Source organism: Dufourea novaeangliae, unplaced genomic scaffold, assembly GCF_001272555.1.
Source record: "Dufourea novaeangliae isolate 0120121106 unplaced genomic scaffold, ASM127255v1 scaffold28, whole genome shotgun sequence".
Taxonomy (NCBI): Eukaryota; Metazoa; Arthropoda; class Insecta; order Hymenoptera; family Halictidae; genus Dufourea; species Dufourea novaeangliae.
Window position 1 is genome coordinate 987,444 of NW_015373917.1, and position 72,089 is coordinate 1,059,532.

Genomic DNA, 72,089 nt, shown 5'->3' on the forward strand with positions numbered 1-72,089 from the left:
CGCGTTGCCTGATAATGATCAATATCTTGCTACCACTGTATCGGCCTGAGTACATCATTACAGGTCCTGGGACAACAATCCCGGGCCTCGAAACCATCGAACCTGTGCCTCGGTCGTGTTTGCTGGAATCGACGTGGCCAGTTACGTTTGACCATGATGGACACTTTGTGGCTTCGATCGCTTTGCCACGGGCTACCAGGATATCCCTTCCGATACAAACGCTTTCTAAAGACACCTTGTAGTGTTAGTTGCTTATGGACGACGTTTAGAAAAAATAATCGTTTAAACGACATAGGAAGTAAATTTTGTGTTTTATTAGAAATATTATTTAGGGGGATTAATCGTTGTCGGAAGTAGGAGACCAGTGGCACCCCTGTACATACCATATACCCACCTAACATGAGCATCGTAAATAAAAAAAGTGAATGTCTATGAACTTCGATACATTTTTGCATTAATTCCTCTATCGTAGTTATTTTATTACTTAAATCTACTAGGGATGACAGCGGAAAATTTGTCGCCCATCGAAGACATCAAACGTCTAGACGGAAGCGTGTCCGATCACGGGGATTCGATTTCCTTCGCCAGATATTTTTCGTGAGAGGAGCTTCGCTCTGCTTGAACGGTTTTCGGAAAGAATCGAATTATCGGACAGTTAATAAGATCCCAGGCGTGGGGGCGGGAGGTGTCGGCCGGTTTTCAAAAGGAGAACGATTAACGTGCGCGGCCTTGGCCTCGAAAGAATCTAGGATACCTTAGGATTCCTAGAGACTGATATTGATGAGGGATTGTACTAGCACGCAAAATGGCGGTGCAACACAGGCGACGCAGAGGTGTGGGAGTAAACGGGGGAGGGTGGGAGAGCAGCTGATGTAAAAGTCGGAAGCTCTTGCCCTTGCTCCCGTCACGGAATAAGTAGCTAATATTTCACCGGAGTATTCGAATAACGGTCCGGGGGCCGGAAGACGGCATCTTGCAACCCCAGACGATGTCGTCGAACACGTGCCGGCGTCGAAGAAGGTTGCAACCTTCAATTTGATCTCGAAGACGTTCGAAATCCTCCGCAGCTTAATATCGCCGCAGCTCCTTGGTTCGAGGATCTGGGGACACGAACCTCGGGGTATTGAAGAGCCAGTTGAATTTATTATCGGGCCGCCGTTTTTCCGCTCTGTCGATCTCACGACGGTGCACGGAATTGATTTCTCCGTCGTCGATCCAGCGGCGAACCGTTTGGTAATTGTTGACCGACGATGGGTAAACTGTTATGGGAACGGGATACGTAAGTTACGAAAGTAAGGACTGCCAGCTTTGAATGTATACTAAATTAATTTCTTATAATACATTAATACATATAATATACAGAGTGACCCAGTATTGATGGTACAACCGGGGAGGAGCTGATTCTGCAAGAGTACAAAATAAGTCGAAAATACGGAATAAATTTTTTTTATTTAAGGCTTTGTTTTCGAAATAATTGAATTTGAAAATCTGCTGGATACGCATGCGAGTGAATAGGACTTGGCTAGCGTATCTGTTCATTGCATTCCGTTTCCACTTAATACCATGGACAATGGCACGCGTTTCAGATTAATTTCCAAAGTCGATTTTCTCGAATACAAAGCCTGAAATGAAAAAAAATGTATTCCACATTTTCGACTTATTTTCTCATGTAGGATTACCCTCTCTCCGGTTGTATCATCAATACTGAGACACCCTGTATAATAGAGTATAATATAATATAATGTGAAGTGTATATTGATTTAAAGGTCAAAATACCTATGTAAACTCCAACAGAAATACATGTACAATTTCAATAATTAGTAAGAAATCTGAAATCCGTCGTTTTGACGAGTTTGGTAGTTCTAGCGTTAACGTACACGTTAAATTGCATCTGACACGCCAGATTTTCGTCTCATCGTCTTTTCTTATTCAGAAACAGCATACATAATAATAAAATGACAATACAATATAAAGGAAACGATGGGGAACGGAAATATAGACAATAATGGGTACTGCAGTGAAGAAAGTAGCACTTATCAGATTAAAAATTGTTGGTAAGTAGTAACTTTGGAGGACACCAAACATCCACAGCTGTGTCCTCTGATACTGTTGGATCGCAGCAAAATTTTTAAAGCGAGTCCAGAAACCAGGACAATGGACACCTATTATGGTAGTCCTCGAGCTGATATTATTTCGCCATGTCCTTGCGACTAAACCTTAACCTTCGCCTCTACGTTAAAATTATACTTTTTCTTTGGGGCGAAACTTTAGCGCAAAAAAATTACGTTTTTCGAATCTTTTGACGTTGACCTGCGGTGCTCCAAGGTTCCTCGAAACAATGTTTGCGAAGTCGTGCCATAATTCTGGAATACTTTCCACGGGGATGTACGGTGTTTTATTAGTGAAACACGGAACGACAATTGGCGGGACGATTAACAAAATTTTTATATCTGTCAGACCTTCCTACGACCATAAAGTATCTGTTAGATTCCCTGTCGTTATTTTTTCGTGACATTAGACATTTAGGTATCACGTTCTGACCTCCTGAGAATAGAATTATTTTCTGTAATAATTATCCATAATTTTCTACAACTTTAATACATTTGACTGTCAATTTGTATGCAAATTCACATATCTATAGCTGAATTTATTGAATTGAAATTATGTCAGAGACTTATTTGCTATGTTAAAGATTCTGTTGGGTCCAAAGTAAAGTAAAATTTGTACCGACTTTTACGGAACTTCTTGCTGCATTGTGCTTTGCACATTCACATTCATTCTGAATGCATAAAATCCTCAGTCTAAAAGTCTTTATTCTCGAGAAAGGATTCTGACTGCATAGAGACAGAAAACTGCACATTCAACTAAAATTTTCCATTAGTTCAAGTGATCGATGATGAAATTAGACTACATAGAATTGAAATATTTTTCTTTAGAAATCTCAATTTCCATGCTGAAGTATCTGAAAATCGCGGTCTATGTATTAAAATACTGTACAATTATTGAAATTTAATTATTGAAAAACTGATATAAACAAATATATTTACGAATTATTGTGCTCAGTTTTGTACTACCCTGTAAATTTAGATAGCGTTTATGTCTCCTTGAGACGTACGACCTTCCTCACGATACATCAGGCTCGTATAATTTTATTTAAGCATGCTCTTTCTAGGAGCGAGTATTAACGATCGAATGGTAATGGTAGAAGAGATACCACGGATAGACGGATAGGGGACATTTATAATGTACAATGCACGAGACACATACGGTACTGCATCAATAATCGTTCGACGTTACGGATAATTTTCTTATAGCGTACGATATTTATTCTCGGGCTATTTTACTTTTATCTCACCTGGTGCCTTTTTTACTTCAGTGATCGGAATCTGTTCCACTTTCCGTTTTGTTCATCTGTCTAGACAACGTGTAAGGCCGAAATCAAGATAGGAAAATGTGTTTACTGTTCGCTCTATGCGCTGAAAACAATTATAGTTATTGGACTGCTGGTTGAAGTATTGTATACATATACAGAAACTGTAGGAATTTGTTCTTTAAATGAAAATTAAATGTCAAATATAAAATCAGCAAGGTAAAATAAAAAGAAATGAATAATGCTATACTAAATGAACCATTGACAGGATAAAACAAAAATTGTTGGGAATTTGCAACACACGATTTCTTCTACTGCATGTAAATAGGACTGTTCGCGGTGTTTGGTCGCAAAATTGCAATTTTACCATTCTACGGAGGAATACGGGTCGCTATTACGTTTGCGCGAAATTAAAGATATACGGTAAGCTACGAACGAACGTATCCCCATGTATACATATTTTATCGTTTCGTATCCATGCACGTTGATAACCGACCTTTCCCGCGAAGTACTGCAAGTCGTTTAGCATTCGTGGAAGGAAGGCATGGAACGTTAGTATTAAAAGATTTCTTATCGATCGCCTTCCTAATTGCTTCGTTAGTTATTAATGGCGGAACTTCTTTCTCTGTTCCGTCCGACAAATATAGCTGCGAAGAGAAAAGAGGAACACTTCACGATACCTAGTTTTTTCTTTCCGCTGCAGATTCTCTGCGAATGGGGTTAGAGACAATTTAAATGCGATATTTAACATTATCGACTGCGTTAAGGGTGATCAATAAATAAAAATGTGTTTGTAAAATTAATTTTACGCATAAGAGATAAATGTTTATGATTACTTTAACCCTTGACTAGTCAGGTGGAAATCTAAATATTTATTACACAAATCTTACGATACATAAATCTTATTACTTATTACACACCTTGTTGTTCTGCATTCTCACGTAAGAAAACATCGAAATGGACGAGCATCTCTTTAAGTTACTATTTAATCAAAATAAAATATTCTAAAAATATTTATGACATTCTGTAGATCAGTTAAAGGTTAAATGTGTGAGATATTGACAATTAGTTTCTTTAGTCATTTCTCAATCACTTGTAAATTCTACATTTTTAATCCTACTTCTTTCGTGCAAAAGCCATTACTGTCAATAACGCCCTAAAATCATTTTAGGAGGTATGTTTATTAGAACTTTTTTCTTCGCATTTTTCGGTACTCTTGCCTCGCCCCATGACCTTGAACTCTCGTACTTCTCCGCGAGGCTGCGATTAAAAGGCGATTAATTCGCGTCGGAAAGAATCGGGCCGCCCGCAAGAAACGATCAACGGACGGTCGGGATGTTGGAATCTCGGCGTAAAATTAAAATTGAAATTCTTCGTTCAAAGTTTCCGCCTGGGCTTCGACGATGGCCAATTATTCGACGCACTCCTATAGGTGGCAGGATCGTAAGAGCAATTATTAGGATCATTAGGGAGATCTATAGAGACGTTGAATTCAAATTCTGTTCAAAATGAAACCGTAATACTATCCCAAGAACACACGGGAATATCTTGCTCTTCTGACAGTTTTCCAGTGAACTTCTACGTTCTATGTTAAACGCGCAGCGTTCAACCTTGAACACGATTTTATTAAAAAAGATCCAAATGTGTGGCGAGCAAGAAAACCACGCCACGTTTCGTCGTACCGATAAGAATTTGAGGTAGATATCAAACATTCGGGTTATTTATTCAAGTCGTGCTTGGCATTCGAAATTGTGCTGTGTCAATAACATCAGACGAATGAAATTTTGAATGTACGTTACCGTCTTAAAAACCTTTAGCGATATTTATGTCCCCTTTATATTTCTTTACGGAATTTTTATATTTTATCCACGACGTTTCTGTTGCAAGATTTATTTTGCAGAAATGAATCATATGATGAAAAAACTATTTGTGCACCGGAGCCTATCAATTCTAACCCCTTCATGCCAGAATTATGAATTTCTAATACAAAAGATTAATTACTCCTTACTTTACTTTGCTGGTGTCTAAGTTTTGTAGCACTTGGTTGCAGTTTTTCGTCGAGTACGAAAAATCTGCAAATGTGAGGTACTAGGTTCAAAATAATAAAGCAAACTACGGTAGAGGGATTAGTGAAAAAATGTGTCGAAGTTGATGGACATCACTTTGAGCATATGTTAAAATAATTTTTCTGAAATTCAAAACTGAGATATTTAAGGTACTCACGTTAGGTGGGACACCCTGTATATTACTTATAAACTTCATCGTTCACAAGAAATAACACAGTTTTCAATACTACTGAAAATGTTTGCTTGAACGTCGTTTGGTAGCAGCGCGTAATAAAGTGAATTTCCTTTAACGTTTCTACCGCGAGCCCATCAGTCAGCTGGATTTCTGTTAAATGAAAATCAGCCTTGGGTGAGTTGAGGGCGGTTTGTCTCGCTTACTGCAGGACTTCTTTCGCTCGACGTGATACTAAACGCTCCATTTTTCGTCGCCTGTCCAGTATTTGCTTCAATAATGGTGTACGTTGGTCGCGATTTGCACAGGGAGTCGCAGATGGCGATACGATCCATTAAATTTCTTTCGATGAAATTGTCCGGAACTCATGCATCGGGGCGGCGATTTACGCGACCGAGCATCCCTAAACGATCGTGGACGGTGGTTTCCTGTATTTTGACTGTCTGCCAATTCCCGCCGGTTATTTTCAATCAGTGTCTGCGTTTGATGATCTCTAGTTATGGTTATTCTATCTTCCCAGTACATCATGGATACAGAAGGGAGTTAAATTGTACGTTTGTCTCTTTAACTGGTAGCAATAAATATTCTTCGGATTATTAGTCGAATTAGGGAAATATATTTGTCTCTCGCTAGATTATAATATGCATATATAAGCTATTGGTGTCAAAATAATTTACAAATTTCTATAATAAAAAATGTAATGAAGAATGAAAACATTGGCTTCGGGTCAAATTGTCCCGAACAATGAACGAGGATTAATCAGTGTCAAAGTTAAGCAACAAACATCGCAGGTGTTTCTTGGAAAAACTTTCGAATAAATTTAATTAAAAAAGGCTAGAGACGAGATACAATCGAGCATATTCTTTCGTTTGCGTGAACACGTGGAATCAATTAAATACACGTTTATATTCACAAAAACTTACCAGAATTCGATTCATCGAGTCGTTGAAACGATCCACGATAATCCAAGGTTTAAGGAGTCACGATAAAAAGAGAAATAGTTTCGAACGGGTCGACGTGTATTAGGCGGGACGAACGACAAGGTCGAGGCCGGAAGAGGGGCTCGATGAGAGAGAGAGAAAGAGAGAGAGAGAGGGGGAGAGGGTGTGAGAAACTAATCGAGATTCTAATTGAGTTGTCACTGTAATCGCATCTTCGTCGATAATTCCATACCAGATAGAATATGTCCACAATTTGGTATCTCATATCCGTTAATTAAACTGAAAACTTCCGAACCAGAGGGATGACGGGGAATATTCTTGTCGCTTTTAGGCGATCGAGTAGAAGACGGGCGACCGCGAGGTGTGCATGAGAAAACGAGGAAGGGGCGGGGGAAAAAAATAAGGGGGGGAATGGAATTATCGACAAGCAGGAAATTGAAACAGAAATAATTGAGTGTAAAGAGTGGCGAAGGCAGCAGAGCGAGTGAAGAGGAAAATATCAAGGGTAAGGTGTCGTTCAGGGAGGGATAAGTAAATGATAAGTGAAAGTTTATCGAAAGCTGGCGGGATCAAGCGTGAAGGAAGTAGGATTTTCAAACAATTTTCAATATACAGAATTTTGTAATTAAAAGAGTGTTCAATTTTCTTAAGAGTACTTAAAAATCTTATTGTCAAATATCTCATACTTTAAGATATCCCCGCGATTTTATATCTCGTTCCCGTAACGTCGCTTTTTTCTCGTGAGTTCGCGGTCGACTTTGTTACTACTTTTCTTATGGTGCCACCCACACATCTCCTCACGGGCGCTTCCACTTTTCCCAGTCACGTAAAAACGGAACGCCAATAGCTGTCGAAGAATTTCTGATTTATCCAGGGGATAAATCGTCAAATGAGTGGATACAACTTCGTCAAGTATTGACAAAGTGGTGTTCCTGATTTCTGGATTTGTGAAGCGTTTCTTCCCTAGCTGAAGAAAGTAAAACCGTAATACTTGTTTTATACTTCTTCCTAAATTCGACCGAAAGGGAGGGAACATAATAATCCTCACTGTATTGTGATTAATGTTTCCTCTATATAATTTCTTCAGATAATACCATAAGTTAGGTGATTTTTCTGAGAGTTGAATGTGAAACAGTAAAAATCAACAGGATCATAACTTAATAATCCACTACATTTTGTCAAATCTCACATTAATTTTTCAGAAAGACTGTGATACTCTAGTGAAATGCATCGTCCGTATCGATTACCTTCCGTTACTTTTACGAAAAAAAAAAAAACGGCTGGAACATGTTTTGAATTCAAATTATATTACAATTTTATTACTTATTGGTACACTTAATATACAGGGTATCTCAGTTCAGGTAATACAAACGGGCTGGAGCTGATTCTATAAGAAAAAATAAGTCGAAAAATATGGAGTTTGGAGAAATAAGTTCCTCGTGAAACAGGAAGTATGGAAGCCAGGATATTTCACGGACACCGGCAGTGAAACTATAACGAAATCTTTCCGAGCTTGCGACTCGGGACTCAAGTAAAATGAGTTAGGTATCCGCGATGGGTCGTACAAAACGAATTACAAACTCGTCGGAAGTTCGGCAATAGAAGCGCGGCCGTGGACTAAGAATCGGGAAGCGGAATCATTCACTGCTTCTACCTCGACATTTCATTCTGAAGGGAGACCAAATGCTGAAGGTGGAGCAGAAAGAAGTTGCCGTATAAATCTTCCAATGAATCGCAAGATCAAATATTTTTCCGCAAACATCGAATATTTATGACCGAAGTTATTATTCTATTATGGGTGTGAATGAAAATTCCTGCTTTCATAGAGTGTTTCGCAGAACTCGGAATCGAAGATAAACTTATTTCACTAAGTAACGGATTTATTGAGATAATTAAGTAATGGCTTCGTTAACATTTGTTAATATTTTTGCTTGCCAATTTTTGACAGATACTTTCAAATATTTCATAGAGTTATACAAACGAGAGTTAATAATATGTTGTCCGTAAAGTTGAAGGCCGAAAATGATATCATAAAATAACTTAAGTAGAAATGGACTGCGAAGTTGTATGTAATCAGACACACATTTACTGTCTATTCAATATAAAGAACAGAGATTTTTCAGGAGTTTCAGTTCACTTTTATTATTTTTTTAATATGTATTGTTAATGATTATAATTTGATTTCCCAACATTATTTACAGAGTCCTATTTTTGATTGAATGCTATCAGAGCATGTTTCCGTTTTATGTGTTCCGCCGCATTCACAAATATTCTCTTTCGCGAATTTGCGTGCAATCTATTAATTACTCGCGCGGGAACACAGCCTGAGTGCGGTGGAGGGAAGGGCGGAAAGAGTTTCGCAATTTCAGCAGTGCCCCGTTGGAAAGCCAGTGTGGAAAATGAAAAAACAAACATATTTTCGCCGGCTGTTTCCTTAACTCGGCCCAACTGGATTTTGCTTCAAATATTTCACCCAGCTTTACTTCAAATATTTCAGCGCCCGGATTGCGAGTGTCAGGCTCTTCTCTCCTATTGCCTTCCCTCGCAATCTCTGCTTTACAATTTCTGTGATCACAGAGGGAGAGGGGTGGAGTCAGCGAATTATTCACCGCCTTTGTCATGTAACATTCAAATTTTTTTTTCCTATACTGCAACAATCAGAATATAAAGCTCACACAATCCACGATACGGAAATCAAATGAACAAAATTTATTGAATCGTTAAATTTGAACATTTTCCCCTTCAGACGACACGGCTAAATATTTGACTAGTTGTTTCATATAATTCTAAAATCTATTAACGACGATGTAGCTTCAATGTTATCACGATACACGGAGTTGATTAAATATTTGACCAGGTGTGAGTAAATTTGCAAATGTACATCTCGTGTGTGAATGTGTGCGTTATACAAAGCCGTGTATCGAAACGGGGTTTCATTTGCATGAAAGTAATCGAATCGTAAATTGTCGACACGAATTTTTCAGTCGTATTGTAAACGCTTCCTGAACGAGTTTGCAAAGTGACACCAAATTCACCAATTTCGGGGGCGAATGTGTCGATGGTATCAAAGCAGGGCCCATTTATGTGTAATCCAGGGATTCCCGGGAAACTACGATCTGCACATAACTTACGTGTAATCCTGGGATTCCTTGGAACGACCCAGAGTAAAAATCAACCGTACTTGGTGGGGACACTTGTGTAACAGGAAGCTTGAGAAAATTCACAGTGAGCAGAAGCAGTCGTTTTAAAGTTTCACGGCTTTAAAATTGCTCTGCGACGATTCTCGTTCTACTTTCATTAGGAAAGTTAAAGAATTATAGCTGTAACGTGCTTAATGTAGTTCATCCAATACCAACAAAGGTATTCTTGTTCATCCTCCGTTCTACTTTTTCTTGTAAGACATTTGGAAAGTAACGATCTTGTCTTATTGAATATTTTTTTTACTTCACATCGATAAGTGGACTGCGGATGTTTATGCAAATTCAAACTTTTGTAGATAAATTTTGGGAAATTGGACATGTAAGCAAGAAACTGATTGTTTTCATCGGTGGCTCTGTGAAGTTTGACATAAATCAGTACGTTTATTAAATATTATTAGAGTCTGTATTTATTCGGTTCTACTTATTCACTTGTATAGGATACTCTAAGGAATGGTAAAAAATAGGTCATTATTTACCATTGTGCGCAGATAGCCCAGACAATCGAGCACTTTCCCTATCTGGCCATAAACAATTTTCATCCGATTATCCGAAACAATAATTTCGCCCAGTAACGTCGGGCGGACCGCCGCCGAAGGGGGTTTCCCCGTTTTCCCCAGCCCGCCAGTCTGCGTCCCTACGGCCGTAGATCGCATGCGGGTGCATGTGCCGGTGGATGTTTACGCCTGCGCGGTAGTTCCCTTTGTCGCCAGACAGCCCGCCGCTACACGGTTGCATCTCGCGGCAGTTCGCAGTCGTCTTCTAAAGCAAGCTCATTAGTCGCCCAGCATTCGGCCGGGACACATTTTCGTGGATCCGGCGCTCGTTGCTCACGCAGACACCTTCAAGCCACGCTCTCGACACCTGTCTCTATTTACCATTCTCTCTCTCTCTCTGTCACACCCCCAGTTCGCAATCAGCACCGAAGAACACTATTCGTACGAACACAAAGAAAAAGAAAAGAAAAGTTAAAAGTGAATATACAGTTCGCCTCCTCCCGCCACGCAGAGACGTTCTGCCCGCAATAGGGGATGCAACTGAACTCGATGGGCTCCCGTGCACGTGCTGGCTGACTCTCTAGGAGCGTCGAACTTGTTACGACCACGCGCTCTCTCCCTCTCCCACTTTCACCCTGTCTCCGTACCTCGTCGCACGGAAACCCCCGTGTGATTCATCGCCGAGAGCATCCCAACCGCCACGAGTTTCCTCGTACCGCACGGGGAATGACTTCCGTCCGGTTCGCGTAAACATTCCATCGTTCCCCCACGTAAGAAGCCAATGGTCGAGTGTGGGGGTGGTATCGTCGAGGTTCAATCCTGAAGGAACATTTCGCTTCTGGCTGTGGTTCGAGTGGTGGTCTCTAGGAAAACCAGTCCAAGTAAGTCGGAGAGGCTAGACGGGCAGGTCGACGGAGAGGTCGTCGACACGACGACGCGACGACGTTCACGGGAAGCAAGAGAAAGAACGGTAGAGGATAAGTACATTGGTATAACCTGTGAATCCTCGGCCCATGGTCGAAACCACATCGATCCAACGGTTCGCGATCAAGTTCCCCATGCTGCAGCCACCGTCTCCTCTGTTGGATATGGCGTCCCTGCGTCTGCCTGACTCCGAGGAATTCGACGTCGATCCACGTCGTAGAAGCAACAACGGAAACGTGCCGCCCACGACAATCGCGGCCGTGCCACCGGCCACTGGTGGAACGCTTCTCCAGATGAGGAACGACCTCGGGACCTATCTGAACAACTTGATCGCGGAGGCGATCACCGTGAATCCCCGAACAACGATGGAGGAGCACGGCGGGCTGTTGAACGCTAGCAAAACGGTCACGAATCTGTCCACCGCCGCCGAGCAGATTCCCGATCGATTTTACAGGCACAGCATGGCGATGTCCGCGGTGTATTGTGTAGCCTATGTGCTGGTCTTCGTGGTCGGTCTGATCGGGAACAGTTTCGTCATCGCGGTCGTGTACCGGTCGCCCCGTATGAGGACTGTCACGAACTTCTTCATCGTCAATCTCGCGGTCGCCGATGTCCTCGTCATCGTGTTCTGCTTGCCTGCTACCCTGATGAGCAACATCTTTGTTCGTGAGTACCGATCCCTAACTTTTATCGAAAGTGTGATAACATCTCTTTATAAATCTCCTACAAACACTTCCTTGAAGTGCTTAACGATCATCATCTAGGACGTATCTTATATACCTAAAAGAATATATTCCAGAATTTTTTTTATGACTCCAGCAATCAAGAGTCTCTCTAAATCAAAGTCCTCTAACGTTGTAGCTCTCCCTGTACAGGGTTTCCATGGCTGTAGTTCGAGGGTTGCCCGGTACGAAAACGGTGTTCAGCCGATTGAATCGATCGCAGCGTATTGATCATACGTGGGGGAGTGGGGTACGGCTGAAAATGGGGGGAACAGGGGTTAGGAAAACGCGAAAATTGGATCGAAGACGATTAAACGGGCTGCCGGAGCGCTAGGTGCGGGGTTCCGTTCGATTTGTCGTTACAGGGCCTCTCTCTCTCTCTCTTCGGTTCCAGAGTCCTCGGCCGACCTCGAAGGGAGGTCGGTGGCGGCAGGGCTTGGAGGGGCTCCCTTAGTACTACGGAATCGATCCTTTCGGCGCGGCGGCTCTTTCTTTCTCTCTCTCTCTCTCTCTCTCTCTCTCTCTCTCTCTCTCTCTCTCTCTCACCCCCCCCCCAACGGCCCGCTCGGTGTTCATGCTCGATGCACCGCGGCCGCGATCCCGTTTTCAGGGGCCGACAGCTTCATCTCGGGTAACTGCGGATAAATTATTCGATAATGGCATCGCGTGATATGTCCCGGACAAAGTGCAAAGAGGCCCCTATCCATCTTTCGGATTCTTTTCAATTTCTGAATACGATTCAGCCCTCGTTCGAAGTCGATTTCGGTGGGGCTTGAATCGATCGTTGACGGAAAAATTTTGTTGTCGATACCGGAGCTACTGAGAATTAATGTACACCTGTTTTTTTTTTTCATCAGATCGGTAAAAACGACAGTTTTACGAGATTATCGAGATTTGTAAGTTAGTTAATTGCTTTATTTTATATTGTAATAAAAGTCGCGAGAAACCTCGTGAAATACAGTAGTATAATATTTTAATCGCATTTACGAGAGTCTATGGTTTTAGTACGTATTCATTTACTAGTGTATTTACACTAATTCAAGTGTTAATTCTGAACTATAGTTTTTCACGTTTACACCTGTCTAATATTAATTTATTAGTAAGCTTCCTGAACAAAGTTTCACAACTAGGAAAGTAATATACATAATGTGTATGGGTAAGAAGTAAACTACTAACAAGTCCCATGCATAATGTATTCATATAGAAATACGAAGAAGCAGTATGTAATTTAATTCAACGGTATTTAACAGTTTACTACAACAGTCGTATCGTTTCTGACTAAAGATAACGCGACAATGTCAACAGAAGAGTTTCAAGCTTCTTCCTAATATGAAATTAATATAAAAAATTCTATACCACATTTCGAACATCCATTAGAAATCAGTTTCTAAACTCTCGTGATAAATTAATATTCCACACTTCATAGAACTTTCTTCAAAAGTCTCGTCGCAAAGTTATAATCGAATTAGTAACTCCTTAAAATAAAAGAAAAACTTCTCCATCACACTGAAAGAAACCGAAAGTTCAGTAATCCATATAAATATACTTCTCTGAAACACATTTCTGTCGTGTGCTCTTTTATCGTGAAAGATCCATCGAAAAGTATTTCTCGATCGTAGTTAGCGATCGGTCGTGACACCGTCGGAAACGCTAATTTCATTTCATTGTCAACAGAAAAGAGACTACAATAATCTTGTAGATGTAAATGGGCAATTCAACGACGATTAATTAAATGGGTCAGTTAATTCCGCTAATACCAAGAGATAACAAGGTGCATGGGTGCACAAATATGAATTTGTCGCTGGGAGGACGGGCAATTAAGCAGAGATCGTTACGTGTGCAACGCGTATATTCGATGTAACGTCGATCTAATTACGATCACGAAACATTTGTAGTCTCCTGAGCCTGCTCGAAGGTCGCTCGATGTGTGATTGTAAACGGCACCTTTACGACGCTTTTTGTTTCTTCGTCAGTAGCTTTATCGTCTGTCACGAATTGCCTAACTGTTCGGGTTCGTCGGGATTTACGAGCATCTAATGGGTTCATCTTCTTCATCGATAACTTTTTTTTGTTGTTGTTGTGGACACAACCGACAATTTCACTTTCATAGTACCATTTCGTATCACGAATATAGGGTCATTCTGGGTTTGTTTGACGTTATTCGATATAATGGGTTCATTTCGCTTCTTATATCAAGCGACGATAAAACGCCTTTGTCGTATGAATCATGTCGTATGAAAAATTTAATACACTTCCCTAAAAATGTACTCAAAGTGTCGGAGAATTAAATTACTTTTTGTACACATAAGTTACGAGCGAGAAATTTTAGAGGCTCAACGTCATTATTTATACAGGGTGAAATATCTCTTGAATTTGAAATCATCGGAAAATGTGTAGGTCAAGGACGATGGTGCTGAACAGAGATCTCTTCTTCCAAGGTCATGTCTCCCAGAGATGTCAAGGTCGTTAATATATTTCTAAATATTTCTCTGTCTTTATCGTCGCATAGTAGAGCAGATATTAAGATGAATTTAGAAAAAAAATGCAATTCTTCTTATTATTATGTGAAGAGGCTTAAAATACTTTTTAGATTGCTGATTTTTCCATTTCGACGATATAAAATATAAAAACTTGTATAATGTAAATATCTCTTAAGAACATTGGAAACAAATATCATTCGAGTTACTTCTGTCACTTTTCATTCACATCCATCAAAAATATACTTACGTCAGCTATGTACTTTCACTCATCCTTCCATACGATTACCCCGTTTCATAGATCAAGCAACATCAACAAAGATTTATTGATATATCCAATGGAAGCACAATTCGCGTCGATCGTTTTTATATACTATTCTTAGCCCCATGATCATTTCTCTTTCTCCCTCGTTTTTCTGCTGTTTCGACGATCGGTTTATCGCAAGATCGTTTTGCTTTTAACGAACGATCTATTCGTTCGTCTCGACTGGAATCAGGAAACGGTGACCGTAATTGCACCGAGAGAACACAGAATGCAACCGTGAATCTCCAGACTCCCGTCGAGCGGCCAATTGTCAGGCCCCGGGTCGCATGACTAACGACGTCATTAACACGCACTCGCGCACGTTTACGTTTTTCGTAAAGAGCGCCAAGTGGCTCAGACTCGTCTAGTGCCCACGAGGCTCATTCCGTATGCAAAATGCGGCCGGCGGCGGTGCTGCGTTCCCGTTTTGAAAAAATGTTAGAATTTCTTCGGTCTGTCTTAATCGTGACACTTTGAAACTCAGTGGAACCTTGAAAATTCGGACTGGACATGTGATATACATAATGTAAATATTTTAACGAAGCAGTTTTATTATATGGAGTAAAAGGAGTGTAATATAGGATGTATACGTATGCAGAACAGTATTTTTCATGTTTAGAGGTATGCAAATACTAGTGTACCAATGAGAAATCCACCATTCATATGCTGAACTCAGAATACACTTTTAAGAGAACAATAAACTTGTGCTACATCAATAACATTCGTCCTTGGTCTCAGCAACCTTACATCGTCTTACCAAGCAGAAAATCGTAAAGGTACTTTGTATTTGCCTTAAATCATCGGTTCACTAAAAAAGACAGAGAATTTTCCATTGACATATACAATAAATCTTACAATTTATCTTGAAAAGATTTTCGATCCCATGATTAACTACATACCTCCTGAGCTGTTAAGTAAGAGGGAAAATTAAAATATGTTTTATATATACTAAGGTTATAACATAAAACAAGATGTCAAATACAAAGAAATGTTTTACTTTCCCCTCCTATTTAACAGCTCAAAGATATGCAACCCCTTAAATTCGATAATACAATGTTGAGTCTAGTGGTTGGAAAGTGACTTTGACCTTACACGAAGACTTAATCCACCACCCTGTGGTTAAAAGGTGAAGTCGATTAATGGTTTCGAAGTTTGGTGGAAGCGACAGGATCGTCCAGTTTTTCGTGGCTGGATCAGTCTTTGGCTTTGTTCGCTTAATTACCGAAAGGGGAATCTCCATCGGCGCGTCATTGTTCCACGGTACATAATGCCATTGTTTCCACGAAGCTGGATTATCCGGTGACATTGGATAACGTAGGGTCCCACTTTTCATGTGTTTGCTCCGGGAACGAAACCGGAAGCCTATAACAAAATTGAAGTCGTTGTCGCGCCGACATGGTTGTTTTTACGACGGTGTACGGCAGGGAAAGGAATTTCGGTCCCCGTTGAGTGATTGGCGGAAAGAAGTTTTCCCTCTCGTTCGGGATCACTTTTGCGTCGGGAATTGCGAGTGGTGTTTTTCTTCCTTTAATTTACTGTTTGGCGAGGTTCCATTTAGCGAAAGTGTTGGTCGAACTGTTAATCAAATAAATTTATACTATTTTTGAAAATACACTAACGGCCACGATCACTGAAATGATATGATATAATTACAGGGAGGATTTTGGTGATTCATATTTACAGCATGTTTAACTAGTAATTGAACTTTGGAATTTATTTTGGATAAACTTCCGGAAAGTACCCACAACGGATAACTCTGACCTTGACATATATCAAGATCACCCTTCCGAGTAACCTTCAAAAGGTTTGAACTGACGATCATTAGTTAAGAAGTTATAATCAAGAAAATGCTTGAACTGTCTCTAACCAGTATAATGATTCAAAGTTGATTAGAAACTTTTTCCGGTGCTGAATAAAATGTACTGAAATACAATTTCAACTACAATGATTTTGTAGTACGAAATTGTTACGAGTCTAATTGATCGTGCTAAAATTAGTTCAGTGTTACACGTAGATTTTCAATTGAGTTGCCCTCGCAACAAATAGAATGCAATCTGTCGTAATTTATTTCTGAAACAGGTTTCGGTAATTCTTCAGGGCGAACAAGACGACATCCTTATTAATCAAAGTCACCTTCACGGTCGGTTATCGCTTATCTTCCGGATTTACTGAGGGACTTGCTGGAATAGAAATACCAAAGATCTGTAAGATTATCTGAAAATCCCAGATTGCATTTAAATAAGATCGTCCCTTTGATTACGAACTTAAATAACTCCACCGTGAAATTTCATTCATTCGTGTAATTGGTTTGATTCAATTAATAATGAAACGTTACAATGCTCTCCGTTGAAATTCATGTAGTACTGATAAATGATTTAGATATCAAAGATTATTTTGTATTCCGGCGTTTTGGAGATTGTTATTTCTTAATTCTGAGAGGTACATTTTACCGAAAAATTGTACTATTGCAAAATACTCAGTAACAATAATAGTGACGGTCCATTTTACTATATTCAGAAAATACGCAACCCTCTTGATTTATATATTTAATGCATTTTAACACGTAAGTAAATGACTTTAAAAAATTTCCTAATATTAAAGAAATGTTGTTAAATGACGCCAACGAAATTAAAATTGTAAAATGCTTATGAACAATTTAAACCAATTATTAACTTTCTTAAAATATTATTCTTAATAACAAACAACATATCATGGACACGTTCACTGTCACGATAATCACCGGAAAACGGCATAATTAAATTCCATGAAAAAGCACTTCACTTGTAAACGATAATATTTACAATCTTGCAAAATTAGTAGTAAAGCAATTTGTGCTCTTATCAATGAACATATTACCACCACCTGGTCAGCGTTTCTCGAGGCGTTCCTCGCAGCAATCATTTCCTGGTTACAAATAGTTTCAGTAAAGTGCACCAAACCAGATCTTCCAGAAACTTTGCTCTCATTAATCAAGAGCGTTTTTGCAGCCTCATTGCCGACCACCGAAATAGTCTTCGGTTCTCCCGGTATTTCGGTTAGATTTAAAGGGTTCCCGGTAAATCACGGGAACCGGAAACGCGGCTGGTGTAAATTTCACACGGCCTCCTGGCGCACGGAATTTACAATGCTGCCCGCTGAGACGCATAATCCTGTCGATCTGTATTTAAACAGACTTCGGTATAATTACTGGAATCCAGATCAAATGTGACAATGCAATTTATTCCTCGTTCCCTCGCAGTTGTTTCATGTACAGGGTGAGTCGTTTGAATCAATCCCATCGAATGTCTTCGAAACTGTTGACGATACCGAAGAATGTTTCAAATGAAAGTTAAATGAATTCTGAGTGGTAAATAATTTGATGGGAATTATTTTCTTTGTAGATGGACGCATAAAGGATATGTGAAGGTCATACTGTATTAAACTATTTATGTTTAAAAGCTTTTAGTTCGGGAGACACTTTAATTGCAACATAGTGAAATGGTACAATGTTTACCAATACAATATTTGCTTTCTTAAAGTTCATATTCAATATCAGATGTTAGACTTAACCCGTTGCAAGAGTATGTCGATTCGGACAGATCTTATTTCGGTTAAAAATGTTCGCATCAAGATAAGTTGTAGCGGTTCAAACTCTGCACTTCAAAGGCGATATTTATTATTCAACAACCTAATAGAGATTGATAAATTAACTTGATACCAATAATTTACATGCTTAACTGTAACGATAGGTAAACATATTTCCTTGATTCGAGCTTAACTGAAATTCAGTTTAATTCAATGAGTAGCAATGCATCGGTTTATTAAACGGCCGCGTGTATTAAACGAGGAATAGACGTTGAAAAAGTGAGTAATTCAGTTCGCTAAGTCACTAATGTTTGCAATATTTCAGTGTGTAACAAACGAGGTTCCCGTAATCTTATTCCCGCGACACTTGAGGCTCAAGGTGAAGTTCCTTCGATCTATCCTCATCCACCTTTTGATAACTCATCTGATAAGCTTTCTTTTCTCCGCGGGGATGTCACGAAAATACCGTCGACCAACATAACTGGTTCAATTGGGGAACAGAACCGATACATCGTTCTCTGGCGATGACTAGGCCGTGTCCTCTTGGCAGCGGAAATCTTAATTTTTCACAATGACAATATAATTCACAGTGTTGAAACTTCATCTCAAAATGTTTGCGTCGTTATTTAACAGATAATTTTTCAACAGCAGTTGATTGTAAAGTAGCTTGAGTTGCATCGACCCAGAATGATCCATGGGCTGTCCAAAATTGGAAATTTACATAAACAACGGTTAGTCTACCGATACCATCGAGATTCCGTTGGAACAATAATTGCAACCCTTCGACGAGTACACGCTATACGTGCAGCCGCCGCGCACAGCAGACTGTAGGTCGTCGGTTTGCAGGCTGCGGGACACCCCGTTCCCGTTGAAACGGTGTATACGTACACCCCCGCACACGCACCACAGAGGGTGAGTGTATCCAGTGCGCTGGCTGCACGGGGTTAACGGCCGGAGGTGACCGCACCCCGCACCCTCCAACTTGCATCTCTCTTCAGAGAGTCTCCTTCGGAAACTGGGGCTCGGTTCCACTATGCTAGCCACCCGCGCTTCGATCCCACCCACCACCCGCGAGCGGGATGACCCCGCCTAGACCGTCTCCTGGCACCCCTCCGGGATGAACTGTTAACCGTCCAGTGTTTATCAACAATACTCGCCAACCGCTCCACGTCGAGTAATTTCATTCGGTATAACGCTTCTTTCCTAGATTTCTTCCTGTTCCTCTTCTCTAGACTCTTTGTAGCACCGTACATTTTGGAAGTAGAGTTGGACGAAGAGCGAGGAGGTTCAGGCAGTCCAGCTTTCTCTTTATGTGATTTCCTGTACATCGGCAATCAACACCACACCCCTCCTCAAAATAGAGACAATAAGAGAAATCTTTGCAGAATGTCATTTCTCCGTTACACTCTCGCGCGCAATTTGCAAAGTACGAGCCTACCACCTGCTGCCACTTCGAAGTGAATTAACAGACGGTTAAAGGAGCACTATCGCTCAAGTTCCCCCGGCCGATTAGAGCAACGGATTCGTCGGCGCAAGAAGTCCACAGTTAGAATCGGGACACGATATTATTTCTCGATCGTTTCCGCAATTAAAGCGAAAATGTTCCTCGAGCTGTAGCGGGGGAGGCAGTGGTTCGCCAGGCCAGGATCCCGTAATAAATCATCGACCCTGACACATATCGCGGGGCGACATACGGGAATATGTGTCAGCGCACATGAACGGGCACGGTCATGGATGCATTCGAACAGGTTCCGCGAGAACACACACCGTGCACAGGCACGATCGCGTGTTGCCGGTTGAACGTGTCTATTCAGTCTGCCTTTGTCTCATGCGCATCGCTGACCGTCACACGCTTTGTGCACACTTAATTACACGTTATTGCGCTTCGCGGCGTGCCGTTAAGTTTTCCCTCTTGTGTACAACGGGGACCGATGGATAGCGGCGTTCGGTTCGGCGCGAGGACAGAATTCGTCTCCCACCCACCCCCCGGAAAATACAAGTTTTCACATACTGTGCACCAGTGTTGAGCATTGTTCTTGTAAATTTTTACTCTAATAATGGATGAGATTTTATTTGGTACTCTTTTCTATTGAATGAAAACTTCGAATAACGGTCTATATTACAGAATTCATCTGTACTCTCACTCCTTTTCAATAGACCTACTAGAAACATTCGGAACATGACAAAATTCAAATTTCTAAGAAAAATGGATCTGCAACACACTATACCTAAGGCCTTGTTTTTTAATTGTAAGGAACTTCATGTACACAAGTGGTGGTGGTCTGAAAGGTTAAAGAGAACACAGAAATTCTTAAATATGCTCTTGTCTGTATGAATTACTTCCTGTATGAAATACTCTCCGGTATTCCACGTTACAGCATCATTTCTATCGAATTCACACCAGGTATTAGAAATTCCACGTCAGAAAGAACAGTTCGTCGCGCCCAATAAAACCGTGTGCGAAGCAAAACTCAACAATACTCCATCCTGCATCAATCGTCTAGCGAAACGAGATCCATTGTCCCGTTAATAACACGTCTCCAATTATTCGGTGACGCGAATTCACGTCTGCGAGAGCAGACCATTTGTGTGTACACGCAACTACGACGTCGTCCCACCTGAAGAAACATTTTCGGCGCCTTCGAGTCGTAGTTTCGCGAGCTCCTTCTCGAATCAGTGGCCGACGAACAGAAAAAAAAAGAAGGAAAACGATCTAACGAGAAAACTTTGACGTCGGGAACGAATTTAAACCGATTCGAATCAAACGGAAATCAGAGTTTCGGTGACGTATATAATAGTTGCCGGACAACGGGAGGCAACGATGTCGTTTGTGTCCATACACTTTCCTCCCTCGCCCGCACAAAGTTTCCGTGTCCTTTCTCTCTCTATTTCTCTCTGGCGGCGGGGTAAACGAGAAAACTTTCCGCTCGATTAATTCGCGAACGATGACAACGATAAACTCGCCCCCTTTCCGTAATAACTCGCATTATTCTTTCGACGTTCTCGCAATCGTATCCCGCGATCATCGGCACCGTGGGTCGCAAGTATACAGGATGTCCCTAAATAGGTTGTAAGTCCTTAAAGGGGGTGATTCCCGGGGTGATACGAAACAACTCTTTCCTTAGCGAAAAGGTTCTTCGAGGCTTTGTCAACGAAATACAGACTCCTCTCGATTATTGTCTGGCTTGTTCTACACGATTATTGTCCAGGCGTTGCCCCATCTTTTCCTTGGAACTAGTAAATATTGGGTTTTTAAAAAAAAAGTTTCAGCCGAATATGACCATTAATTTACGAAATATTTAATGTTCACTGCTGAGGAGCCCTTCAACACTCATCGAGGATTTACTCCATTCGATTATCCACACGTTGTACCACGCATAGCGAAAGGTCGGTGCAATACCTTCATCGTGTATACATATATGCCGGAAAAAAACTGGAAAAAGCAGGGAGGAACTCGAAACGAAATCCAACGGCGCGATAAAAGTTTCCGCGCCGCGGTGCGCAATCGGAACTGCTTAACTATTAAAAGAAAAACATTCCCAAAAAATGACAATTTTTTCTGGGCGTCACAATGGCGAGAACACTTAAAAAGAAATTGTTGAATCTGAGGGAAAAAATCCTGGATTATTAATTGGTACACAGAACAGATTCGTCTAGGTGCGGCCGTACGTATAGATGTCCGCCTCGTAGAATTTCAAGAGTTCCGCGCGCATCGGTAACCTGACCCAAACCGAGAGATCCATATAACCTGTGTTTGTGTCAAGGCGAAAGGGGCCAACACTCTCGACTGACCTACATCGGCCGATCACACTCCTACCCCCAGGCTGCGACCCCGTTTGCGACCCGGCTTTCCCACCTGCGCTCTTTAGCGAGGGAGCCGCGCCGCGCACGATGCACCGCCGCCGTGACCTACGCCGGGATTTCTTCGAACATCCCCCAGCTGTACAGATCTTCTGAAAAACAACCGACGCCTGTTGCACGATTCTGGGATGCTTATGGGGCGAATAAAAAACATCTTATAAACACTTCCCTGAATTGTTATACATAGATATACGGGGCATTCCACACGAAATCGGACAATTTTTGGAGTGACATTTCAGATTTTATTGACACTTGGGTATGTTGTCTTCAGTGATGTATAAACGTATCTCGAAGAATTTTTTAATATTTTGAAATTTGTTTATTCGAAAGCTGTTTGAAATCTAATGTCAACTTTGTTCAATAATTCATAACTGTTGAACTGACTGACAAACCGATCTGCTCTCGGTCAGCCACTGATTAACCAAATCAACAAACAAATCTTTCCTGTACCGACGGTTAGTAACACAGTAAAACATCTGCCTATCCCAACACGAATTTAAAAAAACAAACCCAAAAATAATCATACCGATATACATATAAATACTCCATCGACGACTTATATCTGTATTTAACCGAAAGAAATTCGTTTAGCGTAAAATCTTGAATTGATCCCTCGAACTGGAGCAAGAGGATCAGCGATCAAGGTAACCCGATAAACACGGTGGATCTTGTGTGTAACCCCGACAACAGTGTCCTTACCTCGCGAGAACGATAAGGAATTACTCGAAAGGTGTCATTTACGAACGGATTACGTTGCGTGTATACCTACACAATGGAATTAACAGCTCGTTCGGGTAGGATACGTGCGCAGGGTCATTCGTCGGCGGAGACCCGACATCCGTGGACGCGGGGTGTGTTGGCACTGTTTCTACAGGTGTATTAACTGGGTCAGCGTTCCAGTTGTCGGACTGTGTGTGTCGGTCAGCCGCCGTATAACGTTTTTCGATCGAACGAACATCTTCCTGAAAGACCCATCCATTTTGTATCAGCCACCGGTACCCAACGACCCATAAACCAGGTGAACGTCGGAACTCATCGAAGGTAGTACCGAAGTCTGACGAAGACGAAAAAATTTCGATCGACAACCTGGCTTCTTTTTCGAAGGGTACCTTTTATTTCATCGCGAATAATCGACGAAGTTTGCACGAAGATATCGGGGACGTGTTATCTCGCAGGGGTTGTCGGTGCCCTAAGGGATTTTCTGCGACTGCGTTAAATCCTGAGACTGGTAGAGCCCCAGCACTCGGTGTGTAATTAAAAAAAAAGCGACGGCTGGGTATCTCGGATCTCCATTAAAGCGGATTAATTAAACTATCCCCCGGAGATCCTTGAGAATTATGACATATTATTCCCAGACAGATGACGCTTCCAAGTGTATCCGATTCCTTTCGTTCTGCCTTAAAAGATTCTTTTAAGAGGGTCTTAAAAGGGAGAGGGGGGAGAAGGAGGGAAGGTGAACAGGTAACTTTATGTACGAAGTAAAACTGGCAGACAGAGACATGGCCCAGTTCGGACTTGGCCCGTCCAAGGTCGTGCCTCGCGAAAAGATAATTACGTATTTAGGTCAGACAGACGGATATCTGCACGGTTCGGCCATGATACAGATAGTAGGCAGAGGTGGTGGCCTACGTGCATGTACCCCCATTCGCCTATTAATTCTGATACTGAATATTTTCCGCCGCCGCCCGCCCCGATATCCTTCCATCCCTTATCCACGGCGCGCAATTGAAGTTACGATTTATTCGCGAAATCACGCGACTCGTTAGGGATCCGCGGGTACGCTGTATAGGAGGGATTCATGCACGAATTATGGAAGCGCAGGGGAAATGAGAAGGGAGTGATAATATGTAAAGAATTAATTTTTCTCTTTCTTACGAAATTAAACGAAACTACAAATGAAAGCTTAACAAATAAGTTTTGTTTTCGAAAATACGTACAATTGTAATTGGAAGTAACAATACTTTTGCTTAAGAGTTTAAGTGTAATCCTTTGTTGTTATAAGAGTGAACATTTTTTTGGGTAAAATTGTTAAATTTTAGGGCGAAGAATGTTGTTTTACTGGGTTTCTGACACTGTTTATTTGAAAACAATTTGTTCGACGTATAATTTTTTCCTGATGAAAGAGTGAGACAGAGTTGATAATGGGGTGCTGGATTGCCTGGAGAATGTCAAGGATAATATTACTTCGACGTGAAACTAACGACATGCAAATTAGTTTCCATATGCCATCATCCATATGAAATGCATTTGTTCAGTTCGCATGTTCCAATGTAAATTACAAGCTCGGCACCTGTTAGGTATGAGTGAGTCTCGATGGGCTTCAGTAGGTCATCATCATTGAGATATAATCATCGTGTCTCATTAATTCACTGTTAGACAAAATTTCTATAAATTAATCACGGATTACTGTTCGTTGATGCAGACCATAATATTACATACGAAAGTAATTGGTTGACAGCGTTTCGAGCAGGAAAAAATATCTTGATTAATTTATTAGTTGTAAACAAACAGTTTTTTGGTATTCTATTATGCATTTCTTTAGGGTAATCAAAACTTAAATGTTTTTTCATGTAATTTAATGATGTTAGTCACCGGTGACTACTGTGGCAGTTAACCTACCAACAGGTTAACAGGGAATGATAGGTAGTGATAACCGTTGGTGTTGTTCTACATTATACTGCTACTACTTACTTTTTCGCAACGGTATTCAAATAATCCAGCTTTGCAATGTACGTGGCAGTCAACGTGTTAAAGAACGAAAAATATTATTTCAGTAAAAATCCTTACTTCTACCCTCACCTTCTTCCAAAAAATAAGTATTAAATTTATTAAAACATAGTACACCCAAATCCCGCGGTTAGAACTGCAGAAGAAGGGGAGCGACGCAAATTAAGACACGGAACGGCGAATCTCATTTTCGTAATGAGAACAGGAGGGTCAAAAAAAAAGGAAAGTAACACCAGGACGGCAACTGCGACGGTTTCGCCTTCACAGATGACTTCCGTCCCGAACCGCAATGTAATTTCCCGTCGAAGCTTCCCCATCGGTCTTCGTGGTTGCGTTCAAGGTCGACCGGCGCGGCGGTGCCGTAGTTTCGTAGCTTGGCTCGATTCGAACGTTCCCCGCGTGTCCTGTTTGTTTGCATCGCTGGTTAACCCTTTTGTACCCAAATAATCACGTAAAACAAATAATGTTTTACTTTTACAACTATACCATGTCTGAAAACACGGTGAAAAATAATATCTGTCCAGAAAAGAATAGATTATATTCCCTAGAAAAAATGTGGTTCGGATTTATTTCAACCACAATACATAATATTTCTTCTTGAATGAATAGACACTTTGCAAACAATTATTTAATCTCATGAACTGTTTAAAGGTCAGGATGACGATCTTAGATACTGCTTCTCACTATGGATTATTCGAATAAAACTGTGTCCATCTCTGTCCGAAGTTGACCCGAGTATGTCGCACTCATCGAGACATTACTGTATATCCCATTTTCAAAACTATGTTTATCCTATTTTGTTCTTCATATTCGACTGGATTATAACGCGTATTGTATTACTAAGTTCATTGTTGAAAAAACAATCCATCACGGAAGGATTAAGTGGACAATCATACGACTTTCGCTGCGGGTCGAGTGTCTGTCCGGTCTACGAAATTCCCGGCGCTGCGCCGACACCGCGCGAAACGCCATTATTGTTACGGAACTCGACGCCGATGCTCTACGCGCCTGTTGGTCAAGGACGCGTATAAATCCGCTCGAACTGGCGGACTGGATTGCGGCAGTAAACTAAATTTTCGGACTCATTGAAGACAGATGCATCAGTTCCGCGTTGTTTCCCGCGTTCTGGTTAAATGGATCTCCGTAGTCTGCGTTTCAATTTTCATACGAAGATCCTCGTGTCTTCGTTGGACCGTTGACTGAATTTAGAATGTAGTCACTTGTTTTAACACCCCAATATGCGACCTGTTTCTGTTGTAGAATTCATGGGTTTTATATAATTTTTGTAATGTTTTGTTGTATAGATTACGAGTCATAAATGTTTGCCACATAGGTATGTTTGTTTCTCTTTCGACCTCTGATAATTTGTGCTCCATTTATTTTTCACAGTTTATGAATCAATGTTAATAAACAAATGTGGGAATGTCCATAATATGGAGACGTGAACGTGATCGATGCAAATTACTTTATAAGTCATTGTTTTATTCACTCGACCTTCATGCCTGGTCATGTCACTTTCTTACTTCCGGAACTCCTTTGACAAACTACCGCAATTGTTAGAACTAATCATAACTATCACAAGTCATTGCACATTAAAACAAGAAAGTAAGTAATTGTTGTTTACTACCGGTAGCTCAACCAGCGTGTATAGGAGCATACTATCAGTTTTAAACGCCAAGTCTAGTGCAATTTGCATTCATAACATAGGTTCATAAGTTCGTTCTATCCGCTAAAACGTTTCAAATGACTCAATTTCCCTTTCCAAATCGAAGAATCACGTAACGATCGAGACAACCTCCTTCAAGATGGACTAATTTCCATCCCTCCAGTCCATTGACAAGCTATTAACGAGTCGATCCTGGAAATGTTTTTCTAGCCATTATTCCAAGCTAACAACAAGTCGTAACAGAAACGACCCGAACGTTATTAAAAAAGCTGGCCTCTGGGCCACTTACCCCGACGCGATTGTCCCTTCTATAATCAGCCCGCTTTCAGGTAATCCGTTAAAGGTAAAGAGCACACCTTCGATCGATCCATTTTCAAGCCAGTTTGCCGTTACGAGGGGTAGAGTTATCGTTACATAACGTCGCGATTAGGTTACAGCCGGCCAACGACCCCCGGGACTACGGAACCGCCCGTGCTACCTTGCCGTGATCCTCCTTTGAAACGTTAGCCCTGTTATCAGTCGCGTGTTTCTGTCTTGTATCGTACCCGGCCAAGGAGAGAGAGAAAGAAAGAGAGAGAGAGAGAGAGAGAGAGAGAGAGAGAGAGAGACCTCTCTACGGCCGATATCGAAAGATCGATGGCATTTCCGTTTTGTGCATCCCTTGGGACCACATAGCTCTTTCTCGACCGCTACCACTACTACCACTACCATCGCCTACGGCCGCCCCACGGCTGCCGACGTGTATCCGAAGGCACACGGAGTGCCTCGAAGAGGGTAGAGGCCAATGGGACACACACCACACCTGTACAGCACCGGTATTCGGGTCATGCATCTCGGCCACTTAGACTAGGTCACTACTTCCCTCGTTCGTCCCGACTCATCCCCCCTCGAAATCTCTCTCTCTATCTTGCTTTCCCCTTCCTCTTGCACCCCCATCCCTGTTTTCCTCTTTCCTTCCTTGTCCTTGATAATATTTTATTCTTCCACAACCCCCATTTTCTCCTTCTTTGTGGCCCCTTTCAATAAGGGAACAAAGGAACGATCGTGAAGACACGCGATTGTCATTGATCCTTCGCCAGCGCCTTAACTTGGGTTGACAGTTGAAGAAAAGGGGATAAATTGTCCTACGGGGCGAAGGGATTAGGGGAACGAGGTTAAACTAGTTTCGGGTGGGGATGATCGAGGGACGACTTGTTTATGGCTGTTGGTGGTTTCGGTTAAGTGTTGGGTCGTGGGTTAGTGTCCGGTGAAGAGGAATGGGTAAATTGCTAGGGTAATGGAGTATACTTGTTCTTGGGGTACGTGATGTTTTTTTCTTTGTAATATATGTTGTTAGTGGAGTACAAGTTTTAATTTTCAAAAAAATCGAATTCATTCGTTTGGTGAACGTGCTGTTGAAAAGGACTTGGCTAACGTGTCTGTTCATCACTGACATTTTCTACTTACTGTGACCAAAAACCACAAGTGTACTACATAATACGGACACCGTCCGTAATTGGATCACTTACCCTACGACGATAAGTTTTGCAACTACAATTTGCGCGAGGAATCACCAGGAGTTCCCGTTGTCCCCACATTCTCCAACAGTGGAAGATGTAGCAAGGGGTGTAAGTCAGAGAAAGGGGTGGAATAGGTTCTCGCAGGAGCGATGCAAACGCTTCCGGTCCATCGACGCACCTGGACGGATCGGTCAGAAAGAGAGAGAAAGAGAGGGGGGGTTGCACCGTGGAGCAGCGGGACCTTGAAGGTGTACTCTCGAAACCGGGGCAGTGTCCCGAAGAGAGATTCCGCGCAGTCGCGGACCGTCGACCGTCTATACCGAGAGGCAGAGCCAGGTTGCCCTAGATCGGGGCTGCTCCGCGGCTAAACAAGGAGTTCACACCCGGCGAATCTAGAACAGAGGACCGACTGGTTCGATTATCAAAGATGACGAACACTTTTTTCGTTTCTCTGGACACCCTTGCTAAAATAAAATAGACTTTCGTGAGCTTTTTTATTCGGGGCTAGGTCGACGGTTTTTAACTTCATAATCATGCTGTGAAGAAGATATTAAAGAATATATACATGCAAGACTGGGACGCTAGGTTGAATATTTTTTTAGGTACATACCCCGGCGTGAAACACCTTTTATGCTCACAGACTGCACATAAGTCATTATAACAATAATACTTATGAATCTGTCATGATTAATATTTAGGAATCTGTAGACAGTCACGTATCGGACGCGAAAAGATAAACGGCGTGCCCGCTCGAGCCCTAAGGAAGCGTCCCTCTGTGTGCCACGTCTATGCGGGACCGCGATACGTCTTCCCGTATTGTCGGAGACTTGTCTATGTCAGCTCCGATAAATATTATCAGCACTTCTTCGCCGCGGAGCTGTGTACGACCGATTTATACGTGTCCCGGGATTTTGATAAAGCGAAGGGGTTGCCGCAGCTTGCCAGCTTTCAGCGTTTAATATTTCCTGGTTCGGAACGAATTTTCTTGACGGAAATGAAAGTCTGTGGTTGGTTTATTATAACATGGTGTACATTCTGCAGGTGTATTTACGATATTTTAACTGTATTTAGTTATATACTGCGTGGAATAATTACCAAACAAATTTTACAGTTTTGTAATATATCCCTTACAATTATAATTTTGTAATGTCTTGTAAAATTTGTCAGCTACCAATCGCAACGCGTAGCCAATGTTACCGCGAGAACTTGGCTGGCAGACTCGTGCTCTGATTGTTCGGGATATTTCGTTAATATTTCGTTAACAAAGCCTCGGATAACATTTTTGCTAAGGAAAAACTTATATCACATCAGTTCACGAGTCTCCCATTTCTGGGTCCTCGAACATTTTTTGTTACACCCTGTATAATACATATACAATATACATACACTATATCGCTAAATGTATCAAGGTCAACACTTTAATCACGCGGTTAATCTTCTTCACGGTCCATCGACAATAAGTTTAAATCCGTTCGTTTCCTCGGAGTCGGTTACCGGGTCGGTCGATAGGCGAGGGCTATTATTGCATCTGACTCTTTAGCGGGAGAATCCGATACGGTAATTAATTGGAATAATAGCGACGAAGCGCGGTGCCCCTCGGCAGTGAAGTCGTCGGTGAAAAGGACCCGTGTGATTCAATCGCCTGTAAATTGGCTCGACGCAGCGACACACGGTTGCCAATTAAAATATTGATATCTTCGCGGGCCGTCTTTTAATTGGAAATCGTGACGCTGCTTAACGTATCCACTCCAGGTTTGTAATTTACGAAAAAAATTCAAACTTTTCGAAATATATATTGATAATAGTGAAAATTTTATTAAACATCACAGTGGGTACAGAAATAGAAACAAACCTTAGATTACATGACAGAAATTATTAGAATTTTTATTCATTTTCAGTATTACATCGCTATTAACATACAGTGATTAAGATACAGTGATTCAGTAATTCTAAAACAAATTAAAATTTAATGTTTTAATACAATTGTACCCTTAGAAAATGTATGTGATTACAAGTATATTTAAAGGACGATACAGTTAATGGCTTTAGACTCTTCACAATTTACTCAACCGTAATAGATTGACCATTCACTCGAGTATACGGGAAATAAAATCTAATTAACTTGTAATGGACTTGTTAAATTAATTTTGGTCCGGAACACTGTGAAACATGGAGAGGAAACGGGCGAGCAGGTAGGGGCGAAACCAGGGTACTCGTGTATTCGCTGGAAGGTCCATGTTATTAAAAACGAACCATAAATTTTTCACATATAACTAATGAGTATTTGTTACACGAGATTATTACAATCATGATTAAATAATGAGTATTTATTATACAGTAAATGAGTATTTACTATACCTATAATGTATTACAAATATATATATAAACAATTATTTCTCAAATTTGTGTGCTCTATTTGAACGAACTTGATTTCGTAATAAATAATTTTACTAAGGTCTGATTATATTAAGATAGAAAGCAATGTACAGAGCTTTCAGTGCCGTAAATTTAGTATTCAGAAAGCTCCGACAGTAACAGATTCAAACTTGAAGAGGCGGCGAGGCAGTTATTTAATCGCGTTCACAAAAGTCGAATAGAACGATCGTGAAATCCAAGAAGTACAAACAGCCCTAATGGTTTGTCTGAGAAGTTATCCGCAATAAAGTTATTCAAACTTTCCATGCAGCGTTAAGTTAATCGGGGAAACAAAAAGTTTTGCTTCCGTTGCCACTGTTCCGCGGAGTTATGAAACTTGCAGTCGGTTAGAAGAATCACTATTAAACCATCGCGAATACAAAAGGTATAGTTTAATCCTTTATCTACTCACGTTCGTCGCAAAACGAGATTCTAAAGTAAAGAAGGAAAACAATTTCTACGGAAAAGCATTCTAATACCTCATAAAATTAAGAATCGTTACTAAAGGAAATTCGCACAAAAGAAGCAAGTATTACACAAAATGAAATACAATTTTTTCGAGCATTTCTATTTTAAAAATCAATTTATATAATTATTATATTTATGTCAACAATGTAAATATACTTCAACTGATACTGCTGAATCCTCACAACAAAAAATGTTCTCCAGGTATCTTCATAGTAGTATATTTTTATTTAAGGTGAACAGTCATCCTTCGTGTCTTCACTGTTGCTCGACACGTTCGTTACGATTCGAGTACACTAAGGGACGAAATTGCGTCTCTTTGTTGAGATCCTTAACAAATGAACGCCGGTATTGACGATAAATCGAACACACGCCCGAAGAACGCTCAAGATGGCCTTCGGAGCGGTGATGTATGAATGACATCTAAAGCTTGGCCATCGAATGTGCTGATAAAGCTACTTCTAGAACGTCATAATGGAATTCGCCAGGTGCATATAAATCCGAGGGCTTTGCAGACAGCATTTCTGATACTGTTATACTCTGGTACGAAATTTTATCGAATGCTTCATCTCTATCTAATTCGTCGCGTTCACAGTATTCGAATATCAGAGGATCCTTGTAATTTATCACGGCTACTAATCCCTACAGCTTTTATCCCGCGATACTTCATGGGATTTTCGTCAGAACCGATTGGAAGCCGAGTCGCGGCTACGCAGCCGGCTCGCCGATGCCGTTAATACGTTTACAGTCACTTCGTTTACAGTCACTCTCGTGATTACGACGTCGTCTGTTTACACACTGCTTTCGTCTCAGATTTTCAATGTCGAGGGAGGGTAATTCCTTCAATCCCGTGGCAGAACCTTCCACGACGTCGATTCTCTGTGAATATTGCGCTGGGCGAAATACGCGGGCTCCACTCCGTGGAGAATGCAAACAGATACTGTCAACAGGACTTATTCGTTCCTCTCGCCGTGCATTGGTAGTTAGAGAAAATGATCGAGACGATCGAACAGTCCGTATTGATTTCGCAGGGGTAAAGAACGGTATTGAGAAAACGATTCGTATGCTGGAAATTGCAGTTACACGACGACAGTTTAGAAAATTTTAATGATAACAGTGAATCATATTCTCCAAACATTTTAATGATCTGTGAAAATTAGGAAATAGTTCTTTAGTGACTAAAATTAATACTTCACTGTGCAAAAAGTCAGAGATTTTTCTGCTGCCCTTTTTTGCTGAATTTTATACATATTATGGCCAACCAATTCTGTTACTCTGTCAACATATTTAATCACTCCAATTTATACATTTGTACACTCTGAAAAGTTTATCATGTTTATCGATCCGACAGAAACAGATGTACGTTTATCACCAGTAGTTCTATTGTAACCAACAGAAAGCAATTCCTTCTCTTGTCTCTACGAATTACTTTATAAAATGTCATCCTGCATAAATATCCGCAGTCAATTTATACCATAGAAGCGTAAGTCTAAGAAAACACAATAATGGTTTCCCATTTATGTAACTACTGAAACTTCTATAAATGCTCGTGCGTAGAGCAACTCATATCTACTATGCAAGACTTTCAATCAGCCTGGAAAACGATCGAGGAATTAACAGTTGTTAAACTCTACCAGTGTTCTTCGCGCACGGTTCCGATCGAATCGTACAAATTGTATCGCCACTGTCGACATTCAATTTGGACACCGATTCGTAGTCGATTTTCACCGGGGGAGCGAGCGGGTGAACAGGACGGGACGTCGATTATCTCATAAGTCGGTCGGCCGATAGCCAAAGTCCGTGCTGGCGCACGTGCATCGCAGGAAACGTACGGCACTGATACACGCTGCACTTTCGAGCTGGCCCGATAATATCGTGCGCATAGAAACAGCCTTACATGCACCGCGGACCACTGCCCCTCCCCCTTCCCTTCGCCACAACCCGTCGACACGAAAACTCGTGGCCGTCACGCGACGTTGCGCACCGATTTGCCTCTATTTTCCTTCCCCTTTATGTCCCTGCGTCTTTCGCAACCCTTTGGCCAATAAAACGGTATCTACATATACAGGGTGGACCACCAGAAGCGGAACACCTAAATATCTCCTTGGGTATAAAATTATGAAAGTGTGTTTCAGTACAGAGTTAAACCGTTCGATGGACGCAATGCGCTGACAGGATATGTTCATCATTGTTTTCGAAGCCATTTTTTAGAGATAGGGTCGACGTAGCGTTAACTTTATTTAATTTTCATGTGGCCAATTTTAAAGTGTCCATATTTTTGAAGATATGTATGTTCAGAATGGGAAAAAATAGGGCTATATCCTCATTTTTCAAACTTTTAAATACTTCGTCGGTATAAAAACAGAGCATTTGTTTCAAAAAACTGCAAAATAAATGCATGAAAAATACTTTCTTTTTTTGCCCGTGTTACACGGGACTTACCTTACCTGAACGTTAAAAATGCGCTGTTAAATCTGGACTTTTCTTCCCCCATCGCCCAGCATTATTCCAATCGTTCCGTGGATCGAGGTCGACTGTTCAATGACGTAGAAGTAGTCGTGGACAGACAAGTTCGTTACTAATGAAATTAAACTCCCAGCCAAGTCGGCTTACTAATTAAGTCACGCCAGCAAACAGACAGGATCTCTTCCGAATTCGCAACCGAAGAAAGGAACGAGTTCCAAAGGGAGGACACACGTACGTGTTGGGGTTGGAGGGGGACGAATCCGTCGACGGGTCGTCAATCGCGTAGTCGGAATGACGATTGGAAATACACTTTCAGTCCGACCGTAGCGGCGACTTGATCCCCGGGCAATTGAAGTGTCCCTACAGAGGACAGGAAAATGAACGGGCAGTCGTCGATTCTCGCCGTTAAATTGAAATTCAAACTAGCCGCGCTTGAACCCTTAAGGAGTCCCCGCGGAGTGGTCGTCGATCTCGCCCGAGAAGAGGACTGGCCTCGTCGGAGCCATTTCCATTCCCCTCTTCGTTTAAACTCCTCGATTTTCGGTCCATTTTCTTATTTCCGCTTACCGTACGTCATTTTATTAATGTTTTTTAAACGGTGAAATTATTTTGCAAACAAGTTGATTAATTCTCTGATCTGTAACTTCAAAATGATATAATAAATTGCCTTCTATTTATTTCCCGCTGGTAGGAGAAATTAAATAAGTCAGTGTCATTGAAGAATTAATTTTCACTTGATCCAATAATTTACTAATAAAATGACTATTATCTTTATTAATCGAATGAATTAGGAAAAGTATTATGTTTGTAAATCATTTTCACTTATTGATTGAATGAATTGGTAAAGTAACTCAAATATTAGAGGCCATTAGTTTTGTATTAGACCAGTTGATTAAACACAGCCTGCGACATAATTTGAACAGTCGAATAGCATTTCATTCAGTGGTTCCCGTGCATTTAAAAGAAAAGTTAATGATTTAAATTAAATTTTTATTACAAGGGATACTCTGTAACGTAATGTAATGCACTAATGGATGTCATTATTAGCGTGAACAATATGCACATAATATAATAGGCAATTAGTTTGTTAAATCTGTTTAGCATTTCCATCTGAACACTTTGTTCAATCGATTCCACGTGAGCGAAATAATGAATATATATTATAATGAATTGAAAGTCGTTGCATAGTTAACGGAAAATTATCGACACCACATTTCCGGTCGACACATTGCTTATATCGTATGAATATCTAACGTCAGATCAATATCACAGGCCTTATTGTATCAGTCAATTTAGATTAATAAAATTTAAGTATTAAAGTAAATACTTGTATTACAGTATCTCCGAAACGCACTGCATATCTGTATATTTCGCTACGATTCTTGTCGTTCACTTTTCCTCAAACATGTCTCATTTTCAATATCACTTTTACTCCGTACAGTTGAGTTTCATTACACAATCACACGTCGAACATTATCTTTAATTGCACCGTACGTTTACTAATATCTAATCCTAAGGAATGGCGGTTATTACTTAATATATCTGGAAAAATGTCAACTTACCCACTGTCTAAATACGATAGCTTAATTAATGATATTAGGCTGACATTAAATACGGACTCTTTGTACGATTGGTTCTTGTGCTGAATGAAGAATGCAATTATTATATGTTATAAAAATATATTGAAAATACTGATTTGGAATTTTCTTAGAATTTAAAATTATAAATTATATTATGAATTAAATTGTAATATCACTTAAAGTTTCAACTTGTAATCCGTCATTTTGACGGTCTTAGTACACGACGGTTTAACCGACAATGAGTCAAAATTATAGACAATTTATAGACAATAATACACTGGTACATTCTCCATCTTACCCATTTCTCGTTACCAGTAATCCGGATATCCGTACAGATCCCCTATAATTTTCGTATTAAGTAACACCTTTCGTAACACCACGTAACGGTCGAAAGTAACATCAAGGTTGGTGTCGGCCGTAGTGGCCATCGTTGACACGTACCATCCACAGTTCCCCCTGTAATCAGGACCGAGAAGTGGTCCACAACTTTCCGAAGCCGGGCCAATTAAGTTTTCCTGAAAGCCTGGCCTGGTCGTTAAGTACGACGACGATTTGTTTTAATTACCAGGTAACAGGCTCGCAATTAAAGTTACTCGGTATTATGAGTGTGAGCAGTTTCGTTCGACCTCATGAACGTGTTTCTTAATTTCATCGTTCCTCTTTTTCTCCGTTTTTCCTGTGGGCTAACCTGTTCCACGGGGACGGTCCGCCAACTTATTAGGCGGCCTAAGAGTTTTAATTGAGCCGTTCATTTGTAAAAGTGATTAACTACACAAAAATAAAAATATAAAAAATATAAAAAACATTCAAAGTCAAGATGACTAATTATACGTTAAAAGGTTAAAATTTTCGAAAAATGATAACATCGAGAACCCCACGAAAGTGAGAAACGAATTATCTGTTTCAGCCAATTTTTCTCCCTCTGACACTTTTCGTTCCAGTACGCCCGTTCTTTATTCGCTCGGGTTGTAACAGTGCGTACGTTATAGGACCGGCTGTCCACCGGACCGTAGACAGTGAAAGTAATAGGGGAGACGTGGAATTGTGTACGTGAACGCGTACGAAACATGCCACGGGAACGGTGATCGGAAAATTTTGACATTTAGAGGCGAACGTGACTTTGCCCTTTCGCTCGCGGCTCGTTAGCGCACAGCTTGCGCCGTTATTCTTCCTTCCATCTCGTCTTTTTTTTCCGATGAGTCGATAGGACAACGAGTTTCATGGGGATCGCTCGTTACACGCCGCGATATCCCATAGAATGGTGTTTGGGGCTGTTGTTTCGGTAGTTTAAGTCGAGTTATAAGTAGTAGACTGTATCCAAATGTTTAACTTTGAACATTTTCTGTGTTCAAACAGTAATAGTTATTCCGTTTAGTTTATTATCATTTTATTCGGCAGAGTTTATTGAATTATTTCACGCAACAATTAACCGACTAACTATTCCTCGTTGAATACAGAATATGTGCAAAGATGAAAATTTGCATTTTCCTTCAAAATCAAATTTCTCGAAAACTGAGGGTGTTGGCGGAAAACCGTTTGCAGATTCGTCTTCAGGTCACAAAAATCTGTAGGGACGGTTATTAACTGTTAGAAGTCAGAACAGTATTATTTTTTCGGCCACAGAGATTGCTTAGTGTTCCCCAAAATTGGGGAAGGGGCGCCGTTTAACATTAACCGTCGATAGTATTTCACGTTAATCGACGGGGGAATGCGAAAAAGGCTGTCACACCTTTCTTTCGGCCGTTACGCGTAAACAAATTATCCACTCCGTAAATTATTACCCTCGCAGAATCCACTCTGTAATTTACGAGAATCCCCTTTTCGTCCCCCGCCACGAATTTATTCTTAGCCACTCGTGAAACCACTGTAATAACCTCTCGCTTGCGTTTCAACAAATTTTATTCCCTGGGAACGCGACTGCGCGAAGGCGTAATTTGATCGAATTGGACGTCCGCGAGAAGGAAAACAATGCATTCAATCGGGACGCGAAAAAATTTTTATTAGCGACATTTTCTTATTACGTTGATGAAGAAAACAGCGGAAAAATTCACCGACACGGATAAAGGTTTATTGTCGAGTCTGTTAATCATGTGAGTGTGGATAGTACCTACTCCAAGAGTGAAAATTAAATAATGTTTTTAAAATTATATACAACAAAAGGTCAAAGTATCTAAACAACTTTTTCTTGTAACAATCGTCATTACTGGTCTGTAGATTGTATACATTTATCGTAAATGTGAATGTATAAAACCCAATATAACAAACATTTTTGTAAATATTAGTCTAAATTTTAGCTAAGAAACTTTTCTTGTAATAAATCATTATAGTAAATCATCTACGAAAGAATGAAATAATCTAAGAACAAAGACGGAAGATACATATGACTGAACCTAATAATTTCAGTAATTGTGGAACAAGAAATCTGAATTTTGTCATTTTTACGGGTTTAGTAGTGTAGTGTTGAGGACTTTGGGTGCGACTGGAAAATAAGAATTTTATTTGGCGACGAAATACAGACCAGTCGTACCTTTTCTCAATGGTAATGGACGCATCGTAAGCCCGCACGCGACTGAAAGACGATCCTGATATATGGGCCGGTTTCTCTGAATACTGGACCTTCGTGCGACGTCCTGCGTGGTTTACGTGAGAGACCCAAGTCACAGGGTCAGTAAGTGTCGTACAATTTGGAAACCGTCCTCGATAAGGATTCGTCCTTCTTATCGTCCACCACTAAACTCATCCTTCTAACGTTTCGTTGGAGGAACATTTTCTCAGATCTTTTGTAACTTTTTTTACGATACGACATCAAAGAAATTAGTTAATTTATAAATTTTGAAAATTTTCAAAAGTTTGCCATATTTTTCGATCGATCGAAAAAGATATGCGTTTATCATTGGTAGTTCTAGTGTTAAATGGGACACCCTGTATATTCGTCCATTCGCACCACGTTGTCCTATCTGCCCGATAAAACGACCGTAACGCCAGTTTTCGGTTCCATACGTCGACAAACGACCGAATGCGAGCGCACACACCTTCGTTTCGAATTATTATTCCGCAAACGTGGATTTTCAAGTACGCAATGCGTCTTATCGGTGTCTGGGAGTTACGTATTCGGTGGAATAAATAATTATTCGCGCAACGGTTGATCTACGGTCCGCACGGGAAGTTCCTTTCTAGGTGGCCTCGCGTTCACCCCTTCACTTCGCACAATATCTACTTTCGGTGGTACGATCCTGCGAGGCGGCACAATCGGTTACCAATCGCTGATTACGATAAACATTCGGAATTTATTTATCGTGCTTGTAATAAAAATTTGTGTACAAATCGCCAATCGTAGGTTAAAATATTCCATTAACAACTCCCCTTGCAGTTTTGTTCTTTTCTCAACAATGTCTACAACATAGATAGGGACTTTACTGTTTAAAATAGTCGGTTGGCATAAACATCCACAGTTTCGTAATTATTGTTACTACTGACAGAACAAAGTAATACGCAAAATTATAATGCTACCCCTTCTGTTCCTGTATACGTATAACGTTTCTGTTGTACACCATATTGCAGATATTTGAAAATGATTGTTATTATCCAGTTAACGTAATAAGTAACACAATGTTCACCATTTTGCAGTCTCCACAGCTGAATGCCCTCCGAGGTATAATATTACCTCGAAAATCTGCGATCGGCTATATCGGTGACTCACTAATGGACAAGCGTGACTTTCTAACGCAATGTGTTCGAAGGATAGTAAATGAACGGCGAAACACGCGGATTAACTATGCGTTGCATAGAAACACGTTATGTGAAATGACAGTAACCCCCGTGTAGATAGTGTAATGATGTTAAAAAGTAATCATATTACACAACTAAGTTGAGCACGTGTCTCCGCGTACTTGTCTACTTATTGCTGCTCGAAGGACTATGTCGCTAATGTTCAAGATCAGTGTTAGTTGCAGATGTTTATGCATTTCCAGGATTAATTTAATATACAGAACGTAAAAAAAATTGGGATCAATTTCTGTTATTTTATTTTGAACGGAATGGACCATGGAATAGAGGAAGTATTGATGTTTTTTAATTTATTGTACTTTTCTTTAAAGAAGTAAAAAGATTGTGAAGTTGCGTAAATATTATATCTATAATCTAGAGATCAAATTCAATTATATTCCTACACGATAAAGGTGTTTCTGTGAATGTTTCTGAATAACGATGATCCCTTGTTTCAGAACAATAATGAAACCGGAAGACACTGAACAGAAGTTTTAATTCGTATATTGTAGAGCTACTATACCGCGGGTATTTGTTATTCATAACTTTGTACAAGTACTTTAACTACTTTTCCTATTTACATGCTTCGAGCTAACTTCTCAGACAATCGATACCGTTTAATATACATATGTATATGCATAATGAAATCTGCTCCATTCAAACCGAAAATTTCAGTTTGCTTAATGTACAATAAAACTGATATTAATTCTATCTATTAAACAATAGACTGATTGCAATTCTTCAATTTTATGAAACCTGGTATATTTTGCATGCCAAATAAATTCTATTAATAATCAATACTTTTAACAAAAATCAGCAAATGTCCCCAATCTATAGACCAATAATATTCGTCCATAATTCGATTATAACCAACAATCACTTTCAATTACATCAAAAGTAACAAAAAGTAACAAGTGTCTCCAATGTATAGACCCAGAATGTACGTCTATAAAACTTTTTCGAACATAAGGGTACATTTGCGAGAAAACCAATACAGTTTTTATTTCTCTTAAAAAAAACCACACGGCATCAAACGTTAAACCGTGGACTTGTGTTTCAGCATGGTTCCTGGGATGGTTCATGTGCAAAGCCGTCGCTTATATACAGGGCGTTTCCGTGGCGGCCTCTGTCTACAGCCTTGTAGCGGTTTCATTGGACAGGTATGTGCCTCAATATGTGTGTGTAGTGTGTACGTGTGCATTGAACTTTTCAAAGAACCATTATACCGGTCTGGTTTAGGTGCCGGCAATCACTCGAGATACGAATTCGTGCTCATTATTGGGAACACGAACGATCACTATAGCCGCCTTTAACAATTTCGCAATCTGTCCATCCTGATTAAATCAACGCGATTCTGAAGTCAAATTTTCATCTGAAAGTTTCGTACCATCCCACGTTACGCAGTTAGTATCAGGTGTACCGATAAGTAACTCATAATTCTTTTTTAATTACGAGGCGATGATATTTTGATATGAAACTATTTCTTTAAGTTGAGAAAAATGGTGTCGAATTTTCGAAAATTATAATGAACATAAATAGAACAGTATGGATCCTTGACCTTAATGAAAATGTATATTAATTCTGTCAAGAGATAGTGCGTTATTCATTGATACACCTAATATTAATGTCGTTGACCTATTATGTAGAGTTATGAAAGAGTTACCTAGTAGTTTGTATTTCATAACCGCCTAACGTAATTAATTTTCATTTTTAAATGCATGTTACTCCAAGACTCCTTACAATTTAATGTTCAATTATTGTGTTACACGGTTTCGATTATACTTAGTATTTTTATACGGTATTAAAAAAAATTACGAATAAGGAAACGTTGCGCGGATCGTCGTACATTCGTAGTTCACGAACCAGTCATTCTGACTGCTGTTTCAGTAATACTTCTAGCATTAATAGACCGCGAAGATAGTTCAAGTAAACCCGTTTATCGGGGGGGGATGACTAAGCGCGATCCTTTGACGACTCGTGGAAAACGAAGAAAATGGACAAACGTGCCCATTGCGTGGATTGCGAAATCACGGTGTCGCTTGCGACACATCATTAACGTTGTATATTCTTCACCCGCGGTCACGTATATTTTCTCATCTGCATACCGATCTGCTCCGTGCTGTAACAATTACTAGGGGTTACACGCCTGTTTCTACGTTATTATGACATTCTAAGCGGCTTTCAATGGATACCTGCATTAGCATCATAATAAGAGCAAGGTGAACACTGCATCATCGAATCGATGAACCAGTCACTTAACAAGAATTGGATCTTCGATACGGGTGATGTCGGGAAAATTATGCACCGGATGAAGTACCAATGATTTCGCTGTGGATTCTATTGATTTATGGTAAATACCATTAAATGAAATGCAAAGAAATATGAGATCATACTACGAATAGCGTTGTTCCTCGTGTTACTGTAATTGAAAGAAGAAACAGTCTTTTTTTAAGGAACAATTTAAAAATGATTTAGGAATTTAGTTTAGTCATCGAAATTGTTACTGTACCAATGGCTAAAAGTAATTTTAAACATTAATTTTTTCACAATGAAGCCACTATTGAAGCCACCTGTCAAGGTAATAAAAGTCTAGTTTCGATTTCCGTTCTCATAAATTAATCCAAGGAAAAGTCGATTACCATCAATATTAACAATCTATTGATGGCAAAATGGAGAAATGTTGCAACAGCATTAATACCTTCTAATTTTATATCCCGTTTCGGAATTTCCATTAAAATGAATTTAAATTGAACATGCAGTAATATAAATTAAGAAATTGAGGTGTGAAAGCGTTACGGATCGAAACATAAATTTAATGACTATGATGCAAATGTGGCCTATAGTGACTCATCGTCTTTGTTCTGGGTTTTGATATTTCACTTTTGGACACGTTCATACACTTTCTGTACAATGAGCTTGTGTACACACAATTTTGTATGAAGGTAACGTTTTAAATATGCAACATAAACATTCTATAATTTCTGGAAAGCGTGGTTAATTTTCGAATGGTAAATTATTGTCCGTAAGTAATATATCTCGTTTTGTTATTATAAACAGAACGTTAAGGCATGTTGAGAAATTAAATGAAGTACTTGCATGTATGTTAATAATTTATAATTAAGTAGCTAATGGAAATGAAGAGACGCGAATACCATAAATACTATTAGGTAATTGCTGGCCAATTTACGAGCCATAACAAAATTGCGTGAACAACTTACGAAGAATATTTTGTACATAGCATCGCATGAAAGACATTGCGTTGCAAGATATCTCGTCCAAAGCATATCGTAAACGAAATCACGTGGCGAGATATCTCGTCCTCCGATGCGAAGGGGTTAATTATCTTGAAGAACCGTATGGCACGTTGCCAGTCGTAAAGGGTACCGTGCGCGAGCACACAACGTCCCCCGGAACGAAATACTTTTTTTTTTTCAGCCACGTTCCTTTGCATCTCGGATAACTTTGGCATCGTTGGCAAATCCTGGCGTCGTTTCACAAACTATGACACACCGCCAACCTCCCCGTACCAGGTTGCTCCAACAAGGTCGCCCATCATCCCTTTGAGAGCCTGAAACGCGCGATGAAACTTTCGGCAAGTGTCCTAGACGAGGAGTTTTAGGCGTCGGGTATACGAAAAGAAGTTTAGTCGCTTTTCCGTTACAGTTCAGACGATATTGTCTCGCTGTGGCGCAATAAAATATGACGTTACACGGTTACCAATCATGACAGACGGCTGAGTTTCACCTTTCTTTTTTTTGTTCGCAAGACTGAACGACCTGGCGTAGATATATGGGACGATGTCGCTTTTCCGAAACGATTGCCCAATATCTACGCAAAATTCAGGAAGAAAACAACTATAGTAACAAACTAAAAAAAACGTCTGCTTCATCACACTCTATCAAAAGACCCAATAGTACAGAATAATAACACAATTAAATTAGCAAATTTACAATCAGTGGAATAAATCAGAATAAGAGGCTCAGCAACGTGTCCTAGTCTGATCCCTCTAAAAGCTATCGAAGCCCACCGTGTATCGCTTACCAGGGCCAGGTTTCTTGCCAGATGATCCGATAGATTATTCGCAGAAGAACGTCAGGTGGCACAAGGGGGGGGGGCGGAATCACTCTGTAGGGGGCCGATAGGACTGGATATCGCCGATAAATGATTTCCTCTCAATTTCACGTTAGACGGGACCTGGCCCTGTGAAATAGTTTTACAGGATCCCTCGGAAGCGATCGATCCCGGTGAAATTGCCTGGCGAGAAGGGATCGCGCCGTTGACTTGGAATTGTCTTACCCTCTGATCAACGCCCCGGTTGGCGATGCATTACTCTCCCTAGCCGCCACTTTCCCGTCCGGGCCACGGTGGATTGCCACCACCGGAAATACATACATCTTTCTTGGTATCCTCCGCGTGGACACCTTCGACAAAAGGTGACCTACCGACCAAGACAAATCCACTAAACCTTCGCGGACTTCCTTGGTTTGCTATAGCACGTTCTTCGAGGACGCGTGTTTGTAGGATTATCGCGGCGATTTCACGGACAAAGTCGATGAAATTGAATTTAGAAGACTCTGCCTTCGCGCAGCTTGTCAGGGCTGCTTCCTTTGGTCAGGAGATTTTGATGTTCGAAGGCTGTATCAGAGGTAACAGAGGTCAATATTAACGTTTCATGGGGTTTTATTTTAACCCTTTCACAGTATCCTTTTTTTGATATCGTGTAAAATACTTGTATTAATGATAAGTAGGCTGCAGATTTTATGCATTTAATGCCTATAGGGATCTGTAAAATACAATAAAGGACAAAACTTTCATCAGATCCAATAAGTTATTTGATTTACTTGGAACCGAATATGATACTTGAGAAAAAAAAGAATGATGTCAATTCTCGTTTGGTCCATGTGATTTAGATCGTGTTCTTAATCTTTGTCGCGTTTCTTGCCGGATTACGCCAGATCTGGAAGCGTTCGCGGTGTCGTAACGGGGATCACAATGGTATATAGTTGAACGACGGGACGCGTAGCAAGTGGCGGCAGGGTATCGTGTGTCGACCACACGGAAGTCCTGAAAACGACTTTCGTTGGGTTGCAGAATGTGGGTTGATGTGTGGCTACGGGCTGCCAATGTGATTATATCACTGGTCGGCGAGGGCTAATGAAAATAAACGGATGATCCTCATCCGATTATTGGTATTAAATTCGGTGCACGTGTCGTTATCGAACACGCCTATGCGATTCCAATAGTAAACTTCTACTTTCAAAGAAGAAATTTAAGAAGATTCTCCGATGAATAATAAATTGAACAAAGTTTACTTAACATTTTGTTTTTAGACATAATTCGAGCCGTAGTGTTTAATGTTCATAAAAACTTCGTTCAATATTGTAAAAGCTATTTCTCCTAACTGTTTACACACCTATCGTATAATTACGACTTTCCTTTAATTCTCGCCAGTCCTTGTATCAAGTGATGTTTTTGCACATAACGTATAGATCAATGTTTTGTTAGGAATTACGTGACCTCACGGATCTAAGTGACCGTGATCAATTGGTTTTTTAAAAATATCCTAGTGATTAAGCAATTCCTCGTAACTATCTCAGGTTTCTTGTACCGGACACTGTGAATGCAAAGAAGTTTTTTTTACTCCAGTTACCTCCAATTCGATTAAACTGTATTACATCGATTACTGTGGGTAGTTACCGTTAGAAATCTACAAATTATTCACTTGTTATAATCCATTGCTATACGTAAAAACTCGATGATAGTAACATTGATACAGTTGTTAAGAAAAAGACTTTTAATAACGTCTTCGCATATTGATTAAGTTACGATAATCATTAGAACCGCCCAACCCGCCGAAATAACGGATTTAAAATTTTTTATTTTCCAATTATTGAAATCATAAAGGTCATGTAATAAAAATTCCAATATCAAATAATATAATCTCCATGAAGAGAAAGTCAGCCGAAACAGGCTCCTCGGTGAACATGTTAAACAAACAAAAAATGATTAATTACACTTCTAAAATTGTTAAAAATAATAGAGTAAAATAACCACAATATAACTGCAAGTAACGAGAATATCACGCTGGCTTCCATCGTGACGGTATAATTAAAATAAAAAGAAAAAAAAACTCGGAACGTTTCAGTCTCAAATTTCCGAGGGGAGTCACCGTTTCGGTCAAACAGGCGCAAGTGTACGGTGAAATCGGATTAATGATCGCGTTTTCACCCCGGGACGGGGGCCGGTTACATCGCGCTTCCGTGGGCATCGAGTTTCGGCGGCACGTAACGCGGTTCGATTTCCATAACTTTTCCCCGGTTGGGTCCGCGATGGAATCCGAGAGTCGGATCGCTTGTACATACGGACCAGAATGGGTGTGTATACTTAGGGGTTAAAACGGTTCCGAAAATAACTGTTTCAAACTGTTATATATCAATCCTGATTGAAATAGTTATGAGAACCGAAATAATGTTCCAACTGTTATGGATATAACGATTCTCGCTCATATTGGTTCCGTATCGATTCCGTAACTGCTATTTTTTAGTTCCAAATCAGTCCTACAACTGTTACTTTTTAACTTTATATCAGTTCTATATCGGTTCTATAAATGTTATTTTTCGGTTTATACAAGTTCCATAATGAAAGACACATCTAGTCGCACCTATCGTCGCTTGTTGTTCATCGAAGAGCAGGGCCACCGCGGAAGGAAGACCTTGGTGGGACGCGTTTTTACGAAATGAGTTTCCATTTAGAGCGCGTGTGCCCGGTCACCCGTTATTTTTCGCTCGCTCACGCTCTGTATTTACCCTAGACACGCTCTGTGTGTCACCCACATACACACAGGCACACATAGATCGTCCAGTCCATGTATCGGCGGGCGGCGAGCGATTGAACTATTTCCACATAAAGTGTCTTAACCCAATTCCCCGGTACCAGAACATTGAGGGGTTGAAAGCGCGCGATTGGCAGCCACGACGACGTTTCACGTCGTTACTGCCTGTTGATTGGCCTGAGAGCACCCCACCACGTGCGCCGATCGGCTGACTCAACCGACCGACGCATAACGTCAGACTGTCAAACGGAGGGCCACGTGATCAAATTTATCGCGATTTTTTAAAATCAACGTTCGTATAAAAGGTCCGCCGGCTGGTACATCCAGCACAAGCTTTCTTACTTTCGAGAAGTAAACCAAGCAACCTACCACAACCAATCAACATGTTCAAGTTGGTAAGAAGGACTTACTTACTTTATTCACTGTATTTTTGTTGGAAAATTTACTTGTTCCACGGAAAACTGACTGGTGAAACGCTGACGGTACGACCTACAGTGCATTTACGGTAGATACGTGATCGTACACTCGACTACGAATACCTGGATACAAGTTTATTAGATTTAATAGCTCGTGACATTAGGTCAGTCGCTGATAAGCCTGTGGCTTTTGCGAGTTCGTTGATCATTGGTTCGATAAGTTCCTGGCACGATTGTTCAGCTTTATAGATATTCGTGATCCGGAGAACGAGGTAGAAACTGATCAACAATAGAGACAGTCATTGTTACTTGAAAGTATATTATGTTACATCTACGGTCCTATTACATTTCTGTACATACACGAATAGTTTTCCCAGCGTGGATATGTTTTGCATACCGCAACAATTATTATTAATTGACCGATCTACTGCATATCTACCCAATCACGATAATACCGCGACATTTAAATTCCATTTCGGAAAATTCTAACCCACCGCCTCTGTAGCATGTAACAGTTTCCATTTCATTTCGCCATACCGATACTAAACTCAGTCCATAATTCAGTATACCGATCCTCCGGTGCAAACAACGATATTTTCATTCCCCCGTGAACAAAATATATCTACGCAATATCATAGCCTCGCAGACTCTTCGATTAGCGGCGCGTTAATCATCGTAAATGCCGTGAACGTCGTAAAAATTCCCTCACCTTCGATAACTTCGCTCGATCGGACAAGGCGTCGATCCCCGCCGCCTGGAAAGAAAAGTAACGCGGTTCTCTTCGCACTGTGACCTTTCCGCCGATCGCGGCTAGAGAGCCGTATGCACGCCCGCCTTACAGACCCTTACGTTCACTTGAATGGACACCGAGTTTCCATCCGGTCACAAAAATCGCGAGCGAGCGAAACCACTGGAGCATGTATATTGTTAGCCAACCATCGGGCCTGGTCGGTCGAGTCAAACGGCAAACGCTTGCCGGACAAAGTGGAATGCAGCTCCAAGCACACACGCTTTTCTCTTTCTATGGTCCCGTTCGCGCTAAACCGGGACCCTGTTTTCCCATTGCATCAACGCCACATGCTTTGCATCCTCGACACGCGATATCCCGGTGCCGTGGCGCACTGATTCCCCCTTCTACCCCCTCGCGCCTTTGAAACGTTCACGTGGTTGTTAATATACCCACCAACGGATGATAGGTTCACCTGTCACTCTATCGCTATACAGATCTCGTTTTTCCATCTATCGAAGGACTCGCGTTTCCCTTTCTCGATACGTTATTTTCCGTCCATAGTCATTGAGTGAGACACGCTGTCATAACATCATTTTCTAGCTTATAATGACTTCTATGGTATTTGCTTTCTTGTAAGGTAATAGAATTGTTGTGAAAAGTACATACGATGGTTTGCAGAAGCTTTTTTGTTGTTTCTATTAATATGTCCATGAGACCAATATCAGTACCAGCTTCATTACCTAACGCCTGTTCCCTCGAACACTCGATTTCCCCTGTATTGCAGTACTTTTTTCCGACATTTTTATTCCATAATACGAGAACATTGGTTGTTGATCCGAATGAAGATTGTATCTACCGAAGCAAAGTGGATAAGACCAGACAGCCATTCGGCCCCTAAAACGTTAATCGTTCGAAGATTAATAGTCCCGTGGGAAAATTTCACGAAGCTTCCGCCCAAAGTACTCGGGACATACGGTATTATAGAACGACGAGACACGACTGTACGCTAGGACGATTTAACCGTGAAGTGGATCAGAGAGCAGGGATACTGTGAAGGTGGTCACGGTTTGGTGCTAAGTTGCAAATGGTGATATTCCCACAGGCCGTTCTCGCCGCCATCCTGGCTGTCGCTGCCGCCGCTCCTGGTGGTCTTACCGGAATCGTAGCCGACCATGGAATCGGCCCGATCACCGCTCCCTTGGTTATCGGCCACTCCGCTCCTTTGGCTGCCGCCCACGTGATTGCCCAGCCCGTCTCCCCCATCGTCCGCACCGCCCCGATCGTCACCAAGTCCGTGCTGACCGCCGCTCCCCTGCCTCTCCTCTCCGTTCATGGCCTGCATTAAACGAACGACGATTCTATTCTTACAACCACCAGCTCACGACGAGACAACCCACCTCCCCCCCGCCCCTAGAAAAAATACCCCCTTATTCCTCATAAATCGTCTTCCCGCCCCCAAGACTCCCCTAAAAACTGAAGAACGAGGGAAGGAACGCAGCTCGAGGAACAAAAACGCAAAGATCACAACAAGAAACTATGCTACTTCCACCTGGATTCTCTCCATCGCGACGATAACGTCCAGGCATTGGATAACACGGAACATTCCGGACACCGGCTCGTTACTTTACCTTCTGTGCATTCGCGACTTTTCGATCATCAATGTGATTCGGACATTCATTCATTTGCACCATCATCCAGGACCCCTCTTTTTTGGTCATATGGAATTTTAATAAAATTTTATTTAAAAAAAAAAATATCTGAGTACTTTTACCGATCTTTATTGTTTTTACACCCTCATCCTGAAATAGTAGTATCTTGTAAACTTAGGTGATAAGTTCAGTGTTACTTAAAGGTCTACGTTTAGGTGTGCATAATTGTCGTCAGTGATCGTTGAAGAATACTAATGTTAACTACTGACATACAGGTTCCAACTGAATCCCTGAATTTTGTGGGAATCACTCATGATTACGAGATTTGGATGAAAAATACTACCAACTAGATCATCGTGACTCTATCGCGACAAGACTTCATCTCGCAGTACTCTTTAATTCAGAAGTGTCTTCCAGAAAAGAATATTTTTATAGTAAGCCCTACAGTATTCCTATCCCCCGAAAAAAATGTATAAATTTGTAATGTTTATGTACAACTCCACTATGTATAATTACATCTTGTATAGCGAATAAGTCATATAATTTCAAAGTTTTCAATAAGAAAACAAAAGTTCCACTTTTTTAGCGAAGAAAATATCACGATCCGCGAACATTCACCCTAAAAACAACCGCGGATCCTCGATGCGACGTAAGAAACAGTGCGCACGTGTAACGACACTCCTGTTATCGCGAGCGCAAACAGACGAATGTCTGCGCCGTTTTGGATGTATGCAGACGGCCGTATAAACGGCGCTACTCGAACGAGACCCTCCCACACCCCGGCATGAATATCCCAGTCCACGAGCAACCGCTGTCTGTTCCGGGTACGAGGCGCTCCCATATCAGGTCTTGTGCCATTCCGTCTATCGTGGATGTGTCCCAGCGAGACTACGACGGTTTCCAGCCGTTGCCAACTGCCTCGAGGATTTTACTGCACGGCATAAAAGACGTCGAGACCGGGTACAAACGGTACGAGTTAGCCGGCAAATGGAAGGAACAAATTCGATTCGACTGCAGTCGCTGCCGCATGCTTTATTTCAAACGCATTCCGGGACGGTACAAAAAAACTGTTCGGCGTGCTAGCGTGTCACCTTTAGGGGATGGGGGTTTGTTGTACGTGGATGAGCCTTGGAGGGCTTATAGTTAGTAGAGGTACACAGAGCCCGGATGAAGCCATTTGTAGCCGTGACTGTAAGACAGTGGAACCGTCCCTGGGTGCAGTGGTAGAACCTTCACGTAGGGTTGCGGGTAGACCAACGGGTGGGTGTACACTGGTGGTACTGGAGCTGGTGCGGATGATACCGTCATTACGGCTACGGCCAGTAAAAGAATCTGTGCACAATTGAGAGTTGTACAGGGTTGATTAAAATTGCTAGGTCAAGTGTCGCTAAAACTGTGGCAACAGAAACAGTATTTCTTAAATAATAGTAAATAACCCTTTACTCAGGGGCAGATGCAGGATTTTTGGAGGGAGTAAGATCACATTCGAAAAAAAAATCAATTTGTAGCACAAGGTGAATAATGACTGCATTATATAATGGTATTTCAATAGGAATATAATTGATTGTAGGCTGTGCGCTTTTTAGTAATTTCAACATTGAATGAACGAATTGATTAGTATGACCCGCAGAATACATTTACTGCAATAATTTCCGATTTCATTGTCTCTAATTCGTCAAGAAAATTAGTAACGAGAATGATTCACAGGCATATTCAACTTCCCTTAAAGTTTGTAAGTCGTATCTTCACGTTAATATTCACGTTAAATGTTAAATAGGTACATTGAATTTTGAAGCAGCTTGTTAAAACTACGTATACTTCTATAAATTCTAGACCTGCATTGTAAATACTTAGGGTAACCAATTTGTATTTTCTTTTCATTGATATTATGCAGTGGGACAAGAAAATCTAAAGTGTACATTTGAAAAAATATAGTATCAGAGATTCAGATCTTTGATTTGCAAGTCAATTCTGTTTTGTACGATTATACATCCTGTGTATGAAACCATACCCTTCTTTTTGTGGGAATCGTTTTCTGCTCAAGACTCGAAGCGAAGCATTTCACCAAAGTTCTTTCTGTATCGAGGTCGTTCGTTCTTTGTAACAGTCCTTAACACGCTGTACCCTACATACTGCACTCGTATATCACAACAAAAATTGCGAAAATACTCAGAAAGTACACTATCATTATATTCTAACAATTTTTACAACAGTTTACAAACCAGCAATGTTGACTGCTTTGGTAGTTCTATTGTTAATGATCCACAAGACCATCAGTCTTTCATGACACAACGCACATGCATATAAATAAGAATCTACAATTAAAGCCAATAAACTTTCATTAAATCACATCTCATCCATTCGACGGAACAAAACAGAAATTCCCCGATACGAACAATAAACACCAACCCCAAAGCACGCGACCGCTCCAGGAAATGAAATTTCCCCTAAATCTCTACCAGCCATAAAACGGAAACAGAGATTTATGAAATTCCATTCCATAATCACACGCATACCGAAACTTTTCCCAGTCACGTCGCGTCCGCGCACCAAATCCCACAAGAGAGACCAGCCCGTAAGTAATCGCCGCATAGGATACGTATACGAGATATACTTGCCAGCTTGAACATGTTAAACGTTTTATCGGCTTTTCCGTTCGCAAACACGATGGGGACTCAAATGGATACTGCTATTGCCGCTACAGAAATCGAACTCTTTATATACATATATGTACCAGAGGGGCGCAGAGAGGTCTGTGTGTCATCTTCATTGTTTACCGCGACCGTCTACGGGAGAACCGTGACGTAGCCTTGATCGTTACCGATAATCCCGTGTCCGCGAATCGACCGATTTTTTTATCTTTTCGTCCTTCCCTGCCAAGCATCTTCGACGGTGTGACTCCGTCGGTTCATAAATATGCAAAACAAAGAAACGGTTACAGCGTTAGACCCAGACTCGGAAGTGGTGGCACTCAGGCAAGATCGGTATCGTTCTCCCCGTTGATTTATAGAAGGAGTTTGCGCCGCTGCGGACAGGCGACATGACGTTTCCCCCGTCGTTCATGTTATGATCGAAGGACACGAAGCTTTGATTAAAAAGAAACGCGTCACACAACGCGCTCGCGAGGGAGAACGCGACAGCTGGGACCTTCGGTGACTTGGAAAAGAAAAAGTCCTGTTGCTAATGGTCTTGGAACGTTCCCTCGATCGTGCCAGGACCCTAACACGGTGCCGTTTAATGCCTGGAGGACGAGTTACCGAGAACCGTGGTAATTAACGGACAGCTGTCGGAAAAGCGTCTTTCTCATTTCGTTCCTTTGATACACGTCCGCGTTGTCGCTTCCCTGCTGCCTCGTGAGGAGATATTCGGATACAGGGATGTTTAATTTTCTGATGTGTCTGTCGACACTTGGGGTAACTGGGGGACGATGTTCTTTGAGGGTGAATCGGATCGGATTGCGGTAAATATTTACAATAAGGGAGCCACTTCTGATTTCCAGGATTTTGCAATATTTTGTCAAGGTCATCCACCGTAAGTAGTGTTGCGAAGGTTTTAGTTGAAGGTAGCTGTTTGTAAGAAATTATTATGAAAAACAGTTTAGGTATTTGCATATAAGGTTCTCCGTTGGATTTTCCAACGTTTTCATCAACCCTAAAGATAAGAATGCGACGAAGTTTCTGTACCGAGATTCCATTCGGATCCAGCGGGGAAATATTGCTTAATAAATTCTTTATGAACAACACCTTATCGGTGCAAGCGCACGCTGGCAACGGACTTGCCTTCTAACCGACGATACGGGAATGTCGAGTCGCCATTGCGTCGCGCTAAGGAGACCTCGCCGTAACCGCTCGTACGCGACTCCTGTGTCCGTCGATGCGGAACGGTTGTGGAGTCTCTTTCGAAATCACGAACAGAACACGCGTTTCCATAATGAAGGCATAAAAAGAAAACGGTTACCTTTTTGTGCCGCGCGATCCCGTCGCTGCGTAGGTGTTTACCCATAACTCGTGCCCATACTCCTGGATCGTAAAATCACTCCGTGCTTTCCTGATTAATAAACAATCCCACTGAACAGTTGGTTGGTCGCTGAGCGTTATGTCGCGTTGCCAACTTACGATAGGTTCGTATCTGAGCCGTTCGCAGGCCAAAATGAGTAAATTCACATTTTGAATTTTTTCAAATTTCAGTGCCAAAACATTTAATTGGTGCTTAACCTTTTATATAGATTAACCCACAGTCAGACCATAATTTTTAATTTTATTCTCTAGAAGAAAAATTTGTAAAATAATTTGACAGAAGTACTTTACACATATAACGATAAAAAGTATCTGTAAGTATATTTCCTTATTTGGATTTGAGCTTAGACCAAGTTTAATTCAAGGAACAGCAACAATTTATCGAACAGTGCACAAGGGTTAAACATGTCCTACACTCATCTCAGAAATCCTCTAACCTAGAATCGCAGTACAAATTCTATCAACGACAAATATTCCTCCAGTGGTAACATCAATATTCCCGTTTTCAGGTTTCTGGCAATCTGGTGGCCGCTAAAATGCCAGATCACGAAAAGGCGGGCCAGGTTGATGATAGTCGTGATCTGGTTCATCGCCCTCACGACCACATCCCCGTGGTTGCTGTTCTTCGACCTGGTCGCCATCTACGACGACGATCCAGACCTGAGACTGTGCCTGGAGGTGTGGCCCCGTCCGGAAGACGGAACCCTATTCTTTCTGATCGGCAATCTGACACTCTGCTACGTTCTTCCCACGATCCTCATCTCCCTCTGTTACATCCTGATTTGGATCAAGGTCTGGCGTAGGCATATACCGACGGACACGAAAGACGCTCAGATGGAGAGGATACAGCAGAAATCGAAAGTGAAGGTCGTCAAGATGTTGGTCGTGGTCGTGATACTGTTCGTCCTCTCGTGGTTGCCGCTTTACGTGATCTTCACGGTGATCAAGCTAGGCGGTGACGTGGCCGAGCAGGAGGACGAAATCCTGCCGATCGCCACGCCGATTGCGCAATGGCTGGGCGCTAGCAACTCGTGCATCAATCCGATCCTCTATGCGTTCTTCAACAAGAAATACCGCCGTGGCTTCGTCGCGATCATGAAGAGCGGACGTTGCTGCGGCAAGATCAGGTACTACGAGACGGTCGCCATAATGTCCTCATCGACGAGCATGAGGAAATCCTCCTACTACGTGAACAACAACAACTCGTCGACGAGACGCGCCTGCCACGGACCGCCTGTTCACCAGGACAGCAACGTCTCTTACATATTCAATCACACTGGCGTTTAAATTACAGAGGGTGTTTCTGTCGTGGAAGATTTTGATATTCGGGTATTCCGAGGCTGGCTGCCCGGAACGGGTTTCACGCGAGCCGGTCCGAGGTGTTCCAAGGTCACCGCAACCGATTGTCTACTCGGATCGGGATGATCGTTGATTACAGGGGGGTGGGGGGTGGTCCGACGGCGGCACCGTTGTTCGGAAGGGAAGAAAGCAAGAAAAAAAAAAGAGGTCAAGCAACCAACAGTTTTTTCCGCTCGCGATCGTATCCAAATACGAACGCGCGGGGCCAGTCTCGACCGTTTGTCGGTCGCCCACCGGTTAACCATTGTTGTCGACGTTAACGCGAGAGCAACGTTTCACGGATCCGTCATTTTGTATTCATCGCATAAGAACAACAACACAAAAAATACTGTATTTGGTTAAGCGACTGTAAGTAAGGCCTGGGCGATTTTGTAGCTTTCGGCTCGCCGTTGTCATGGATCCCTTGCTGCTCCGACATATCCGGGCCCTGGCGGACGTGCCTCCGTCGGGGACCTCGCGGACCTATCCACTTCGACTGGAAGGGATTTCCCTTGGGTACACCCGAGGCTTCTTGCTACTTATTATTATTATCTTTTTTCCAACGAGCATATTTCTAGATTCGTAAGGAATCCACGAACAAAGGGACCGAGTTTGACAGTTTGTAATTAGCGGGATGTATGACAGCGGCGAGTTGAGGAATTCGGGGGGGTGAATCAGGGGGAATGGTTAGGGGATACCTGCCGCATGAGTGGCGAAACGAAGACGCGTACGTTGAGTGGTTAGGCTGCGACGGTAGGTTCGAGCATCTTGTTGTCTCTCGACGGTATACGTACATGTACACGTACACACACACACACACACACACACACACACACATAAACACAGGTCCAATGCCACGAGACACAATTAGTTGCGCGCGATACTCGCCAATGTACCGCCGGTATAATTAATCCTTGAGCAGCTGAGTGCGCAACACCCACACGGCTCTACGGTGTTCTCCGTGCGATAGGGTTACCCCGCGGTATTCGAAGGAACCATCTGGGTTTCCGATGACACAGAATTCTGATTCCTACGGGGAAGAACGAAAACGATTTCGTGCCCAATTACGACTTGTTAGATCCTTAGGTTACGTAACCGCACAGAAAACTTACATCCATACATTGCATGCTGCGATTTTCAAGTGACAGTAATTGTATAACACCTAATGTTACCTTCACAAACCGCGCCGGCACCGAGAGCGTGATAAAAAAAATAAGAGTCGGAGCAGGCAAGCGAAAGAGACGGGTATATCACGCGCGAGACAGAGATCGGTTGATCGAACACCCCGATCGAACACGGTTACATCCGCACACACACACGAGAGAGAGAGAGAGAGAGAGAGAGAGAGAGAGAGAAAGAGAGAGAGAGAAACAGATCAATAGGTATTCTACTTGTACTTATCGTAGCACAGTCGGCTCCAACAAGTAATATACACATATATATTTTCTTATCGGAACGTTAGACGATCTAGTCTTTTTTGGGATTTCTTAAGGTGCCATACATATTACGTACGCCTATAATAACAATTCATCACGCGCTTTCGTCTTTGCCGCGTTATCAACGTTGCCTCCTCTCCGCTCCACCACCCGCCCCCTCTTCCCACGATCCCGTCACACCCCCCGGCTCGCACCTATGCCCACCCTCCCCCTACTCGGAGAAAGGCGGAAGTGACCGACTTACCGTTTTGTCTCGAATTATACTCAATCGATTGCATGTGCGACGAATTAACGCGGTCACTGGCGACAATAACGACCTTTTCACGCTCCAGGGGGAGTTAAACTCCTGTCACGAGCTAGTTCAGAGACCATGGATTACGTGCCGGTGGCAATACTGGCCGCCAAGATCGGCCGCTGCTCGCAAAGAGGCTCGGATTCTCGGCGACCATAGTTTCCACGCGCGCGCGTGCGTATTTTTTTAGAACTCGATCTCACCGATTGAATCCGTAGAGAAAGAAAAAGGAACTAATATACACGCATACATATACGCGTCTAGTCGCGATTGTTGCGATCGATCCCTCGGCATGGGACAACCTCGTGTTGCATGATTGTCAAGTATTTGTACTGCATCGACCGGTCTACGTTCGACTCGGATTCAAATGGATTCCATGTCGCGAAGAGGATGGCTTCGGAAAAGCGATCCAGAATGTGCACTTTGGCCGACCGAGACTGGGACCGCAGCGCGCATGCGCAGGGCGTGGCCTGGTTGAACGGAGGGAGACGCCTGAGCCGCCCCGCTGCAACGTCGCGCTGCGCTACTGGCCGGTGCTCTCGACAGATGAACGGGTATTGGACGATTAGGGCGGTCTTTCTTCTCCTAGCCCCTCCTTCTTTACCAATCCCGTTCGTATTGACGCCGTATTCTAGTCTCAGACTCGATCGGTTGAATTAACGTTTGTGCCGTGTTTTTTCAACCAGATCCACACTCACGTCGATTGGCCGGATCGAAAACGAACGTGGGGACCCGTGTGCCTGTTCCGTTCCATGCTGACGGGTTCGGCGAAAGTTTCGTCGACCATTTCGCGAGACTTTTGTCGGGGAATTTTACCGTAGGCATTTTTCCTCGATATTCAGAGGGACACACACTCCGTCGAATCGGCAACGATTTGTTGCCCGCGAGAATCATACGGCATCCGCGGGATCACAAGGGGATTCGGAAGTCGCGGTCGTCAGAGACGTGTCAGGGCGTTTCTGTGACGACGCGCGGGGCGGGGCTAAGGAAAACAGTAGGATTTTCACGGAGGCTCGCAGTCCTCGTTGCTTGTAACTTAAACAACACGTGAAACCATTCACACTCTGACCCTTTGTAAAGAAACAAAACCGGACAAAAAAAAGCTGTAAAATGGTGACGTCGTAAGAAGCTGCGGGATTTTATGATAGAGCAACTATTTTCGTAAGGTTTTTATACGTGGCGAGACAGGATTCTAGATGTAAACCGAAACACGCGAATGTATATGTAATAGACGGTCGTGAGACACGCATTATTCATATCTATTGTGGCTCAACAGATGCCTCGGCGAATGTCGCGTGACATTTGTAGGAATAAGGAGTACTGTTTTAGGGTTTAACAAATACATACGTACACAAATGGCGGCACATCACGACGAAACAAAAAATGTTATATAAACGGAGGGCCCACGTTGAGGAAAATATTATAAAATCTCGTGAACGCGACTGTATACGCACTGAAACGTGAGAAGAAAGAAACACTGTAAGAGGTTTTAAAAGATTTAAAAAACGAACGTAACTTTATAAGTATTATAATGTTTATATAATATACATATAGCATATTATACAAATATGTATTGTATATTAACACGAAACTATAACGTCTATCTGCTGTCTCTATATGTAAATAATGTAACTTATCCGTATTGTGTAAGTATGTATACATATTATACATAATACCGTTTGCGATGTTGTAATTATATACACCGCCGTTACCTCCATTCTTATTCGTTGTCTCAAGCGGGAACCTTTACGTCTCATTGATTCCTATCGGAGCGAAAGCTCGTTTCTTCGCTCGTTCACCGTCCGCGTGATCTATGTATGTATACTTTCCTTACGCACAGTCGATGAGAAACAGTTCGAAAGGTCCTAGCATTGTCCGCCATTATACATAATGCATCGGTTTTCCACAGTGTGATCTGAACTGGTGATCTTTGAATTAGTGATTTATGGTGTTTATCGTGATCGATGGGATATAGTCAGTTAATACGTAATTACTGTAATGTGGAAAATTAATGATTTTAATTCGTAATGGTACGTAAGCTGACGAGAAATTTAATTACTGGACTGAGAAAGATTATTGTTTATTCAATTATTTTATCTCATTTTTCATTTAATATTTCGATACTTTGATTAACGGAAGAGACGTTTGTTTAATAATGTAATTTAAAAAATTCATACATGTCGGGGCGCGATTATTCTACAAAAACATTTGTAAACTTTTGGCATTACACGTCTGTGTAGGATTAAGTCTAGTTGTAAAATAACAATTTAGGCATTTAGTTTATACGTTGACCATAGGATAGTTTGGAGTCTGGAGGTTGGACGTACCTTAGTAATTGCCCTGCGAAGGGGCAATAAAACAGTCCCCGTTTACCGTTCTTACCCCTCTTCGCGCGCGGCACAAAAGGAGATGCGAGATGGGGTCCCTTGAAAGAAAATGGGCTGGGACCCTGTTGAACGTGACCACGGGCGTCAGAATAGTTTCGACTACGGTAGAGAGAACACCAGCTCCGAGAAAAGTCGTTTTTTTGTGGGTACGGAGAGAGAAAATGTAAATACGTGTACGCGAACATTCTGTCAAGCCCGTGGGCTCGTTGACGTGTCTAGTGTTGCGTGGTCTACAAGGTCGAGCGTTGTGTTTGCGTAGAGTTTTGTGCATCGCCTGAGTGCTAAGGGGGTGATCCGATGGAGGAGAACGTCGCCGATCAAACTCCTACGGGTCCGATGATGAAGGATTTCGTTCCGCCTCCGACATAGATATAAATGATGAGTATTTAAATATTTCAAATTTAATTCATTTGCGCTTACAATGCATAAAACTTGTCATTTGAAAGACAGAGTATCAGAGAAAACAGTGAAATGGTCGAATTGTTTAGTCATTTAGTGATTTGCTCTTCTGTGATTTTAAGCATGCATAAACTTAAAATAAACTTATAAATACTATTTTCATTCTTGTATCTGGAATATCTAAAAAATTAATTTATTGATTTCTATTAACAAAACGTCTTTTATAGATATCTCTGAGTACCATACACTTCTAAATTCCCAGGTCCCATGTTCAGACTGCTCTGTGCAATACCGACTTTAAATACCACAGTGTTTTAAGTATTATCGATAAGATTGTGAATACTTAGGTAAGATTGTCGAACATCTTGATACTACGAACTTTGGCAACCGTATTACCAGTAGGAGAACTCGAGCTATTTTGATATTTCAAATATTGTGAATATCACTCCCAACGGTATTATTCACGTTTCGAATGCTGTGAACAATATCGTTGGAATTTCAAATATTTTTGTATTTCGCGTGTTACCATTAATACTCTTTACAATAATACTGACAATGCCAGGATCTTTCAATCGTTGTCGTGATATATGTGTACAAGAACACATGAAGAATGCTGAGGTTTATTGTTGTCTGCGTGATATTTAATTAACCGTGTCTGATTTTTTGACACCAGTATGCGTACTTTGTATGGTTAAGTTTAGAAATTATATTCGTATAGAAGTATAGACTGTTTGTAAAGTAGATCTTTAACTTATGAAAATGGATTTCCGTAATCTTGGGCAGTAGAAAACGGTCCAGGTCACAGATATTAAAAAAAAATTCTTTTTGTCACAAAATTTAACGATTTCACCTTCTTGAAAAAACGTAAACACGCCTGTATTATTCAAGGAGATAAGACTACGTGCATTATAGAAACATATTCAGTATATTTCAATGAAATGATTCAATCAACAATTTAGGTTATGGAATGAGGAGATGTAAATAGGTAATAAAAGTAAAAATTCGTACAATTATAAGGCATTCAGTGATCATTCTGAAAATGAAGACGTTGAATATGGATCTTAAATGTCAAAGAGAGTTTAAATATTGGAAAGAAATAAGTGGATACAAAATATATTTTGCATATTTGTTATTTGGTATTTTTTCTAAATTTTTCTAAATGATGAGAATTGCAATTTTATTGCAGGATGAAACATCAGTACGCTTACTTAATTGTCCTTTACCGACTTGATCACGTGTGTACAATAATTATTCGCCTCTCTAAATCCGTAATAACTTATTTAGGCTATCTGAAGCTCCATTATTAGCTCATATGTGCAACATGCGTTCGATTAAATCTCATTACTTCAGTGCAGTCTGTTGCAGCTTTCGATCGTTTTAGCACCAATGGATCATTTGTACTTATTAGAACGTACACCGCTATTCTACTGCTGTTGCTAAAGTGTCCTAATCAGGACAAATGATCAGTACTTTGGTAAATCTGTTTATCAAATTTATTTTCTGCAATAAAGTACTTATCAGGTTACAAACGAAAAACAAATTCGTTAAAATCAATACTGTTACCATTATTCATGCATTACTATTAACTCTTCAATTACCAAATGATTCAAAAATTGAGATGAAAAGCGAGAGAAAATGATGAATTTACATGAAAAATCATGACTCTGTTAGATGGATGGTTCTTATTAAGAAGCCCCCAAAAGTAACAAATAATTTATACGATACTCTGTTAATAATCTGGGCTAATTAAACATCAAGTAGATGGCACACAACCTTTCAACATGGCCGACGATTTCGTCCGCGAACGAGGCTGCACCTCGATTCCTGAGCCATGTTCGTCCGTTCCTATGCTACTCTTTGAAACACAAATATACATATACATATGTATATAAAATGGATATTACTGTGAAACGAACGTTTCCCTCCAGGTGATCGTTCGCTACGGCTCGCATGGCAGTATACGTTTTATATGTTTATTTCTTTGCACGGCGCGGCGGGTCGGTGAACGAGGAGACGGCAATAAATTAGAAACCACGCTCGAGATTATTGAATTAAGCACCAGCGAATGCGTCGTTCGGTAGTATGCGGAACGGAAGGATGTTTACCAAAATATATATACATTTCGATCCATCGAAATCTATACGAACGATTCCCGCGAATTAAAAACTTTTTTTGTGATTGTTACGCTACGTATACACTTGAGAGTGACTCTCAACATTTATTGGCGAGGGAAAACTCTTGTGTGGATACGTAATATTCAAACAACTTGCAGCATCTATGGTAGATAAAGAATCACCAAATGAGTTTTTCTACAACTGAAAAAGATTTAAATATTTGTATTCGATACAAGCAGGTGTTACTTTTTAAAAAATCCTGGTTTAGTATTTATAGTAATGAGAACGGCTAAATATGTGTTTGTTGGTCTTATACTTTTTTAATTACAGTGAATCTTAGAAGCGACAAAAATGCGTTTAGGAATGTATCATTGTTTTATATGTATATCGCGTATTTATTATGAAACATTATAAATGTTAAGCTCAAGTAAAAAGAAATTTTTATTACTAAAAAAACAATGAAACATACAAGTGGAAAACGGAAGTATCGCCTTTGAAATTATACTTCATGTCTGCGTATTTCAAGTACTAATGACGAATCGATGATTCTCTTGTCTTTATATTTCAGTACACGATACGTTCTTAACTTTATTACTGTTAAGATTATGATTGAAATGGTGATAAAAGTTAATCAGTCTTGAGTCCTCGGCAATGTGATAAACAATGCTTGAATAAATTTACTGTTACGATGGGAATAAGAGTAAAATTTGTTGAAAATTAATCTTTCTTTATTTCTTGTTGCATAACGTAATTAATGTATTTTAGATCACGACATATATATTTAATCGTTAGAAATTGATCTATCGTTTGTTATGTTTATAATATTATCAGTGGCGGTAGTAAATAAACTAAAAAGTAGTATGAGTAATTCGATATAATTAAAGGATCACATCTCTGAGTTCTTCCGAATAATGAACTACATCGAATGAATGAAAGAGATATTATATTAATTTTCGAAAAGGGAAACCTAACTGTTTTTAACCCAACCAAAAGTATGTATTTGCAGCTTATACATAAATATATCAGTTTAGTTGTCGTTCCAAAGGTACTAGACGAACATCTTCATTACTAGCTGATTAATTTATTTCATTTGGTGATGTACTTTCGAAACACCGAGTATATCGAGTGTTCCTCACGTGTGTACGGAACTGTCCCTCTTTCGCTCGATTCCTCAAAGATAATCGACCTTCTACTGTAAACGTTGCAAATCGAACCATATCTCATTCATCATCCGGAAGACAACAGAGTTTTCGTTGCACAAAAAGGGTCGAAAAATCGTTGCGATTCGCGTCGCTTTCAACGAGTACGCCGTATCCCGTGTAATATAATAAACTACTAGTCCTTAGATATCGAAGATTAGATAACCTCAAATAACAATTGACGAATATCACTGAGCAGAGTCGTCAATTGTTTCACGAAAGAAAAAGTTACAACAATACTATATTGAAATGTGGGGGACCCAAGTTACCCTGCTCATGAATTTAAGGGTTAAGATCGCAAGGAAAACGCGCGACGATCTTTGAGGCCCTTCACGCGCGCACACATTATACATGGAATTTGAAAAGGCACAAAAGTATCCGACGAGTTCGAATTCCGAAAAGTAAAAAAAACGTAGCTCTGCCAGATTATTATACGCGATAATTTAAGAGTAAGTTATTATTGTTATTACACGGAAGGATCAGATTTCTTCGAATACGTAACGTCTATAAGTAGATGATTTTCGATTCGATCGATTGTTAATCGAGGGCACATACACACACACACACACACAGTCACACAGATACATACGTGTACACGCACATATGGTACATAACGAGCCAGGTGCAGACACGTGTGTATTGGAGAACATTTCTGATTACGCGATTGTACTACTGGACTATAGATACGATTACAATAATGTAATTGCACCAAGAGGGATTTATCGATTACATACATTGCTTTCGAAGCTCGTCCCCTGAACAATCTAGCCTTGCACGCTCCGGCAATTCACTGGAAGGACATATTCGATTTCGTTATTCACGAATAGTATGTAGCTTTTTTAAATATTTGTACGACGGGGTACGTTGTTTTTTGGAGGGGTTTAAAGTTTCCCATTGTATATACACTTGTAAAATACGCGTCTCGGCGGTATGATCTCGATACTGGTAGTGTTTCCTTGTATTCTGCGTCAGTTTTTATTCGAACGAAAATTAACGGGTCGTAACGAATGTTTACACACGAATAATGAGAAATTATGTGCGGTATACTTTAGGGTGCTCGTCAATATAGGGGAAGTGGTATGAATTGAAGGGGGACGAAAGTTGTATCTGAAAACATTGAAAATAGCTTGAAACAGATTTTTCAATTTTCTTATGATGTATTGTGAAATATTTTTCTAATAATTTCGTAAGATTGTTCGTATATGAATAACTAAGTGAATCACAGTTGCAGGTGAATATTATTTTATTATTACTAACTTTATCAGTACACTGAATGCAAAACTATGTTTACGTGAAATTATTAGTAACAACTGGCCAAAAACTTGAATCGAAAAATTTTCTTAATGAAGCTGGAGAGTGAACAAGACTTATTATTTCGCATGTAAGATTTCAAACGAAATTCTCTTGCTTCTAGTCACTTCTATTTCATCCGAACATAAAATCTAAGTCTTCTAAGTGCTGATAATATGAGCTTCATACTGTTAACAATCTCACTTAAACAGATACTGTCAATAATTATTCGTTTCCGATACCCAAAGTGAATAATTATTCCATTAATATTAATTGTCACCGAATACAAAGAAAAGAAAGGAAATTCCTCAAGTAATTAATGTCTGTAACTAGCCAGGCACATCCGCAGGATTAGAAGCAGACACTTAATTGTAGTATTTTAAATTCCAAGAAAAAAATGCAATCCATTTCAACCTTCCTAGATAATAATTTTGAATTGCAGATCTTTCCAAAAACAAACATTTATTATTGATCACACTTGATCTATGATAATAATCCTTACCCAGAAATTTTTCTCTTTTACTTCACGCTAAATATAAATATTAATTTTCAATGGAAAGCATAATTAAGTTTCTACTGTAGTCTCTTGTTATGTAAATTCTCTATCATTTATTTATCTCTGCTACTTAATCAGATAAATCTGATGCACCCGTAATGCTCAATAGGTGAAACATCAGAAAATTTATTAGTTAAAATTATTTAATTACACCTATGGAAATCAACTTTTACTTGATTTATACCTATTGCAAACAACTCGGCTAATAACAGGTTACATTCTACTTCTACATAGTTGCATACAGCTCGTGTACCACTTGTCTGAGTAAGAACAGACCTTCTACTCCCATAACCACGGTCAGGTCATTCTACTTGTCTGACCAGAATGTGACTCGACAAGGCCACGCTTATTTTACGTGTCTGAACACGGAGCGTTTCATTCTACTGACCTTATCATAAATAACTCGTTCTACACCTGTCTCACCCTATCTGAGTGGTATTCTAAACGTTCAAAAATTAATGAATACTTATTCCATTAATTAATTTCTATTAAGAAATACTTACTCTATTCATTAATTTTGAATGTGCAAAATACAATCCAGAATTGATGAGACAAGTGTAGCACAAGTCATTAATGGAATAAACGTAATTATCAATATTCACGTACACGCACGTCGAAGTCACACAGATTAACACACAATCCTTTATTTTCTTTCATTAGGTGCAATTTTTACTGATATAATGCGAGCCACTGCGTTCGAACGCGTGATCTAGAAAAGTAGAATTATAAATCCTAAGAAATAGCATCCAAGGAATCGCTTTCGATGAAACATTCAATATCTAGAATATTACCAGTGATTCGCTACGAAGAGGCAATCAACACCGTTAAAAAGCAGTGAAACTTTTAAGAAATTACATTTGCACTTAATTATATCAATGCGTGTTGTGTTTCTATGCGCAACGTTCGTAGCTTTCAACGATCTGTTGTTAGAGAATAATTAAAAAAAGGAATTGGCTTTGTAAGACCGATTAGTGATTCGTGAATATGTTTACAACTAGTAGTGGGACGAAGTACAATACGTACTTATGAATATAGATCAATTCAATATCTCTTACATGTATAACAATTTGGTTATATAAACAAATAGTTTACTTCATTTACTTGATATCAATCAATTGTTCTCGAAACTTGTACATACTAGTAAGTAACTAAAATGTTCGAAACTGTACTTACGAGTACTCTGTACTTGGTAAATATCGAATTCTTTTCCAGTAATATTCGAAATTTATCGATTTTTTATATTCATGAATAATCTACAGGATTTCTGCAGAAATTGATTACGGACGTTTATGCATTTCTAGCATTTTTTAACCCATTTAACCTATTCTTCTAGCATTCTTAAAGTAAAATTAAGACTTTATAATGTAATGTAAGAAAATCCTCAATACAAAGGATAAATCTTTGACAACCATCATTTTTATTACGTAGCTCAGAAAATTATAAATTTGCATAAACATTCGCAGTCTACTTATCAGTATTATAATTTTTTCTATGTAACTTATATGTATAGCATTCGAACAGATTCTATCAAAACTCGATTACACTGGTAAATGCTACTTTTGTTCTTCAAAGTATTCATGGTGAATTTAAACAGTTATCGTTACAATTCTGTAGTACATACTCACGGTGTACTTGGTCCCATCGCTACTTGCAATTCGCAGAAAACAATCGCCCCGCGACTGTCTTTTGACTAGGATTACTGATTCGACATAAGTGAGTTAACCATGAGATACTCGACAGAAATAGGCAATTTTTATCTGAATAATTTGTAACAAATAAAAATAAGATTTCACTTGTAAATAACGTCTAAATTTGGTATTTAAACAAAATTTAATTAATCAATTCCACAAATATTTCATTGATACTTTCTTATTTGAAACATCTTCATATTTGTCGCATCTTCAACAATGCATTTTCAAATTCATAAAGAACTGAAAGTCGTATTCAACATTCCTATTGAAATTGTGATCGATCGCAGGCTATAAGTTACCTTACTTCACCCTTAATTTTCGTCTGTCCAACTGTCTCACGGTTCTCAAAACATGCAACAAAAAATCAGTGACTCTACTCACGACGTAGTCCGAGTAATTTCAAACACGGAGACGATCGAGAAACGATGCGAGATCGCGCGATGTTCCTTTTTCGAACCAGGTTCGAAGCATCTTTCGATCGAGAGACCGCGCGGGTACGACATGGTTTTAGCTTCTGATTAGTCAAAAAATCGTGCATTGATACCGAAGAATACCTGTATAATAAATTGTAAATGTACGTCCTTCGGTAAACGAAACTTTAAACTAACGTTTAAAATAAAAAGGAGCCAGGTGCAATCAACCGGGGTGCACCGCCCCACGTTTCCGTTCCGTTTTCTCGTTGCTTTCATGAGTACACGTGTTATATGGATAAACGGCATTATCCGAATAACGATGAAATAATAGAAACATACTAGGTAAGGCCAATGTTTGCAAATGAAATTGATAAGTGTTTTACTATTGTATCAAAGTGTATGTACCAAGAAAGAAAGCATACACGAACGCGTTACCGATGTCGATGCCTCTTGCGCGCCCTTTCCCCTCCCAACCCTCACCCGAACCCCTTTATTCAGTGTAATGATAATGGTACATTTTGCGGTTAAGGCTCTAATACGTAAGCACTGCGAGGTTTATTAGGTCTTCGTTTGTTGTGTACGTTCGAGTATAGGCGTCGAAATATTTCCGCGTGTGCGACGATTCAGTGTCGCATTGGCCTCGGACGTTTTCGTCCAAAAAAAGAAAAAAGAAAAAAAAAGTAAGAAACGTTTGCCTGCCCGGTGGAAGTAGCAATAAATTTTCATTTCGAATCCTTCCTCCTGTCCCCCTTGTAGCCACTGCCTGCTCGAATATACATAAATCTATGATCGAGGGAATCGCGGCACTGTATCGTCTACCACGTGGATCCATGAGTTGCGAAGAAGTATATGTATTTTCTCAATGAAAATGATAAAAGAAATAAAAATACTTCCACTGTATACCATGTTCTTATATTACACTTTCTGTCAGGTACTACTTTTTTCCTTTTAAACGATGTTCTTGAAATGCGATTTTACGGAGATTATGATGCTACGAAAAAATAGATATAACAACGATCACATAAAACTGTAAATTAAGATCAAAGTATGCAAACCTAGGTTTCAATGCGATTGGTGGTATCTTCCGGGAGACAATAAGGAAAAAACTTTTTGTTTCTCCACTTATTTGTAAATTTTTTTTCCATTTAAGTATTTTGAAGTAGTCTCAAATATCATCCATTCAAATTAAATTGATAAACTTGATAAAAATTATAAAGGGCCATATGGAGCCCCAGCAGCTAGATACGCTATGATGATGAGATTTTCGATCAGACTGCTAATAACAGATTAATCTCTACTGATCACGATTCGTGATTCACCTTGTATATTCAGATACACAGCTCTAGTACAAACTCTCTTGTCGAACACTGAGAACATACTGGAACCACTAACGCTACCAATCGATACATAATAAGTACCTGGATACTGATTCACACGAACCAGGCGAAAGATACATCAACCGTCGATGCTGTGCATAATACATCAAGGCACCGATTTGTTCCTTCCTTTTTCTTCGTCGATCACACGCCTGTCATCGTTCCCCGTGACGGAGACCATGAACAATGCAACAAGTGTTCCCCGTGATCAAAGTAAGTCAGACGGTTCACTTCGGTAAGTTGACGGTTTCACGACGGCCGATTCGGATCCCGAGTAAATTTGACTACCGATCGTTCGAGAATCCAGTATGAATAACAGGGACATGTTTATGTATACCGTTGTCCTGTGTTCTGATGAAACCCACAGGATGTTGGCTGGCGAACAACAACGGGGAACGCCGCCGTAGAAGGTTCGCGTTGACGTACACGTTCGCGTTGCTCTTCTTCAGCATCTACATTAACGGCACAGATATTTATCATACGTGGGGTGACTTTAGCGTGAGTAGAACGATTGAAGTTATTATCGCGAGTCATCGAGCCTGTGTTAGCACGATTTGGAAAAGAATTGATTATTTTGGGATCAATCGTTGTGATGCCAAGTGGGTGAAGTTGGTTTACTTTGTGCCCACCGTGTTACTGTTTTGAGAATTTCCGGTAAAATAATTGACATACAAAGTATGGAGCAATTAATATATTGAAAGTTTTCGAATTCAGAATGACACTTTTACAGCTTGCAATTTTATGCGTACCATCATGGCGATAGCAAAAACTGTTTTATTGTGTCGGCGTAAAACAGAATTTTGCGAATTGGTATTGCACATGCAACGAAAATTTTGGCATTCGAATTACGACAGCAGAGAACAGATGTTTTTGAAGGATGCCCGAAACTTTTTAACCCTTTGTGTCGTTTTCGTATGTTTCTTTACTAAAAGCACTCTCGTTAATTATGTGACCACGTCAATTGTGGGTAAGTTGAACACAGAAGTAAGCGATACTGTAAAATTTTGAGTATTAATAAGACTAAATATTTGGTCATCTCATAAATTGGCTGCGGATATTAATGCAAATTTGGGCGGTAATTTACACAAACTGAAATTAACAGAGATTTGATCGGGTTACAAAAAATATTATAAATGCGTAAAATCCACAGCCTACCCGTAAGTAATATCGTTTCTGAAGCCCAATATTTAATGGAAATACATACAGCATTCGATATTCGTTGTCTGGAACGGCCGTGTCTCATATTACGGATGACTGTTTAATGCTATCTTTGAAAGATTTGTTGCCTTTTAAATTAAAATATATTATACAGTGTCAATTTTAAATGGTTTGTATTGCCATTTAGAATATGTAAGAAACAAAGTATTATACATAATAAATAACGTTTTAGTACGTTGACTGCCCACCTTTCTACTATTCTGATAGCATTCACTGATAAAAGTTCTTTGCTATTAAGAATATGAATATTTAAGCATTGATTTATGTAATTGTTAAAGATTGAATATCGTAGATGTTACTGTTAAAAAAATTGAATTTCTTTTGGGGTGATTTAATAGTACTGATCACCGGTGACCACGATTACCGTCGTAGATACTACAACAGTAGATTAGATCGGTATAAATACTTGTGTATTAAATACTTAGAATGTCAAGAAAAGAGGAAACTCGAGCATTAACGTTGAAAATGTATTTGTTACAGGTGCTCAGCACCTCGATGTCTTATTTCACTTTGTTGAGAGAATCTGAGTTGAATTAAACTGGCAATTCACATTGCGGGTATTAATAAAGACTACAATATACATATACTTGCATTTGTAGATCAAATGCAAAGAGATGAAGTATTTTTCTCTTGTCACGACACTAGTTTTTTATGTAGATATATTCGTTCAACTGTTGAATGGTTACATAACGTTATCTGAAAGCAATACACATATATTATACATATAGTCTCGAATGCAAAAGGCCTAGCAAGCAAGTTCTTGTTCCCTGACTTGATCTTGTAGTTACCTTCTCTTTCGAACAATCCTACGACACCCTAAGATCAACCTAACACTAGCAAAGTAAGAAAGACTACTGGACTTTCGTATAGGCGACCAATGATTGCGACCGTCCCTCACGGTTTCCGTAAGTATTCGTTGTCACCGTGGACAGTGCACGACTCCATCGTCGCTCTTGAATCATAAATAATGCACCTCCGACTGTTCGTCGGCGACGACTATTCCGCTGGGTGATTAAAGAGAATTGTCACGATCAAAGCGAGCTGTCGCCGAGACGAGACGTTTGACATCCTCGCGAAAATCGATGACGGGAACTTTGTTGCGAGACTAGAGGCGAATATTTTCAGGTATTCAAAGTCCGCCATGCGACTAGCGCGAAGCGATGATATATCTATCGACTGGACATCGCTTCTGATGAAGATCGTCGGCCTGTGGATGGCGGCCGATCGTGCCGAGCAACGCCGTCGAAATTTCGCGCTGATTTATACGATCACCATTATCGTTATCGCCACCTCCATCGCCTTCAGGGACATCTATTTCTCTTGGGGAAACTTGAACGTGAGTCTGTAGCTTTGGAGAATTCGGCTGAATGAACGGTATTATTGTCAGGGCCGTTCCTGAGTTGGCCGCCCGGGATGCAAAAACAGTATCGCCGCCCTTATTAATTTAACATTATTTAACAATTTGATTTATAGTGTTTACTTTTAAATTTACACATATACGTAGTTTTGTTTTTAACATTTATCATGTAAAAGGTATATTTTTTAATTTTTCTTTTAATAGAATGAAACGAAAATCCTTAAAATATAAATGGTTTTACTTAAAATGAATATTTCATTCTACATATATATAAGTACAAAACTAACGTATAATGTTTGTAATAATGATGTTGTGGTTGCTGAATAGCGACCATTAATTAATTACCTACAAGAATTTAATCCAATAAATATGACTAAATATCATATGCTACATATTTTGGGCTGTCCATAAAAATAGTTCATTCTTGTATATGATAAAAAGTTAAAGGTAACTCTAAGGAAGTGAGATTTATTACAGAGTATTTTACTTGCCTCTTGCTAATGACATTCTATCAAAAACATGCAGTTAACGTTTTTCGTTTTATAATTCTAGGATTGCGTGTTTGTCAGCTGCAACATTTTATACCTGATGTTCGTTTTCTTTAAAATTGTCGTTTTGTATGTGCACAGAATCGAATTCTTTGCCCTAGTTCGGTATACTCAAAAGAATTTCTGGCACTCGAACTATGATCCCCGCGAGAAAGTAATTTTGGCGGACTGCAAGAGGGTATGTGCTATTTTCATCGTTGTAATTAGTTTTTGCACTCAAGGCACTTGCGCCGGTTACGTGATGACACCTTTATTCGGTGAGTTAAAGTGGATAAACGGAGAAATATTGAATGAAAATTTTGTGTAACATTTAACAGAAATATATTGTTTATAAATACGAATTTTAATAGAAAAATCTGTATAATTACTAACTTATGTAAATATTCACAGAATGAGAATTGTAGTGTAGCGTAGGATAACAATGAAATATTGTTGAAGTAGTAGCAACTCATTTGAAAATTCAGTGAATTTCTGGTGAAAATTAATTACTTCCAAGCTTTGGATATATTATAAGTACTTCTACTTATTAGGAACCTATCACTTTTACGTAATATGTACTTATTAAAAGTATTCCACTTACTGGAATGAAAGTACAGTAGAAATGTTCAAAGTGTTCATTCATTGCTACTGTTAATTAATTAAAAAAATTATCCCCCAATTTGTATTTTCTAACGATCCTTCCTGTCACATGGAACTTTTTCATTCCAAGAAAATTAAAAATCCATGTGTTCATTTAATTAATATATGATTCCAAAACGAATAGGATACAGTAACATAAATTCAACGAATACATTTCCAATTAATTCGTGAAACTGGCTTTCGTGTCAAGAAACAAATTACATCTCTACGTTTCAGCGAATGTTGGAAAAAATCATTCGGATAGGATCCTACCATTCAACATGTGGGTGAAATTTCCAGTAGGAATCTCGCCATACTACGAAATATCATTTCTAATTCAGGTAGTTCTTGTCGCGTTAGTTTTTGTTTAAATTTATATTCAGAAAGATTATTCCATTTCGAATCGCTCTGAATCAACTAATAGATTGTACCAGTGAATGAACAATACTACATAATTGTAAGTAAATGAACATTTCTGATCAATGGCGCGAAAGTTGTTTGAATATGAAACAAGAAATTGAAAAGAATCAATATTTAATTATTTCCTTATTTTAATAACTTAATTTACTCGTTTTTATGTATACCGTTCATTCACTGGTGTATCCATCCATAACTTTTCAATATTTAACATATAACAACTAGATGATATACTTTTCCACGAATTTAGTAAAAATCCACCTCTATTAATTACACAACGTCCCACAAAGGACCTTGTAATTGCGCACCTGTAGACGTTAGTGTAATAGGTTACAGTATAATAAGAACAATAAATATCTACCTACAGACTCTGTGCGTATACCATGTCGCTGTGGGTCACATTTGCTTCGATTATTTCCTGAGCATCGTGAATCTGCATGTAACTTGTCAATTCCGGATTCTGCAATACAGACTATTGAGCCTGGGCAATGTGATCGAGACCCAAACCGACGAGGAAAGCCTGTCGAGGTCAGAGATGGGCAAATTCATTATCTAGATCTAGATAAAGAATTTCGATTAACTATAAAAACGTGGTTACAAACAATAACACAGTGGCGGACATTTGTGCGGAATGACGATCACAATCGTGACGCCGAAGATGCCCGAGGCTCTTCGGTCGCGAATACGTATCGTCCGCAGTAGTCCGCACCGCGCCGATAGTAACGAATAAAAGATAGAGATGTATTTCATCATTTTTAATCGATTAAACATGGATAGTTCAATTTTCATAATAAAGTGACATTTTTTCTTGAATCAGTAGGCAATCATTTAATCTCATCAACTGTTTAAAGCTCAAGATGACGATCTTAGATGCAGCTGCTCATTACTATGTATTATTCGAATAAAATTATGCCCAACTCTGATCCAGGTACACGAATGTCTGTCTGGCAAAGCTGAGGGGTTGCATCCAACAGCATCAAGCGCTCACCGAATACTGCAGGCGCCTTGAAAATATATTCACGTTGATAATACTCGCACAGGTGTTGTTTCTGAGCATAGTACTGTGCCTGATCAGTTATCAGTTATTTTTGGTAAGTACGGAATTGTACGCGCCGTTCA

At 40.3% G+C, this 72,089-nt stretch overlaps 3 protein-coding genes across 3 annotated transcripts in view; all 3 read left to right on the forward strand.

The window, feature by feature from the left end:
• The first annotated feature begins 11,256 nt into the window (after positions 1–11,256).
• On the forward strand, positions 11,257–53,608 carry LOC107194276 (neuropeptide FF receptor 2-like). The gene is made up of 3 exons (XM_015583874.1): positions 11,257–11,833; positions 39,739–39,838; positions 52,831–53,608. Exons 1-3 carry the CDS (start codon positions 11,257–11,259, stop codon positions 53,606–53,608), a joined length of 1,455 nt encoding a protein of 484 aa, XP_015439360.1.
• LOC107194277 lies at positions 45,856–48,131 on the forward strand. Its single transcript, XM_015583875.1, has 2 exons — positions 45,856–45,905; positions 47,759–48,131. Exons 1-2 carry the CDS (start codon positions 45,894–45,896, stop codon positions 47,999–48,001), a joined length of 255 nt encoding a protein of 84 aa, XP_015439361.1. The 5' UTR covers positions 45,856–45,893; the 3' UTR covers positions 48,002–48,131.
• A 13,390-nt stretch (positions 53,609–66,998) lies between the features above and the next one.
• Positions 66,999–72,089, forward strand: part of LOC107194240 — a 6,600-nt gene continuing 1,509 nt past the window's right edge. The window contains exons 1-4 of the mRNA XM_015583831.1: positions 66,999–67,047; positions 67,180–67,310; positions 71,338–71,498; positions 71,899–72,061. Coding sequence (XP_015439317.1) covers positions 66,999–67,047; positions 67,180–67,310; positions 71,338–71,498; positions 71,899–72,061 — 504 coding nt within the window. The remainder of the gene's footprint in view (positions 67,048–67,179; positions 67,311–71,337; positions 71,499–71,898; positions 72,062–72,089) is intronic.

Coding starts and splice junctions, on each gene's coding strand:
- LOC107194276 (XM_015583874.1), top strand. CDS start 11,257: ATGGTCGAAACCACATCGATCCAACGGTTCGCGATCAAGTTCCCCATG. Junction 11,834..39,738: donor GATGAGCAACATCTTTGTTC/GTGAGTACCGAT, acceptor CTTGTGTTTCAG/CATGGTTCCTGGGATGGTTC. Junction 39,839..52,830: donor GTAGCGGTTTCATTGGACAG/GTATGTGCCTCA, acceptor TCCCGTTTTCAG/GTTTCTGGCAATCTGGTGGC.